Source organism: Protopterus annectens, chromosome 9.part0, assembly GCF_019279795.1.
Source record: "Protopterus annectens isolate FY-2018-M chromosome 9.part0, PAN1.0, whole genome shotgun sequence".
Taxonomy (NCBI): Eukaryota; Metazoa; Chordata; order Ceratodontiformes; family Protopteridae; genus Protopterus; species Protopterus annectens.
This window is the reverse complement of record NC_056743.1, coordinates 751,313,409-751,385,497: the sequence shown is the minus strand read 5'-3', so window position 1 is coordinate 751,385,497 and position 72,089 is coordinate 751,313,409.

Sequence of the window (72,089 nt, the reverse complement as noted above, 5' to 3'; positions counted from 1 at the left end):
AAACTCTTTCCAATGGTAGCATTCTAGACTGGATTTTAGTCTCTCACCCTCATTATTTCTCTGATAGTGGTATACTTCCAGAATCCCTTAGTGATCACCTACCCACCTTCTCATATCACCCCCATTATTTCTCTGATAGTGGTACACTTCCAGACTCCCTTAGTGATCACCTACCCATCTTCACATACCGACTCCCTGTACCTTTACAGAGAACACATAATTATATTACTACCCGCAACCAAAAAAACTTTAACCCAATAGCTTTCTCTGACTCTCTAAAGTAGTTGACTGGAACATTCTAAAAACTTTACCTCTAGATAATGCTGTGGCCCACTTCAACACAACCTTCTTAAACCTCCTAGACTACCATGCTCCTTTAAGGACTAAAAGAATAAAACTAAAAACCACCCCCTGGCTAACCAAAAACACACTTACAGCCATGCGACATAGAGATAAAGTCTGGGCACTTTACCAGAAAAATAAATCTCCACTCGTCCATAATGAATTCAAAACACTTAGAAACAAAGTAAAAAGGCTTGTTATCACCGATCGATAAAACTACTTTTCCATACTCCAAAATACTAATAAAATAAATCCTCAAAAATTCTGGAAAGGAATCTCTACCCTTATCAACCCTGGCAAAACAGTCAACCCCAGTCCAGATCCCAATGCTACTGACATGGACTTGGCTACCCAATTCAACTCCTTTTTCATTAACTCTATTTTCAAACTAACCTCCTCATTCTCCAACACCAACACATCCTCGACCTCACCCCCCAACCTCCTCTACCAATATCCTTCCCTCCACTCCCATCACCACTCTCACTTCCTCTCCAATACCACCATCCTCTAATACCCTACCTCCCCTTCCTCCACCTTTTTCACTAAAACCTATTCCCACATCTACCATAAAAAAACTCCTCCAGAAACTAAAGCCATGCTCTAATGCCCCAGACAATATTCCTTCATACTTCCTTAGCATAGCTGCAGAAGCCATTGCCTACCCTATTAGTATTCTAATCAACCGCTCTGTCCAAGAAAGCACAGTACCCCAAATTTGGAAAAAAGCCTTTATCATACCTTTGCATAAAGGTGGCAATAATAACAATATGACAAACTTCCGTCCCATAGCTATCCTGTCTCCCATCTCTAAACTCCTAGAAAAGTGTATCCATCTGCAGCTCCTACCTTACCTCTTAGACAATCACCTGCTGACTCCAACTCAGCATGGTTTTAGACCCAGCCACAGCACTATGACAACCCTCCTCTCCTTCTTAGAAACTATAAATAAAGCCCGGGACTCCGGTCACATTGTTTCTACCCTGCTACTGGACCTCTCAAAGGCCTTTGACACTATCTCTCACAAACTACTTTTAACTAAACTCTCCCAGCTTAACCTATCTCCCTCCTCATTGAACTGGTTCTCTAGTTACTTATCTAATAGATTTCAAGCAGTCAAATGGAAAAAAGCCACCTCCTCATTCCTTAACACCCCAACTGGGGTCCCCCAAGGTTCCATATTGGGTCCTCTTCTATTTAACATATTCATAAATGACTTCCACAATTCTATCCCATTCTCTAATATCATCCAGTATGCAGATGATTCAACTATTATTTGCTCTGCCACATCCATCCCAGTTCTCCAAAAGCTTACACAAGACGCATTCTTAATCACTGAACAATGGATGAAAGAAAACCACCTAGCACTCAATGCCTCTAAAACCAAATTAATGGTATTTACTCCCTCTAAACTCATCTCTATCAACACAAACTTTTTTTCTGTCACTAGCAACAACAACATATCCTTGGAATTGGTGGCAGAGGCTAAGTTACTTGGGGTTCAAATTGATAGTCAGCTTAAATTCAACTCCCACATACACCTAAATATCAAAAAAACTCATCAAAAACTAGGCATGCTCTACCGACAAAATCGCTTCCTTACACCCTCTACAAAAACCACTCTCTCTTCCACATTTCTTATCCCCTCTCTTCTATATGGAGCCCCACTCCTGACTAACCTACAATCTTCCCTCAAAACACAGCTTTCCTCATGCTACAACAAAATAGCCAAATTTGCTACCCACCACTGTTCTTCTCTCCACAAACTAAGATGGCTAGAACTACCCAACCAACTCATCTGTTCTCAACTTACTCTTGCTCATAAGCTCATCTTTAAACCCTTCCTTTGTCCATCCCTTTCCTCTGCCTTTAAAATGCAACTCCCCAACAGAGTACTTAGATCTAATAACCAAAACCTAATTGAATTATATAAACCAACTTGACCCCCAGGAAAAAATCTCCTATCCTATGGTCTAGCACATCTCTGGAACTCCCTACCTCCAGCCATTCGTACCACTTTCAACCTCTTTATATTAAAAAAATCTCTTCACTCTCATCTACTGTCCCAGTGGGAATGCTCTTGCACCCATCCATCATAATTCTACACTGCCTTACCTCCTTCCTCCTCCTTTCCATGAACTTCCTAGCTTCTGCCTCTCCTAACTTTTGTTTCCTTAGCTAGCTACCTAAGACACAATGGCTTCTCAGTATCCCTATTGAAATGTTCATTTTCTAGTCTGTTTCATCTGTAATGTCACCTGAATGTTATACTCTAACTGTATAAATTTGTAAATATATTAATATGGATCTCCCTTTTTCTAGTTTGTATCATCTGTAATGTTCATCACCAGTATGATGCTCTAACAATATAATTTTGTAAATATTGTAATACATATCTAAAAAATATGTAACCCTGTTTCTGGAGCTTTTCTCCCCAGGGCTCCATTGAAAATGGATTCATCTTGGCCCAATGGACTATCCTGGTAAACCAACTGCAAATAAATAAATAAATAAATAAATAAATAAATAAATAAAATATGCATGTACATGTGTGCATGTGTGCATGTGCATATGTGCATGTGCATGTGTTCATGTGCGCATGTGCATGCGTGTGTGCATGTGTACATGTGCATGTGTGCATGTGGTCTGACATCATGTTCAGGTCTTACAGTGTGTTTCCTGTTTTCCTCTCACAGGTGCTGAGGAGGGGCTGGTTCAGTACAGCAGGGAACCTGATGTCACTGAGACAGACAGGGATCATGAGGATAGGTGTGTTGAGGCACAGGCAGGTTTGTCAGGGTCTGTTGTTGGGCCACCAATTGACAGTACACAAGTCTCCACCCAATCCATGCACACAGTCATACTGCCTGTACATCCATCATCACCATTGCCCTTAGCTGAGGGACAGTGTATGGTTGGCACTGGCCAGGACAGTGTGGTATCTATGGCACATGTATCAGGACACAGCAGCCATAGCCAGATGTCTGGAATGGTACCACATAGGCAGATGCCCAGGGGTTCTCGTCAGAGCACTACTGGCCATCATGCTCCTGGCAGACGTGCCACAACTCTTTCAACCACACTCATGTTCCAGGCTGTCATGGAGGTACAGGCATGAATGGAGCGGTACACCAGACAGGGGCTAAGGCCACAGAGGGCTCATAATACCTCTGTAAATGACAGCATCCGTGACCTAGCAGGTGCCATATGTAATTACACTGAGGTCATTGATAGATGTTGGGGTGAGACATTGGATGTCCTACACAATGTCATGTTCATGTGTCAGGACAGTGCGGGATGGTTGAGACATCGATGTAGAAGTATACCAGCAACATCAGCAGCTGGAGGTTGCCGTGGACATCCAGCAAGTCACAGCCGCTCCCGTAGTGCCAGTACCAGCCCCAGCAACGTTGGGGGGGGCTGTCCATAGACCGTCCTAGAAAACCACATGTACATGGCTCTGGCCAGTCCCAGCAGGGACCTGGATCCAGTGGACATATGTCAACCTCTGAGGATAGTACCCAGTCTGGATTAGTACCTGATACTGTCTGTAGCACCCTTGCCAGGCAGAAGTTCCGTATCCATGGACAGAGACGGTGATCTGTAAAGCCTGCCAAGTACAGTCTGCAGCTGTCCCACAAATCCCCGTATATGGCAGCCACATGGTGGAACTGTGTGCATGCAGACACACACACATAAACCAGAAACCTAGGGCAAACACATACCCGTACACATTACATCAACATTGGCCCATAACAGTACTCATGGCCCTCACACACACACTCACTCACACATGTCGATTGCATGGCTCAGTGTAGGCCTCTGGCAAACCAACAACACACCCTGTGCATATGATGAAACCTGTGCCACCTCCTGTCATCTGTAACACTGATGCAGGAACAGGCTAACATGGTGCTGATGCACAGGGCGACTTTGATAAAGTATAGCAATGGTTGAATGTGTAGCATGTTGTCAGCAGTAAAGTGTAATGATATCCTTGAAGGTGTAGCTGAGCAGGCATGATGCATTAAAACTGTAATTATCAATGCTGTATTGTTTCCACCAGTGTTTATTCCAATTGTATTTTGTTTGCCCATATGCCACTTGGCTGATGTGTGTAGTTGTGTAAGCATGTGTTATACAGTGGACAGTAAGTGTGGGGTGTGTGCAGCACAGGCTTGCAGGTGTACATGTGTGAACATGGTGGAGGTGCACTGTCTGCATGTACATGCATATTGGACACATGGGCAGGGTGACATGCCTTGTATTGGCCAGTGTTAACACTCCATAGTTTCTATTGGTGGTCATTATGCATTGTACTACACACGTTTTGGAACTTGAGTACACATGTGTGTGTATGACATGGACTGACACTGTACTGTGGGTGATGCTGTTGTTCCTATCTGTCATTGGTTTGCATTACTAAGGTTAACAGTGTCCCAACTGCATAATCCTGCATTAATGCACACTGTTCACCTACAGGGTTGCATGGACTGTGCTATCACAAACACAAGAAATTCTCACTTATACAGTAAAAGTGCATTAGTCTCATGGACCCCTGCCATAAACTAAATATATAATAGAAGGTGTGATGTTATACCAAAAAAAGAGTTACATACCAAGAAGGGATAACCTCTCAGGTCACTATCATTTGGAAAATGCAATCCCTCAATAAACATACAAGGCAAGTTTCAAAATACAAAATGGCAATGATTCCAAAGACAACACTAAAGTTGTCTTTACTGTTGTTCATAATCTACAGGGGAAATCTCAGATTGGGTCACAATTAATGTAAATGGTCACAAAGTACATTTATCTGACTGACATTGCCAATTCCTTGTCAGACAGTTTGAATGCGGATTTCACCACCCTGTCATTATACAAGGGCCACATTTCCAGACCTGCAGAACGTAATACCTGATGATTCACAGACATTCTAGTTAAAACATCTCTTTAACAAGGTCCACACCACAGTGGCAATGGTACTGGACAGTGTCCCTGGCTGTGTCATACACAAGCTGACATATGAAGTCACCACTCACCTAAATGCTCTGTCCAGATGGAGCCTCTGTACAGGTTACATACATGTGGAATGACGTACGGTAATGGTGTTCACAGTCCACAAGGGTTGAGCTACAACGTCTTCTTCTCCTTTTGGTTGCTCCCATTAGGGGTCGCCACAGTACATCATCTGTTTCCATGTCTTCCTGCCCTCTGCATCTTGCTCTGTCACACCATCCACCTGCATGTCCTCTCTCACCACAGCCATAAACCTCATCTTAGGCATTCCTCTTTTCCTGTTACCTGGTGGCTTCATCCTTAGCATCTATTTCACAATATACTCTGCATCCCTCCTCAGCACATGTACAAACCAACTTAATCCTGACTATCTGGCATGGTCTACTAACCTTCAAACCTGGCCTGACCCTCTAATATACTTATTCTTAAACCTGTCCACCCTTGTCACACCCAGTGCAAATGTTAACATAAATTGATTAAGGGTAGAACTACAACAGGTCCTGGAAACTCTTACCCTATGAGCCAGACCAATGTTATCTGGAAGGCTATGGAGCACAGCATTATTGAACTCATTAACAGAGACATTATGAACCTGCAAACACTGCACCATACCCACTTAGGTTCTCTAAAGGCCAGATCATGGCTCCTACACCTAGTAGACTTCAAGCCAGTCAACAAGGCTATAGGTGAGGGAGGGGAGGTCAAGCTATAGCTCACTAGCAAATCATACCCATCCCACATACTGGTATTAGACATAACCTCAACAGACTGACCATAAACGATTGTTAGATGATGGCTTGACAACTGACGCACAGATGTAGGACACACAGTAACATTTGCAGCCTCCATGTACTATTCTATGCCAATAATAAGTGGTATTCACCTGCACTCAGTCCTGGGACCACTTCTGTATGGCATATAGCTTTCTTAGGTACAAGCAAATACAGTAGGGATATATCTGCCCATGTCTGATGAAAATGCATACTGTGGGCTATACTTTATTCTCCAGATGACACACACATCCTCCAAAAGGGTATCATACAGATAGATACCTGGTGTCAAACTCATGCTGTAAAGCTATAAGCCTAAGAAAGCATAGTTATCCACTTTTAGAAAACAAAGTATACCAGGAGTACCACATAGGTAGTAGCCCACAAAATGTGCAACAGGTACTAATGTATACATAGAGCCATGTGTTAAGTCATCTCTCCTTTGATAATCACATTACCAAAGGGTTTTGGAAATCCCTCTGTGGAGCACATAAGCAATAAAGGGTTTGCATGGAGATCCACAGAGGTTGTAGCACATCTATAATGATTAGTCATCTTTGCCAGACTTTGCTTGCTTTGGAACAGGTTTCAAATATACCTCAAGCATAAACCCTCACTCACACTCTTCAATAGAAACCGTGATGAGTGGATGTGAAATGGAAGCCATAGGCAGTGGCTAAACTTGTCACCAGCATACAGAAGTGACCTAAGGTCTGGAAAGTGCCAGCACGCTCTAGCAAAGATAACACATGCATTCATGCAGAAAGCAGAGTACCCATCCTATGAAATACTTGAGGTCACATGTATGTATATGGATTTGCCCCACTGCTACCTTACATGTGTAATGTTATAATATGTCATACACTATAAAAATCAAAATCCACTCCACATTGGCCAACAGTGTCACACACCTGGAGCACAGACACACACAGTCAGCAAGTGCAAAATTCAAACTCTTTCTTAACTACATCACAATACTACAGCAGTATGCATTTACACGACATGCCATACACATTACTGGGATTGCATCTTTCCACTGCTATATTTGTAGGATGGTAACATCATCGGACTTGACAAAGATGAGTATACCACTTTTAAGGTGTTTGTGTAGTCTCCAAAAAGGTTGCTTTTCCCCAGAGAGACACACATATGGCAAGTGCAGGATTCAAACCACTACCTAATTACATCTTGATACCACAGCAGTACACATTTACACGACGTGCTATACACATTACTGGGATTTCACTTTTCCACAGGTATATTTGTAGGATGGTGACATCATCAGACTTGACAAAGATGAGTATACCACTTTTAAGGTGTTTGAGTAGTCTCCAAAAAGTTTGCTTCTTCCCAGGGAGACACACATATACAGTTGGCAAGTGTAGGATTCAAACCCCTACCTAACTACATTATGACACTATAGCAGTACACATTTACATGATGCGCTATATACATTACTAGGATTTCACCTTTCCACGGGTATATTTGTAGGATGGTGACATCATCGGACTTGACAAAGATGAGTTTGCCACTTTTAAGATGCTTGAGTAGTCTCCAGAGAGGTTGCTCTTCCCCAGGGAGTCACACATACACACACAGCTGGTAAGTGCAGGATTCAAACCCCTACCTAACCACATTATGATACTACAGCAGTACACATTTATACAATGTGCTATACACATTACTGGGATTTCATTTTTCCACAGGTATATTTGTAGGATGGTGACATCATCGGACTTGACAAAGATGAGTTTACCACTTTTAAGGTGTTTGAGTAGTCTCCAAAAAGGTTGCTTCTCCCCAGGGAGACACACACAGTTGGCAAGTGTGGTGTTCTTAATCCAAACTAAGTACACATTTACACTTCAGCAAGCAATATGGAGTTACAGGGTGCAATACAGACATTACTTGCTGACAGTTTTTACAAAGGTTTTTTTCACTTTGCTAACCTCAGCAGGCTTATCCTACTAGGTGTATTGTGAGTGTATTGTATGCATAGGCTATGACCATATCATATATAGGTTGATGCACCACATGCTGGCACACACAGGGTCAAACCTTGAGTAGCATCTTACCTTCACCTACATGATACTGCAATATAACAGAAAGATGATAAACTTCAACAATTGGCTGAGCTTCTGGTGTCATTCAAAGGGGATCCAGTCTCTGTCTGCCTTGTTGCTTCACTACAGATGGTTTGCACCTGTCACCTCTATGCTTCTGAATACTGGCCAAGGCTCGTGCTGTCCCCATATTACCTTTTTTAGGCAAGGCTCAAAGGTTCATAGTTTCATAGGTAGGTACTAGTCTATCGGCCCTGGGGTTTATACAAGGCCAGCCAAAAAGGTACCCTGGCTTTTGCCACCCAAGAAATTTATTTTCCTGTGCCACTGTCATGCAGAGACACAGAAGTGATCCCCAGGGTGAATTTCCTATTTCCCATCCAATAATCAATATTTTCCTTGAAGAGTGCTAATGAGGAGCTTTGTTTGATATAGATAGGTAGTTTATTCTGGAGTATGTGAAGTCTGTGGGACAGGAATTTTTCCCTCCAGCATGTTCTGTTTATTGTGGTGACAAGGTTCAGGTCCCTAGAGTGTGTAGGTTCATAGGTAGGTACTAGGCTATCTGCCCAAGGGCATTTATAAGCCTAGCCAGAATGTGTTGGCTTTCGCCTCCCTTTTAAATTAGTTTTCTAGGCCTCTGTCTAGCAGGGCCACTGAAGTGATCCCAGGGGTAATTTTACAATTTCCCATCCACTCATCAAGATTCCTCTTGAAGACAGTCTGCAAGGGGCTCTGCCTAACATCAACTGGGATTCTATTCCAGAATGAGGGAAGTCTCTGGGACAGGAATCTATCCCTCCAGCACGTCCTGTCTATTGCTTTGCTGAGGTTTAATTCACTGGAGCATGTGGCTCTAAGAGATTTGTTTTTCTTGAGATGGAGCATGTCCATTAATTCCGGGTTGGACATGGCCTTATATGTCAGGCATAGATCACATCTGAGCAAGCAGTAAGCAACCGAGTAGAGCTGGAGTTTCTTTAGTCGAGCTGCATAGGGCATCTCTTTGAGGCCCATGATCCTCTTAGTGAAGTACTTCTGTGGTCTTACCAGCTGTTGCATGTGCCAATTAAGGTACATACCAAATGGGGCATTGTACTCTATTATGGGACTAATGAGTGATGAGTAGAGGGGCACAATGACCTCTCTTGATCTAGAGGTGAACCCTTTCGTGATTAGGTGGGCTAAATAGAAGGAATAACTAACCACTTTACCAATGTGATTATCAAAGGAGAGATTACTATCTACCTGAGTCCGCAGGTCCCTAATTATATTTTCCGTACCTAGTGGATTACGACCTATGTGGTAATTTGTGGGCACTTTGTTTTTTCCAAAGGGGATGACTATGCATTTTTTGCCATTCAGCTTGAGGCCATGGTTTTGACACCAGGTATCTGACTCTGTAAGACTTTTCTGGAGGATGCCTGTGTCAGCCAGAGAGTCGATTATGGCCCCCAGTTTACAGTCATCTGGGAACTTGGTCAGCCATAGTCCTCCCGTGCTTGCCTGTACCTCAGAGATGTATATACTGAACAGGAGGGGTCCCAGGACCTAGACCTGTGGGATGCCATTTGTGACTGGTTTAGAGTCGGACATGGCACCTGCAACTCTGACCATGTGTGTTCTATCCGTGAGCCAGTTGGCCACCCATCTCGTGACATAGGGGTTAATGTTCAAGCTGGTAAGCTTGTCTATGATGTCAGAGTGGGGAATGGTGTCAAAGGCCTTAGTGAGGTCCAGGTAGGCTGTGTGGACTACCTTCCCTTTATCTATGCCCTTGGTAACTGTTTCAAAGAAGTCAACTAGGTTTAGGAGGCAGGATGTGCCTTTAACAAAGCCAAATTGGGTAGGGTCCAATATCTGGAGGTTCCCAATGTCTCTGTTTATGAGTTCCATGATAATTCGCTCCATAGCTTTGCAGACCAGGCTGGTCAGGCTTATAGGGCGATAGTTCCCAGGTTCTCTTGTGGCACCACCTTTGTGGAGTGGGATGACTGTTGATGTACACCATTCTTTGGGTACATAGCCTGTGGTAAGGTTGAGTCAGAACAGTGAATGTAGGTGAGGGCTTAGTTCCTTTTGGAACTCATGTAAGACACAGCCTGGGACACCATCCAGTCCCATTGATGCTGTGTTCTTAGCTTTCGAGAGGGCTGTTTTTGCCTGCATGTCCATGAAGTCTGGGGCTCTGCATTCTTCTGGGATGGACACTGGCCCTTTTGGGGGTGAGGGGAGGTGAAGTTTGCACTGAACTTGTCCACCAGGATGTTGGCAATGTCAGTTGGTTCAGTGTATTTTTTGCCATTTTGCAGTAGCTGAAAGCATATCTGAGAGATGCCACCTAAATGTTTGATATAGCTAAAGAAGGCTTTGTGGTTATCTTTAGATTCCTTGGCAATTTTTCTTTAGAAAATGGACTTGGATTATTTTATGAGCGATCATAGTTTCTTGCTAATAATGATCAGTGATGCATTTCCTTTTTGGAATTTTGCTCTATCATGTGTTAGTTTCCTCCTTCTATTGTATAGCTTATTTATGGGCAAGGACCACCAGATTGGTTTCTTCTTTTTGGAGGATTGAGTCTTGGTTTTAATTGGGATGGCTCGATCCATGCATCCCTGTAGATGCTCATAGAATGCACTTGTAAAGGATTCTGCAGATTGGATAGCATTATCCTGCAGCAAGGGGGCTTTGAAACTTTCCACTTCGGTCTTGAAAAGTGTGAAATTTGCTTTTGAAAAGTTTTTCACAGTGGTTTTGTTGACTGGGGGTGGGGGTGGGGTCGGGATGTGGATGTCCAGTGTGATTACTTCATGATCTGATATTACCAGCGAGGGGTTTACCTCTGGTGTGGAACACTGATCCCCCATGTTGGTGATGATCAGGTCCAGTATGTTGTCACCTCTAGTGGGCATGGTGACCAGCTGTTCCAGGCCGTTTGAGTTTACAAACTCTAGGAAGCATTGGGCAAAGGACTTTGTACTTGAGTAATTCTCCCAGTCAATGTTTGTGTAGTTGAAATCTTGAAAAGACAACAAGTGGCACAGTGCTAGCAAAACTGAAACTCTGGACCACAATTTCTGCACCAGCAACAAACAAAGTTTCAACGATTTTATTTGAAAATGGCTTTGGTGAGAGCAATCTCCCCACCTTCATCAGATGAAGGTGGGAGATTGCTCTCACCAAGCCATTTTCAAATAAAATCGTTGAAACTTTGTTTGTTGCTGGTGCAGAAATTGTGGTCCAGAGTTTCAGTTTTGCTAGCACTGTGCCACTTGTTGTCTTTTCAGTAGTTGAAATCTTGTCATATCATGGTGTTTGGTAGGACCTTTATATTTCCCAGTGTTCTAAGGAATACTGAGTGAGGGTCCTGAGACAAGGTATGTGATCTATAGCAGGCTACGATCTGATAAGCAGCTTTGCCCAATGTTAGTTGCACTTGCATGGTCTCCAAGGCCTCGTGCTGTGCCACTAACCTGGAGGTATGGGTATCCTTTATGAAAATGGATACACCCCCTCCTTTAGTATTTCAGTCTAGATTTTGGAGCCGACGCTCAGAGGGATTGGGATTTCTTTAAGTGGAGCATGTCCAACAGCTCTGTGTTTGACATAGCTTTGTATGTTAGGCAGAGATCACCTCTGAGTAGGCGATATGCGACAGAGTAAAGCTGTAGTGTTTTGAGATGGTCTGTGTATGGCATGTATTTGAGGCCGCTAGTCCTCTTTGTGAGATATTTCTGCAGGCTTTCCAGTTGTTGTAGATGTCTTGTGAGGTACATAGCAAAAGGGGCATTGTACTCTATAATGGATCTAATGAGTGATGAGTAGAGGGGAACAATGACCTCTTTTATTTTGCATGAGACACCTTTTGTGATGAGGTGTGCCATGTAGAAGGATTTCCTGACTACTGTGGCAATGTGATTATCAAATGAGAGTCTACTGTCCACCTGTGCCCCAAGGTATCTTATCACACTTTCGGTGTTAAGTATACTACCACCTATGTTGTAGTTCATGGGTACAGTGTTTTTACCAAAGGGGATGACAATGCACTTTTTGGCATTGAGCTTGAGGCCATGGCTTTGACACCATGCATCTGCCTCAGTGAGGCCCTTTTGTAAGATGTCCACAGCATTAGTAGTCTTGATTATGGCTCCTAGTTTGCAGTCATCTGGGAACTTCATTAGCCAGAGACCTTTCATATTAACCTGTACTTCAGGGAAGTAGATACCAAACAGGACAGGACCCAGGACTGAACCCTGTGGTACTCCACTTGTCACTGGTCCAAAGTCAGACTTGGAGTCTGCTACTTTCACAGTGTGGGTTGTGTCAGTCAGTCAGCTGGCAACCCATCTTGTAACATAGGGATTTATACCTAGTTTAGTGGGTTTATCCATAATTCCAGAGTGGGGGATGGTGTTGAAAGCCGTGGCAAGATCTAGAGAGGCTGTGTGAACCACCTTACCCTTGTCTACGGCTTTGGTGACTGCTTCAAAGAAGTCTATCAGGTTTAGGAGACATGATCTGCCTTTTACAAACCCAAAATGGTTGTGGTCCAGAGTTTGGAGATTACCAATGTCTTTGTTTATAAGTTCCATGATGATACGTTCCATGGCCTTGCAGACCAGGCTCATCAGGCTAATGGGGTGCTAGTTCCCGGGGTCCGTGGTGGCTCCCCCCTTGTGTAGTGGGATAACCATCACTGTGCGCCATTCAGCAGGCACAAAGCCTGAGGTGAGGCTATTATTGAACATGGTATGTAGGTGTGGTGCCAGTTCGTTCTGTAGTTCATGTAGAACACAGCCTGGGATGTAATCTGGTCCCATGGATGCTGTGTTCCTGGCTTTGGAGAGTGGTTTTTACCTGTGCAGCCATGATGACAGCAACTTTGCATTCTTTCGGTATAGAGATGTGCTCTTTCATGGGTGAGAGGGGGGTAAAGTTAGCACTGATCCTATCTGCCAGGCTGTTAGCAATATCAGTTGGGTCTGTATATTTAGCGCCATTGTGCTGTAACTCAGAGCAGATCTGAGTGTTGCCATTGAGATTCTTGACATAGCTATAGAATGCTTTGTGGTTGTCTTTAGAATCAGTGTCGACTTTGTTTTCGTAACTAGCTTTGGAGGATTTTATCAGGGATCGCAGCTTCTTCCTGAGGCTGACCAGGGAGCTCCTCCACTCATGGGATTTTACCCTCTTTTGCAACAGTTTCTTCCTTCTGTTGTGCAGTTTGTTTATGGCAGGGGACCACCAGATTGGCTTCCTTTTCTTGGAGGATAGCGTCTTGGTTCTGTTTGGGATAGCACGATGCATACACTCATGTAAGTGCTTATAAAGTGCAGTTGTGAAGGATTCGGTAGTCTTAACAGTATTGTCCATCTGCATGGGTGTCCTGAAGTTCATCACTTCTGTTTTAAGAAGCATGAAGTTGGCTTTGGAGACATTTTTTAACATGGTTTCCTTAATGGGGGTGGGTCCAGAATGTGGATATGTAGGGTAATTAGCTTATGGTCAGATGGGACCAATGAGCTGTTGACTTCAGGTGTGGAACACCGGTCACTCAGGACAAACCAAACCCCATAACCAATACAAATAACCACAAAATTAGCTAAATGCTACTCATTGCCAGAAGTCTCAGCCTCCAGATGCACACACTTGAGGCACATCTCAGTATGGAGAATATTGATATCTGTGCAGTAACAGAAACCAAGTTCAAGGCTCCAGAGAGCACACCAGCACTACCAGGATACTACTCATTCCATACCTTCCAGCATCAGGACCTGGATCATAGCACATAGGGTGGGGATGTATTCATATTCATCAAGGATACCTACACCTCTCTCTACATGCTCTGTACAGGATATGTACCCATAGAATGTTGCACAGCAACATTCTTCATACTCCACAGGGGTAGGGCCACAAAAACCCCTTGTAATTCATGCTCTATGAGCCTGATGAGTCTGTTCTTTAAGGCAATGGAGCCAATCATAATGGAAGTCAACAATAAAGAGATTGTGAACCTTCACACAGTTGAGCACACCCAGTTTGGCTTCATCATATGCAGATCACACCTCCTGAACTGGGTGGATTTCTTTGAGACCATTACCCAGGCTACAGATGATTGAAATGAGCTCAACACAGCCTGCCTATACCTCATTACAGCCTTTGACACCATTCCCCAGTCAGGTATCATAGATGAACTCACCAACCTAGGCATGAACCCATACATCACAAGATGGATTGCAAATTGGCTCACAGATAGATTCCACAAACTAAGAGTTGCTGGCTACATGTCCGACTCTACACCAGTATCAACTGGTACCCCCAGGATTCAGTCCTGGAGTCCCTCCTGTTTGGTATAGACATCTCAAATGTACATGCGAACACAGGAGGGTTGTGGTTGACTAAGATTGCTGGGAACTGTATAGTGCTTGTCATAATAGATTCCCCGGATGACACAAATATTTTCCAGAAGGGACTCTTTGAGACAGATGTGTGGTGTCAGAATCATGGCCTCAAGCTCAGTGTGGAGGAATGCATAGTGATCCCCTTTGGTGAAAACAAAGTACACACAAACTACCACATAGGTGTTACCCCCTTAAAACTGGCAAGGTAATAAGGGATCTGGGGACACAAGCAGTCATCTTTCCTTTGACAGTCATGTTGCCAAAGTGATTGGGAAATCCTATGTGGCCCACCTAATCAACAAAGGGTTTGCATCAGGATCTGAAGAGGTAGTGGGTGGCCCTCTACTCTTAAGTCATCAGACCCATCACTGAGTACAATGCACCATTTTGGATGCACTCGACTACGCATATCCAGCAGCTGTAGAGACCAGAGAGGTACCTCACCAAGAGGATTACTGGCCCCAAACAGTTGTGTTATGCAACACAACTGGTAAAACTAAATCAGTTCTTCGTTGCGTACCGCCTACTCAGAGGCACACTCTGACTAACATACAGAGCCATGTCCAACACATAACCGCTGAGCATGCTCCATCTACAGATAACAAAATTGAGTCGCCATACACACTCCAGGGATATGAAGCTCATCACAACAATGAATACAACATGCTGGTGGGATAGAGTACCATCCCAGACACTTGCCTTACTGTGGAACAGAGTCCCAATGTACATCAGACAGAGCCCCTCACTGACACTCTTCAATAGGAACATTGATGAGTGGATGGGAAACAGACAATTCACACCAGGCGTCACATCAGCAGCCCCACTAGAAAGGGTCTTATGGCACTAACTATTAGAACGAGGGCTTGGGAGACTACCCAATGGGGTGGTGAAAGCTGCACAACTTGCTTAGGCTAACATATGCCTTATTGAAGATAGGTACATAGGTATGTAGTAGACTATGTGACAGGTACATGTCTGCAGATAGTAGATATGTACTTCATTGTACCGTCATGTTGCACAGCAGGCACATGGACCACATACACTGTAATGCTTACAGATACTGGTGGCTGTTATGTTCACTGGGTGAGATGTGCACCTCATGTCTTTTGTGCCATTGGGACGTGTGCTGGGTGGGACAGTCCTGGATGGCTCCCTGACATGATCACCCTCTTACACACATCTCTGCCTATCCATCTTTGGCTTATTATAATGTGTTCCCCTACATATATATATAGGTACTTAGGTAGGTAATAGGCTATCTGCCTGAAGGCATATATTAGCATGGCCAGAGTGTGCAGCTATCACCATCCATGGAGTTAGTTCCCTAGGCCTCTGTGTAGTAGAGCTGATGAAGTGATCCATGGTGTGACAGTTCAGTTTCACATACACTCATCAAGGCTCCACTGGAAGAGTGTCAGTGAGGGACTCAGCTTAATGTAGGTTGGGAGGGAGCCTGTTCCAAAGAAAAGGAAGTCTGTGAGTTATTAATACATCCCTCCAACATGTTCTATTTATTGTTGGAATGATGATATCCCTAGAGCATGTAGTACAGTGAGCTTGGGGTTACTTCAGATAGCACATGTACATCCGTTCTGCATTGGACATGGACCTGTCTGTTGGGCAGAGATCACCTGAGTAGACAGAATGAACAGAGTACAGATTGAGTTAAATTCAGTCTTGTTGCATGGAGCAACTGTTTGAGGCCAGTATTTCTCTTGTTGAGGTACGTCAGTGGTCTTTCCAGCTGCTGAAGGTGCCTAGTCAGATTCATTGCAAGTGTGTTGTGGTACTCTATGATGGGTCTGATGACTGAAGAGTAGAGAGAACCTCCTTTGACCTACATGCAAAGACCTTGGCAGTTAGTGGGAACATATAGCATAATTTTCTAACCACCTTGTGAATGTGTTTCTGGAAGTAGTGATGACTATCCACATTTATCCATAGATCCCTTATTATTACCGCCATATTTAGAGTGTTGGCACCTATGTGGTATTTGTATGACTGTAGATGGAGCCCATAAGTTTGACACCACATCTGTCTGACTGAGACCCTTTTAAGGATGTCTCTGTTGTCCCAAACATCGATTATGGCAACTTTTTTGCAGTCATCCACAAACCTTGCTAAACATAGCCCTCATGTTTCACTGTATTTCTGAAAAGTATACACCAGACAGGAGGGGTCCCAGGACTCAGCCATGGGGGACAGCAGTTGTTACCAGCTTGAACAGGAGAACACAATTCTTACCTTGTGGGATCTATCTGTGCCCCAGTTGGCAATCCATCAGATGACATATGTGTTTATGCACAGGTTGTTGATTTTGTGGATACAACATGTGTGTGGGATGTTAGGAAATGGCTTTTCAAGGTCTATGTAGGCCGTGTGTAGCTCATTTCATTGATGCATGTCCTGGGTGACTGCCTTGAAAACTGTCTAGCAGGTTTAGGAACTATGATCTAACCCTGACCAAACCAAAGTGGGTAGAGTTGGGTGTTTGTAGGCTTTCAATAGCTCTGTTTATGAGTTCCATAATGATGGACTCCATGGCCTTGCACATCAGGCTTATTAGGCTTATAAGACAATAGTACCCATGGTCTGTTGTGCACCAACACTCGTGGAGTGTGCCGAACGTTACTGTAACCCATTCAACAGTTTCATATCCTGTACAGACAGCGAGTCTCAACAGACTGTTCAGGTGCAGGATCTGTTTGTTTTGGAGTTCACATATGACACAGCCAGGGAAACCAAGTTATCCCATACACACCGTGTTTTTAGGTTTGGAAAGAGCTGTTTAACCATTGTATATGTGATTTCTGGGTTTTCACAATCTCCAGGTATGATAATGGGCCCTTTTGTCAGTGAAAAGGGGGTAAATATGTATGAACCTGTCTGACAAGATGTTGGCAATGTTAGTCATGTCCATGTATTCATTTACAGTTTGCACTTACTCAGAACATATATGAGTTTACATTGATATTTATGACATAGCAAAAGACAGCTTTATGGTTCTCTATGGACTCTTTGACTATGGCTTGGATAATGTTAGGAATGCTCATTGTTTCTTGATGATACTGATCAGAGTATTATTGATCTTCTTTGTTTTTTCACTTTCTTTAAACAACTTAAGTACTTGGAGTACATAGTTTGATTATGACAGGTGTCCAATATATTATATGGGTCTGTTTTCATATCAGTGTGTGCACAAGGCAGGACTGGTGAATAGTGACAAGTGTCTGGAGTAAGACCTGCAACTGCCAGATATGTGTGGCCCGCTGCTGTACTCAGACATGGCCTAAGTGTGTGGGTATGCCCAGTATGACCTTTCAGTATGTTGCTGACTGAAATTTGCTAAATTAGTTTGTGTGTGAGCATGCCCAGTATGAGCATATATACTATATGTGTGTAAAAATAAAGTTGTTTTTTACTTCAGGGCTCACCTTTGTGTTGCACATCGACAGGAAGCACAGTGTGCCTGCAGGGCTTCCATGAGTCATTCTACATACAGTGGGGACAACTATTACTTGTAGATTTCTACCTGGGGGGGGCACACCTGATTGTTACTGTGGGTGTACATAGGATGAAGGGTTCACCTGACACTTATACACATTTGCTAGGCCTGCACTGCTATGTCAGGTATTCCATTTCAGTCTGTACTGTTGCCTATCATACTGGCTTGAGGCATACTACTGCACTACAGACCTTAGCTTCCAATTACACCCATATTAGTTTGTGACTTCATAGCCTACCCAGCCCACATCACACTGCCTGGCCTGCTGTTATCTGTCTGCATAGGCCTTGGGGGAGGCTACTCGTATGCCTCTCCAAAGGGCATGATACAGTATTTGTTTGTGTTTGCGTTTGTCTACATTTGTCCTGCTGGCTGTCACTGTTAGGTATGTGACCCTCCCAACTGGTATGTGTGAGTGAGTTAAGTTGTGTCTGTGCCAGTGAAATGCTGTCATGGCTTAGTGGTTCAGTACTGTGACTATAGTGCACAGTATCCTGAGTTCAAGCCCTGTCACTGCTTTTTATTTTCCTGCTGGGCAGACCAGACTGCTTAAGGAACAGTAAAGTAGGTGTGAACGTGTTTACCTGACTTTGCTCAACTTTGCCCGACCTTGCCCGACTTTGCTCGACTTTGCCCAAGACTGCTCAATGTTGCCCAACGTTGCGCTGGTTAGCGCGGTGAGCAGCTACACACAATTGTATTTAAATATGCTCAATACTGGTAAAATGTGCATAGCAGTGCTATATATTGCTTAAAATAGGACACTCATGTCTCAGGTGGTGCTGCAGGGCTGCCTATGTCAGATGCAAATAGTACACTCCTTATACATGTTTGAAAACAGGTAGTGTCAAGTTAGGCATCCCTTTTACTGTATGTGCGAGTCAGAGAGAGGTGTCATTTCCAGGGTTCGTACTGAGTCAGTGTATGTGCTATGCGTTGCCTCTTTGCCAAGGCCAGGGCATACTGGGCACACCTCCTTCTGCCTACTGGGGCAGGCTCAGGTTGTTCCTCCTCCAAGTCACGCTGTGCCTGTGCAGGCCTTGGCAATGGTGGAGAGCTGTTTGGCCCTGCCCCATGCTGTTCCTGCTGCAGCTGTTTTCGCAGGATCAGATTGTGTAGCATGGCACATACCATGACAATTTGGGTACATGTAGTTGGTGAGTACTGCAAGGCTCCACCAGATGTGTCCAGGCACCAGAACAGTGACTTGAGCATCCCAAACACACGCTCAATAATGTTTCTTGTTTGTGCGTGTGCTTCATTATGGAGTTCTTGTTTGGGTGTGTGCATTTCTGATGGGTGTCATCAGCCATGGCTCCAGTGCGTATCCAGCATCCCCCACTAGGTGACCATCAGGGATGTCCCCACTGGCAAATCTCTGGTACAGCTGCGTCAGATGCCAGATGTGGGAATCGTGATAGCTTCCAGGGCAGCCAGCACACACATTCATTATTATGCCCTGGGCATCGCACATGACCTGGCAGTTGATGGAGGAGAAGCCCTTGTGGTTGATATAGACCCTACCCCGCTCACTGGGTGGTGCTTTGATGTGTATGTGGATGAAGTCTATTGCACCCACTACTTCAGGGTATTCTGCTAGTTTGTGGAAAAGATGCATATTGTTGGCCAATGCACACTGAAATTGGGGAAATATACATGCTCACCGACATGTGCTGACATGGCATCCAGGAACTGGTGCAGTACCTTAGATGCTGATGCCTGTGAAATCCCCATCATATCACCAGTTGGTCTCTGGAAGGTACCTGTAGCTAGTATTCTTAGGCCAACAAATACCTTGGTATCCACTGGGATGGGTTCCCCTCTGTTGGTTCTGTGTGTGAGGTGTGGTCGGCACAGCTCAACAATTTGCTGCAAGAGGTCTCTGTCCACCCTATAGTGCTCCACTATCTCCAGCTCATGAAGCCCCTGGTAGGTTACCCTGGGTTTATACAGTCTTCTCCGCAGCTCACTGTGGGTTGCTCAGCAGCATTCACAACATCACCACCCTCAGCACCTTGCACATGTTGGTTTATGATAGCAAGAGCAGCCCCTAACATTTTGTCTGACTTTAAAGTTTTTAAGCTTTCCCTCTTTGTATACTGCAGTGTTGCAGAGTTCTTGGGAAAAAACAGGGAAGAATGCTGTTTGCAGAGTTTAAAGTGCTGGGCTGGGCTGGGCTAGTTTCCTTTCTGTGTAATTTGAGTTCCCCTGAGGAACACTGATTAGTAGTAATCCTGTTTTTGTAAGAACTTTTCTGACTGTTGTAGCAATGCAGGAAAATACCGGAAGGGAGCAGCCCTTCCCACAAAGGCATTGTAAAATAATTTTGTTATTAGTAAGTGTAAGTGTTGTTTTTCTGTTTTGGCCATTCTTTCTAAACAAAACTAGCCAAGCAAGGAGAGATAAAAATACAGCCTGGCATCCACCTTTTAATACGTACCAGGCTATTAAATATGCATATGCTTTGCCTTTTAATGTTTCAAATTGTTGGATATGCACAGCTATCCCCACTGCACATGGTGGTTTGAGGTTAAGTACAGTACCTTTGGGGGCAAATGATACCTGGACTAATTTACTGTTTGAAACCTCGAACGTAGCCTTGGAGGGCAAAATTGCATTACCCCTCATGGGTCGCCAGAATGGAACTGTATGCTTTCAAAGGTCTGGCAAAATTAAAGTTGGGTGGAGTCAGTGTGAAACCATAACTCATAACTGTACAATAGATGGACACTGTACAACGAGTTTCAAGCCTATACTAGCATTTGTTAACAGTACAGGGTTCATTAATGTCACAAGCTTTGTTGAAAAAATGTTATCTGTGTATAATTTCTTGTTTAAAGGGATACAAGACAAAGGAAAACAGTTTATTCCAGTTAATGCCACCCTCAAAGTGAATGAGTGTTATTTTATCTGTGGTAGAAAAGCATACAAATGGTTACCAAGAAATTGGTCAGGCAGTTGTTTCTTGGGTTATTTGGCACCAGCCATAAGACATACATTTTCTCTTCCCCGAGGTAAAATTTGAAATGTACGTGCTGTTAATAAACCTGTTAATCCCGTAGGTAACGTTGATGCATCCTGGATTTATCATCACGATTTGGTCCACAGTAGCAGCAAGGGACTATCACACATGGACTTGGGCGATGATATTATTTCCTGGGCTGGTATCCTTCCAGCGTATGGGACAGTAAAATCTATTTGGGAACTCAGAAAACTGTCAAAACTGTTAGAAACTCTGAGCAATGCAACTTTTTCTGCGCTAGAATTGGTGACGGATGAGTTAACTGCAATGAGGACTGTGGTGTTGCAGAATCGTATGGCGCTCGATTTCACCCTAGCGGTGAAAGGAGGTACTTGCGCTCTTATCCAGGAGGAGTGTTGTTCGTATATCCCTGATAATGAGCATGACATAGAGAGCCATCTGGAGATCCTACAACAGGTTTCTGAACTTACAAAACCAGGACAAAATCCATTGACTGACTTTTTCCAAAATTGGTTTGGGAATTGGGGAACAGTACTTATGAATGTCTTAATTGCTGTATGTGTTGGTGCCATTATATTCCTGCTGATGGGTTGTTGTTGCATTCCTTGCATCCGAATGATAATATCAAGTGTATTGTCTGCCAATGCAACCAAAGCTTATTATTCTAACCATACCGGACATGAATCATGTGAAAAGTTGTATGCATAAAATATATTACTGGTGATACAAAGTGTTGTTAGGGGGGGAAATGTAGTAAGAATCTTTGTGTTCAACATCTTTGTATCTTGTATAAAAAGGGTTAAAATGTGAAACTGTATTGCGTGTAAAGAAATATAAGCTAAAATGAGTTGTTTTTCTTGAAAAGAGTTTGCTGACCAAAAAGGAATGCACAGATGCTGCCTTGATCCAGGCACAAGCCAATCTTGTGACTGACCTCTGACCAAGGAGGAATGTATAGATGTTACCTTGGGGTAGGCACCAGCTTATCTTGTGCCTGATTTGTGATCATCTAAGACTCCAGTGAGCAAATTTATAGCCTTGACTTAAATTCCTTATCTAGTAATCAGCTGCTGTGTACGTGCAAAGGATACTATATAAACCCATGTAAAATGTACAGAATTCAGACTGCTGACATATCAAGTTTTGTAGCAGGTCTCCATGCATGTAAAATAAACCTTTTTTGGCTTACATTTTATCTGCGTGATTCTTCCAGTATATGTTAAGAGTATTAAAAATCTTTTGACATTTCTGGCACCCAAGAACGTGGGGCCACCTCTTCACGGCACGAATCACATAAGAGGGACTGAAAAACCTGTACAGGAAAGGGAGAACGAATCTCGGACTCCCTTGAATGGAAAGACCTCCGACAAAGAAGTCGTAAGTAAAGGCCAGTCACTCTTAGATTCAATCCGTGGGACGGTGATGAACGAGGGCGGAAGATCCGCAGTAAGGTAAGATTTTTTTTATTAAAAGGGACTAGTCATAAAGGAACTTTCTTTTGTTTAAAAATTTTTACAAAAGACCGGTAGAGATCTCAGGAAAAGGAAACAGTTTTTCTTTTAAATAAGAAAAATGGGAATAGGAAGCAGTTGTTGTATTAGTAAGGGCTGCTTAACTAAAAGGACTGAAGATGAGGAATATATGTTTAAATTACATCCAAAAAATCTAAAATATATAAAAAAATGGAAAAAAGATTATGGGTTTAGTGGTACCTTAAATAGAGCAGACTGTCAAAAGCTAGTGAGAGACCTGCGCAGGGACACAGGAGGTAAGGTTAAGAAACAAAAAAAGATGGGATTTCCTCAAGCTCAGAAATGGTTGGAAGAAGCTAATAAAAGTCTGCAAAGAGGATGACGAGACATCTGTTGTTTGTCGTAAACCGACAGCCCCGCCCCTGTATCGCGAGGACCCTAAAGACGTGGCTAGTCCACCCCAGTATCAGGTAGATGATACAGAGAATCAGGATAGGATTGTACCCCCCGTAGTAATTACAAAACAAATAGATGGGCCCATAGCACTTCAGAAACGTACTGTAGACAAATGGAAGCTTAAGGAAGCCGAATCACAAGAGGGTGACTTAAATACGGTATCCATGGACTCATATCCCCTTATAGAAGTAGTAAACCCCCAGGCAGGAACACCCGGTCAGGGTCCTACTATTTTTGTTTACCGACCTTGGACACAGGAAGACATTCGAAAAGCTGTGGAGGGCATACCACACCCAAAATTAGATATGACTAAATTTAGCGAAGACATTACAGGTATGATGGAAAGTTACAAATTAAATTCCGTCGAATTAGAACAGGTAATACACCAAATCCTAGGACCAGACTGGCACTTAATTTGTGGAGAGTGGAATCCCCTAACTAGGGCAGATGGTAAAGCACGTGCTTTTGGTTCTGAAACATTTAAGATACAATCACAAGCCTTGTTAAAGCGTATTACAGATCACTGGAAACCTAGGGCAGATTGGACTTGCATTAATCAGTGTGTACAGGCTGAAGATGAAAAGGTAGATCATTACTTACAGAGACTTAACCAATGTTTTGATAACCATAGTGGAATGAAAAGACCAAATGATCAAAAAGATGACTCAACTTATGAACAGCAACTAAAAAATGCCTTTTTAAAAGGGTGCAGAACTGCAGTTAGTAACTTCATTCAAAAACATATGATAGATCACAGGACGGCACGTCTGCAACCCTTACTGGAGTATGCAAGACATGCAGAGAAGTATCTAGAAGAAAGAAAAAGGAAACAGGCTCAAACCTTTGCAGTAGGTGCGGATGGGACACTTATGTTAGTGCATAACTCAGCCAACAGAGGTAGAGGAAGGGGACGAGGTAGAGGTAGAGGAAGAGGGGATGTAGGACATTCCAAAGATTATGAAGGTAGACAAAAGAGGGGGGAATGCTTTAAATGTGGAAAGAAAGGACATTTCGCAAGGGATTGCCGGAGTCCTGGGAAGCCTGCTGCTGCTCCAGAGCATAGTTCAGCATGACTATATGATGGCAGCACGGATAAACCGGACCCAGGCACTGAAATTGGCTGGCAAGAGCCAGTAATGCAAAGTGAGGATGATTTTGAGGATGTAAATGAAGAAGGTGAAGGAGAATGTGCAGAATGGGAACATGAGATAACTGATTTTTCAGAAAAGAGTGGCTGTCAGTTTGTAAACCTGACAGCTCTAGCTATGACTATGCAGTTAGATGTGCAACCGGTAATCATATTACGGGTTGAAGGGAAGGACATAGAGTTTTTATGTGACTCAGGGGCTTCTAGAACCTTATTGAAGCACACTGTAGTACCGTCCAATGTGATTACTAATGACTATGTACTAGTCAAAGCGGCTGATGGCCTCATTTATAAGGAACCTTTGTCTAAACCTTTATGGTTTACGGACCCTGAAACTAATCAAACCATTAGATTTCGGGTGATTATCTCCCAGATTTGCCCTGTTAATTTACTAGGAAGAGACCTGATGCATGTTTTTGGAATAGCAGCGGTACCAACTGCATCAGGAATCTTGGCTAAGCGTATGGGAATCCAGGATGAGATGTTGCAGGTAGGACAAGGGGATCTACATTACTGGTATAGTAATGATCTTATTGAAACAGGACCGCAAAGCGTGGTCAATGAGTTAACTAATGTAGCTTTGAGCAAATACGGTACGACCATTCAATTACCAGAGGCTGCCAAACAACTGCACTGTACAATGTATTACAGGAAAAATGTGGGACCCGATCCCAAGTATGAGGAACAATTGTTTAAACACAAAGTAACCAGAATCCTATTACATAATCTTTATTGGGACAGAGCCAGGAACTCTGCAGTTACTTGTAGTCTCACAAGAGACATGCAACGGCTCTTTCTAAATGCTTCCACCCCACATGTATCTGTAACTAGGGAAGAACAGGTGGCATGGTATATAGTTGGGAAAAAAGTTACCGAGTGGTCAAAGATGACACCGGAACAACTGGCAGGTAAGGGAGTTCAGGTACAGAAGTTAAATTGGGTGACCCAAGCCAGACCAACAGTACATCTTCGAGAAGATCAGTTAGTACCAACAGGAGACATGCCACCCTGACTATTCTTTCTGACCCCACAGGAAGAATTGAAACTACAGTCAGTACCAGAGTCCTTATGGTCCCTAGGACAGCATGACATTGGACTAATGAGAACAGCAGGGCAGGTTAAAATAACTCCAAAATCCGATTTTAGACATCATAAGTGTCAGTATCCATTAAGTAAAAAGGCAGAAGAAGGCATCTTACCAGTAATCACAGCTCTACTAATAGTTGGGGTTTTAATTCCATGCACAGATTCACCGTGTAATACACCCTTGTTCCCAGTAAGGAAACCGGACGGGACATGGAGACTGGTACAGGATCTGCAGGCTGTAAATGCTGCCGTAGTGCCAAGGGCTCCTGTGGTCCCCGATCCATCTATGCTGTTAAACGATATCCTTCCCACAGATAAGTATTTTTCTGTCATTGATATCAGTAACGCATTTTTCTCTATCCCTCTACAGGAAGATAGTAGATTTTGGTTTGCCTTTACGTTCATGAGCAAGCGGTATACATACACACGACTGCCGCAGGGATACTGTGAAAGTCCTACAATCTTTTTGCAAGAAATGTCGACAAACCTGGCACAGTTTCAACCAGAGAATGGCTGTCATCTACTGTTATACGTGGACGACATCTTACTGGCCGCACCCACGGAGGCTGTCTGTGAGTCCGAAACTATTCGGTTGTTGCATTTTTTGGTGAAAGAAGGACATAAGGTAAACAAATCTAAATTATAATTTTGTAGAACTGAAGTACGGTATCTAGGCTATACCATTTCAATTGCTGGCAGACAACTAGATAACTGTAGAAAAGAAGCTATTTTACAAGCACCAATGCCCAGCACGAAAAAGGAAATGATGTCATTTTTAGGAATAACTAATTTTTGTCATAGTTGGATTCCCAACTATGCAGAGGAGGTGAGCCCACTTTCAGAACTTATTTTTGCACTTCCCATGGCAGCACATGACGCGCTGCAGTGGACGGATAAGGCAATACAGGCATTTACTAGGGTAAAACAATTGATAGCAGGATCTGCAACACTTAGCTTCCCTGACTATACGAAACCTTTTGTTCAGACAGTAGATTGTAAGCAGGGCTTTATGACATCAGTTCTGTTGCAAACCTATGGGGATAAGTTGAGACCTTTAGCTTTTTATTCCAGAAAGTTAGACACAGTGGCATGATCTCTGCCACATTGTGTACAGGCTGTAGTTGCAACCGCACAGGCTGTACAAGCGTCTGCAACCCTAGTTTTATTCCATGACCTCACCTTACGAGTACCACACTCCGTGGCGGTAATACTACTGCAGGATAAAGTTACCTTTCTCTCTCCTAGCAGACACTTATCTTGTATGACAACATTACTATCACAACCACACGTGACTATTGAGCGATGCACTACTCTAAATCCAGCCACGCTGTTGCCCACAGCTGATGACGGTGCCCCTCATGTGTGTTTAGATTTGATACACTCCAATGTCTTACCAAGACCAGATCTTAAGGACCAACCTTTGGCAGATTCAGATTGGACCCTGTTTGTAGATGGGTCAGCACGTAAAAATGAGGCAGGTATCACGCAAGTGGGTTATGCAGTCACAACTGCGACTGAGGTGTTAGAGGCAAAACCCCTCCCCAGAAACCTGTCTGCACAGGCGGCTGAACTGATTGCTTTAAGCAGAGCATGCACCATCTCCAAGAATAAGGCAGTTACTATCTACACAGATAGTCAGTATGCTTTTTCCACAGTCCATGTCTTTGCACAGCAATGGAAAAATAGGGGAATGGTTACGGCCTCGGGAAAGGAAATAACCCACAAGGATTTAATCCTTAGCCTCCTATAAGCTGTCCAGCTGCCACAGGGACTGGCCATCTGTAAATGCGTAGCACACACAAATGCCAAAGATCCAGTATCACTTGGAAATGCACTAGCTGACAAAACCGCAAAAAGTGTAGCCTTAACCTCTACTTTTGCACTCGAGACCACACAAAAGGAACTGCACCCTACAGATAAATTTGATTTACAAACTTTACAGGTGATGCAGGAACTTAGTACAGTTCAGGAAAAACAGCGATGGGTTAAATATGGGGCTATTCAAAAACAGGGAATTTTTGTAGGTCCAAATGACAAGTATGTTTTACCAACGAACCTTTTTAGGTATGCTTCATTAGTGACGCATGGCCCATCTCATCTGGGCCCTGCTGCTATGGTTCAGATGATCCAGCAAATTTTCTGGACTAAGGGCTTTATAGCATATGCCAAACGATTCTGTTTATCGTGCCTGCTTTGTGCACGATATCATGGAGGAGGGGTAAGGGTCACCCCAGCAGCTTTTCCACTGCCTCCGTACCCATTTCATACAATTTGTATGGATTTCATTGAACTAACTCCCATCCAACAAAAGCGATTTGTGCTGGTCATTATTGATGCTTTTACAAAATGGGTTGAAGCTTTTCCAGTAACACATCCAGATGCCCTGTCAGTAGCCAAGGCCCTTACGAATAATATTATCCCTCATTTTGGGCTACCCACACGCATCTATTCTGATAATGGCACACATTTTGTAAACCAAGTTATTCAAAAGCTGGCTGCCATTTTTCAGATTGAACTAAAACACCACTGTGCCTACCACCCACAGTCAGCAAGGTTGGTTGAACACCATAATGGTATTCTCAAAGGCAAGTTACGTAAACTCATGGCCGAGACACATCAGTCTTGGATAAACTGCTTACCTCTAGCACTTCTGTCCATGCGTACCACTCCCACCTCAAAAGGGGTCACACCATTTGAACTATTATACGGGAGACCTTACTACGTCCCGCAGTGGCAAGGTCTGTTGCCTGCAGAACGTGAGGGGGGTGAAGAGATAGCAGATTACATGAGGAAATTGCTGACCAGAACTAACACCTCTCTAACGAATGATTGTTTTTCAGATCAGAAGAACAACAGGATCCTGGAAGTAAAGCCTGGCGATTGGGTCTAGATCAAAATCATCAAAAGAAAGACCTGGAACTCACCCAAGTGGGAAGGACCATACCAGGTTTTGATTTCTACTCCCACAGCAGTTCGAATAAAGGAGCGAACATCTTGGATTCACCTGACACATTGCAAGATTGTCAGGAAATTTGAGTTAGAAAAGAATTTGAGTTCCCCTGAGGAACACTGATTAGTAGTAATCCTGTTTTTGTAAGAACTTTTCTGACTGTTGTAGCAATGCAGGAAAATACCGGAAGGGAGCAGCCCTTCCCACAAAGGCATTGTAAAATAATTTTGTTATTAGTAAGTGTAAGTGTTGTTTTTCTGTTTTGGCCATTCTTTCTAAACAAAACTAGCCAAGCAAGGAGAGATAAAAATGCAGCCTGGCATCCACCTTTTAATACGTACCAGGCTATTAAATATGCATATGCTTTGTCTTTTAATGTTTCAAATTGTTGGATATGCACAGCTATCCCCACTGCACATGGTGGTTTGATGTTAAGTACAGTACCTTTGGGGGCAAATGATACCTGGACTAATTTACTGTTTGAAACCTCGAACGTAGCCTTGGAGGGCAAAATTGCATTACCCCTCATGGGTCGCCAGAATGGAACTGTATGCTTTCAAAGGTCTGGCAAAATTAAAGTTGGGTGGAGTCAGTGTAACGAAACCATAACTCATAACTGTACAATAGATGGACACTGTACAACGAGTTTCAAGCCTATACTAGCATTTGTTAACAGTACAGGGTTCATTAATGTCACAAGCTTTGTTGAAAAAATGTTATCTGTGTATAATTTCTTGTTTAAAGGGATACAAGACAAAGGAAAACAGTTTATTCCAGTTAATGCCACCCTCAAAGTGAATGAGTGTTATTTTATCTGTGGTAGAAAAGCATACAAATGGTTACCAAGAAATTGGTCAGGCAGTTGTTTCTTGGCACATTTTCTCTTCCCCGAGGTAAAATTCAAAATGTATGTGCTGTTAATAAACCTGTTAATCCCGTAGGTAACGTTGATGCATCCTGGATTTATCATCACGATTTGGTCCACAGTAGCAAAAAGGGACTATCACACATGGACTTGGGCGATGATATTATTTCCTGGGCTGGTATCCTTCCAGCGTATGGGACAGTAAAATCAATTTGGGAACTCAGAAAACTGTCAAAACTGTTAGAAACTCTGAGCAATGCAACTTTTTCTGCGCTAGAATTGGTGATGGATGAGTTAACTGCAATGAGGACTGTGGTGTTGCAGAACCGTATGGCGCTTGATTTCACCCTAGCGGCAAAAGGAGGAACTTGCGCTCTTATCCAGGAGGAGTGTTGTTCGTATATCCCTGATAATGAGCATGACATAGAGAGCCATCTGGAGATCCTACAACAGGTTTCTGAACTTACAAAACCAGGACAAAATCCATTGACTGACTTTTTCCAAAATTGGTTTGGGAATTGGGGAACAGTACTTATGAATGTCTTAATTGCTGTATGTGTTGGTGCCATTATATTCCTGCTGATGGGTTGTTGTTGCATTCCTTGCATCCGAATGATAATATCAAGTGTATTGTCTGCCAATGCAACCAAAGCTTATTATTCTAACCATACCAGACATGAATCATGTGAAAAGTTGTATGCATAAAATATATTACTGGTGATACAAAGTGTTGTTAGGGGGGAAATGTAGTAAGAATCTTTGTGTTCAACATCTTTGTATCTTGTATAAAAAGTGTTAAAATGTGAAACTGTATTGAGTGTAAAGAAATATAAGCTAAAATGAGTTGTTTTTCTTGAAAAGAGTTTGCTGACCAAAAAGGAATGCACAGATGCTGCCTTGATCCAGGCACAAGCCAATCTTGTGACTGACCTCTGACCAAGGAGGAATGTATAGATGTTACCTTGGGGTAGGCACCAGCTTATCTTGTGCCTGATTTGTGATCATCTAAGACTCCAGTGAGCAAATTTATAGCCTTGACTTAAATTCCTTATCTAGTAATCAGCTGCTGTGTACGTGCAAAGGATACTATATAAACCCATGTAAAATGTACAGAATTCAGACTGCTGACATATCAAGTTTTGTAGCAGGTCTCCATGCATGTAAAATAAACCTTTTTTGGCTTACATTTTATCTGCATGATTCTTCCAGTATATGTTAAGAGTATTAAAAATCTTTTGACACTCCTCTGGAAGAGTGTCAGTGAGGGACTCAGCTTAATGTAGGTTGGGAGGGAGCCTGTTCCAAAGAAAGGGAAGTATGTGAGTTATTAATACATCCCTCCAACATGTTCTATTTATTGTTGGAATGATGATATCCCTAGAGCATGTAGTACAGTGAGCTTGGGGTTACTTCATATAGCACATGTACATCCGTTCTGCATTGGACATGGACCTGTCTGTTGGGCAGAGATCACCTGAGTAGACAGAATGAACAGAGTACAGATTGAGTTAAATTCAGTCTTGTTGCATGGAGCAACTGTTTGAGGCCAGTATTTCTCTTGTTGAGGTACGTCAGTGGTCTTTCCAGCTGCTGAAGGTGCCTAGTCAGATTCATTGCAAGTGTGTTGTGGTACTCTATGATGGGTCTGATGACTGAAGAGTAGAGGGAACCTCCTTTGACCTACATGCAAAGACCTTGGCAGTTAGTGGGAACATATAGCATAATTTTCTAACCACCTTGTGAATGTGTTTCTGGAAGTAGTGATGACTATCCACATTTATCCATAGATCCCTTATTATTACCTCCATATTTAGAGTGTTGGCACCTATGTGGTATTTGTATGACTGTAGATGGAGCCCATAAGTTTGACACCACATCTGTCTGACTGAGACCCTTTTTAAGGATGTCTCTGTTGTCCCAAACATCGATTATGGCAACTTTTTTGCAGTCATCCACAAACCTTGCTAAACATAGCCCTCATGTTTCACTGTATTTCTGAAAAGTATACACCAGACAGGAGGGGTCCCAGGACTCAGCCATGGGGGACAGCAGTTGTTACCAGCTTGAAAAGGAGAACACAATTCTTACCTTGTGGGATCTATCTGTGCCCCAGTTGGCAATCCATCAGATGACATATGTGTTTATGCACAGGTTGTTGATTTTGTGGATACAACATGTGTGTGGGATGTTAGGAAAGGGCTTTTCAAGGTCTATGTAGGCCGTGTGTAGCTCATTTCATTGATGCATGTCCTGGGTGACTGCCTTGAAAACTGTCTAGCAGGTTTAGGAACCATGATCTAGCCCTGACCAAACCAAAGTGGGTAGAGTTGGGTGTTTGTAGGCTTTCAATAGCTCTGTTTATGAGTTCCATAATGATGGACTCCATGGCCTTGCACATCAGGCTTATTAGGCTTATAAGACAATAGTACCCATGGTCTGTTGTGCACCAACACTCGTGGAGTGTGCCGAACGTTACTGTAACCCATTCAACAGTTTCATATCCTGTACAGACAGTGAGTCTCAACAGACTGTTCAGGTGCAGGGTCTGTTTGTTTTGGAGTTCACATATGACACAGCCAGGGAAACCAAGTTATCCCATACACACCATGTTTTTAGGTTTGGAAAGAGCTGTTTAACCATTGTATATGTGATTTCTGGGTTGTCACAATCTCCAGGTATGATAATGGGCCCTTTTGTCAGTGAAAAGGGGGTAAATATGTATGAACCTGTCTGACAAGATGTTGGCAATGTCAGTCATGTCCATGTATTCATTTACAGTTTGCACTTACTTAGAACATATATGAGTTTACATTGATATTTATGACATAGCGAAAGACAGCTTTATGGTTCTCTATGGACTCTTTGACTATGGCTTGGATAATGTTAGGAGTGCTCATTGTTTCTTGATGATACTAATCAGAGTATTATTGATCTTCTTTGGTTTTTCACTTTCTTTAAACAACTTAAGTACTTGGAGTACATAGTTTGATTATGACAGGTGTCCAATATATTATATGGGTCTGTTTTCATATCAGTGTGTGCACAAGGCAGGATTGGTGAATAGTGACAAGTGTCTGGAGCAAGACCTGCAACTGCCAGATATGTGTGGCCCGCTGCTGTACTCAGACATGGCCTAAGTGTGTGGGTATGCCCAGTATGACCTTTCAGTATGTTGCTGACTGAAATTTTCTAAATTAGTTTGTGTGTGAGCATGCCCAGTATGAGCATATATACTATATGTGTGTAAAAATCAAGTTGGTTTTTACTTCAGGGCTCACCTTTGTGTTGCACATCGACAGGAAGCATAGTGTGCCTGCAGGGCTTCCATGAGTTATTCTACATACAGTGGGGACAGCTATTACTTGTAGATGTCTACCTGGGGGGGCACACCTGATTGTTACTGTGGGTGTACATAGGATGAAGGGTTCACCTGACACTTATACACATTTGCTAGGCCTGCACTGCTATGTCAGGTACTCCATTTCAATCTGTACTGTTGCCTATCATACTGGCTTGAGGCATACTACTGCACTACAGACCTTAGCTTCCAATTACACCCATATTAGTTTGTGACTTCATAGCCTACCCAGCCCACATCACACTGCCTGGCCTGCTGTTATCTGTCTGCATAGGCCTTGGGGGAGGCTACTCGTATGCCTCTCCAAAGGGCATGATACAGTATTTGTTTGTGTTTGCGTATGTCTACATTTGTCCTGCTGGCTGTCACTGTTAGGTATGTGACCCTCCCAACTGGTATGTGTGAGTGAGTTAAGTTGTGTCTGTGCCAGTGAAATGCTGTCATGGCTTAGTGGTTCAGTACTGTGACTATAGTGCACAGTATCCTGAGTTCGAGCCCTGTCACTGCTTTTTATTTTCCTGCTGGGCAGACCAGACTGCTTAAGGAACAGTAAAGTAGGTGTGAACGTGTTTACCTGACTTTGATCAACTTTGCCCGACCTTGCCCGACTTTGCTCAACTTTGCCCAAGATTGCTCAATGTTGCCCAACGTTGCGCTGGTTAGCGCGGTGAGCAGCTACACACAATTGTATTTAAATATGCTCAATACTGGTAAAATGTGCATAGCAGTGCTTTATATTGCTTAAAATAGGACACTCATGCCTCAGGTGGTGCTGCAGGGCTGCCTATGTCAGATGCACATAGTACACTCCTTATACATGTTTGAAAACAGGTAGTGTCAAGTTAGGCATCCCTTTTACTGTATGTGTGAGTCAGAGAGAGGTGTCATTTCCAGGGTTCGTACTGAGTCAGTGTATGTGCTATGCATTGCCTCTTTGCCAAGGCCAGGGCATACTGGGCACTCCTCCTTCTGCCTACTGGGGCAGGCTCAGATTGTTCCTCCTCCAAGTCACGCTGTGCCTGTGCAGGCCTTGGCAATGGTGGATAGCTGTTTGGCCCTGCCCCATGCTGTTCCTGCTGCAGCTGTTTTTGCAGGATCAGATTGTGTAGCATGGCACATACCATGACAATTTGGGTACATGTAGTTGGTGAGTACTGCAAGGCTCCACCAGATGTGTCCAGGCACCAGAACAGTGACTTGAGCATCCCAAACACACGCTCAATAATGTTTCTTGTTTGTGCGTGTGCCTCATTATGGAGTTCTTGTTCGGGTGTGTGTGCATTTCTGATGGGTGTCATCAGCCACGGCTCCAGTGCATTTCCAGCATCCCCCACTAGATGACCGTCAGGGATGTCCCCACTGGCAAATCTCTGATACAGCTGCGTCAGATGCCAGATGTGGGAATCGTGATAGCTTCCAGGGCAGCCAGCACACACATTCATTATTATGCCCTGGGCATCGCACATGACCTGGCAGTTGATGGAGGGGAAGCCCTTGTGGTTGATATAGACCCTACCCCACTCACTGGGTGGTGCTTTGATGTGTATGTGGGTGAAGTCTTTTGCACCCACTACCTCAGGGTATTCTGCTATTTTGTGGAAAAGACGCATATTGTTGGCCAATGCACACTGAAATTGGGGAAATATACATGCTCACCGACATGTGCTGACATGGCATCCAGGAACTGGTGCAGTACCTTAGATGCTGATGCCTGTGAAATCCCCATCATATCACCAGTTGGTCTCTGGAAGGTACCTGTAGCTAGTATTCTTAGGCCAACACATACCTTGGTATCCACTGGGATGGGTTCCCCTCTGTTGGTTCTGTGTGTGAGGCGTGGTCGGCACAGCTCAACAATTTGCTGCAAGAGGTCTCTGTCCACCCTATAGTGCTCCACTATCTCCAGCTCATGAAGCCCCTGGTAGGTTACCCTGGGTTTATACAATCTTCTCCGCAGCTCACTGTAGGTTGCTCAGCAGCATTCACAACATCACCACCCTCAGCACCTTGCACATGTTGGTTTATGATAGCAAGAGTAGCCCCTAACATTTTGTCTGACTTTAAAGTTTTTAAGCTTTCCCTCTTTGTATACTGCAGTGTTGCAGAGTTCTTGGGAAAAAACAGGGAAGAATGCTGTTTGCAGAGTTTAAAGTGCTGGGATGGGCTGGGCTAGTTTCCTTTCTGTGTAATTGGCTGATTCTGATATATTTCACCTGGCAGCTCTGCTAGTTCTCCTTGGTTAACTTCCTACTACTTCTTTTCCTTCCTTTTCCCTTTCTGTTTCCTCCCGGGGCAGTGCCGCGCAAACAAGCACAAACATGCACACATGCGCGCACACGGGTGCACACACGCACACATGCTGTGTGCCCATTTGCAAGAAATTTCAGATATTTTCACGGCGTACACCTTTGGTTTCTAGTTTTCAAAAAGGACGACTGTAGACACGCCTCTTGCAATCCTGAGTAACTCAGGGCAAACACAGGACACTGTGCTCCAATAAGCATACAGCCTTTCTGACATACCCCCTCATGATGTCATCTATCTTCTACTCTACTACTCACCTACTCCTACACTTACACTCTTGGGACATGGCTCACATGCTGGGGAAAATTGGGATTCACTATCCTTATCCTCATTTGCATAGGATTGCCTACTAATGCTTGGTTACATCTCTCAGACTGAGCTTCCCCCCCTTAGCAACCACTACTCAGTGGCCATGTTGTCTTCAGCCTTCCATTCACCTGCATGGCAGGATAAGCTTTTTAGTGAAAATGCCTATTTCTGGCTATTTTTTAATTATTTTCTTGTTTTTTTAAGCGCCGCACGTTTGCACGGCATTGCGCTATGCTGAAACATTGGAGATCGGGGAAAAAATTAGATTTTAATAATTTTAAACATTTAAAAATGCCAATGGCCTTATATTTCGCCATTGGCATGCTTCCTCAATTGGATGCATCCTTTATTTGGAGCTGTCATAGCACCGTTTAGCAATTTGCAGAACGGTACTCCGTTACCAATGGAGTACATTTCTGCAAATAACACTACTCTTCCACGGACAGGTTCGTGTTTCCTGGATTGCAAATTTACCTCGTTTGCATAGCTTTCAGCAGCAAATGAGGTAATTTGCATACCATGATGCTGTCTGCACAAGAGTAGCTTTAGAAGCTCTCATGCACGCCCCTGCCGGCTGTTGCTGGATCGCTCGGCAGACATATTGCCTGTCTGACGTCTTACTCTACTCTACAAGTCCGTGCAAGCTTTCATAAATCCAGCCCTATGTGGTTGTAATTATTTTATTTTTTTGCAAAGACTTTTCATTAATGGTGTAACATATACATAAAAAACAACTAAATAAGAATCACTGCAAAAAGTTGCCAGCATTTTTACTGAGGATTCTCAAACTTGACAGTATTTCATCAGCAAAATATATAGTTATAAGGCGGTTGTATTGTAAATTGCTAGTCTGTCCATCTGTTAGGTTTTGCTTTAAGCTTAGTGAGTTGTTTTGGAATCTGGCATTTTTTTACTATTTCACTGGGTGGCATTGTGTGTAGGATGCATAAAAGATAGATGTATGACGTGAAGCGAGCACAGCTGAGAAATTTGCAGTTAACAATGATCATGGAAGCAATGATAGACATAGGAGGCTTTGAGATGGGATACAAACTTAGTTCTGAAGTAAGTGCAGTTTTTTATTTTATTTATTTATTTTACATTTGTTGACAGGGCTAGTCTAACTAGATATATGTCCATTTTAGTAGAGGCCCGGGGAGAAAAGCTCCAATAGTAACACAAAGCAGTAATAAAAAAAAGCAGTCTTAACAATAAGCAAAATAATAAAGGATTACAAAAAACAGCAAAGCAGTAGTAACAGGAAGAAAATATTACAATAATATTGGTATACAGGATAAAACAATACATTTAAGAATACGATACAAGAGATAATCTGCAGTTGGTTTCATTTCACATGCCTACTAACAAGTGATTCCAGTTGGCTGGGAATAGCTTTCTTAAAATCTATTCCTCAGAAAGATGAACTGGAGAGATTCAAGAGTGACAGTTTTTTTTATGTTTGACCTGAGACTGCAAGACATAAACTTAATGGTTAGCTTGTGAAATAAAGGTAAGCAATAATTACTGTAAAGAACATTAAAATAAAGAGAAGAAAGAAAAAGTGAAGTATGTACAGGAACAAGCAGAAATGTGGCCTCGTGGCATTATTCAATGATGCTCAGTCTATATGGAAACAAGAAGTAAGCTGTGAAGAAGGGGAGGGGGTTGGGTGCATGGGCCTTTGCGCATCCAAATCATGAGGGTTTGAATATGGGATGAGTTCAGGCAATGGGGCTTGCAGACATACCTGCTGAAGGTCTATGGGAACAGCAGAAGCCTGTACAGGACCTGGAGTTGGCATCAATCCATGCTCTGCAAAGAGTTGCTCTCACATCTGCAAAAACAAGTCCCAACAAATGTCACACAAGTGCCTGATATTGAGGACCTGACTTGTAAGCCCCAAGGTGGGATACCCTTGTGGATTGTCCTTATTTAGGGCCATAAGGCATTGCTGGACCCAGATGAATGCTTAGGGATAATAGTCTCCTGTTGAGTGTGCTCACCAAGCACCTATCAGGAGACTTAAGGAATCTACCTCAGTGAACACCATTCATGAGTAAACTCCAGCCAATAAACTGGGCAGTGGCAGTGTTTACATCATGGTGCACAACCCTTGGGTAGTTGTTAGCGTACATATCTTATAGGCTCCTCACTACCTATTGAGGTGGAGAATAAATACAAACATTTCCCCATCACTAGGCAAAGGAGATGTTTCAACATATGAGACCTATGAGGTTATCTCAAGGATGAATTTACTTTCAGCAGGGTAAGGCCAATCTTGACCCAACATTTATTTTGCCTTCTGACAGTGATGCTTCCTAGGATCGTGTGAGGGACTACCCTGCTAATCCTTGCACTGGGCACTCTCAACTGCTGTTGTCTTGCAAGAGGTGAGGTAGGACAAAAGTTTCTTTCCTGCATCTTTCAAGACCTGGCTAAAATTTTGGGCTTGGGACAGTGCTTCACACTGCCCTCTTCCTCCAAACAGAAGAAGCAATAGCAGTGGGGGTTCTGGCTAGTGATTGGGCTAACACAAGGTTTGATAGTTTGTGGTTTTCTAATTAATGAATGTGGGAACATTGGCATAATTAGAGTCAGGACTGAGATCCAAGCTGTGTAACTGGCAGATATTAACTGCTAGGCACACAAGCTAGTAGCCAATATAAAGATATCAGGACCAGATATAGCAATCCTACATTGACTGAACATGATTGATTTCATACTAAAGAAATCTTATCAGATATGCACTGCAGATGGAGAGATGTAGTGTACAAATCAAACAAATTTGTCAAAACTTACAATCATCCTATGAAAGACTCCAGATTTGCTACCAGAAAATTAGAATGATAATTTTCTAAAAGTTTTGAGATTACATTTCTAAAGATCCAGGAAGTTCCAAAATTATTACTGAAGATTTACCAAAGATCTAGACAGACTCTTGAAGACTTCTTGGATATGGCCATCTAGGAAAAATTAAATACATACTAAATCTGTGATTTGTTTAACAATGTAAAGTGTGCATATGAGTCTATAGTTCTAATAAACATGCAGCCAAATAAGCAAATATGTAGAAAAGGCACATATGATTGTTTTGAAAAAGGGAAGTTATTATCATATGATTAGCAGACAGATCATACGGCCAAGGTTGTGGATTGCAGAGTAGGTGCATAATGGAATCAGCGTGTTCACAATGGCTGCAGCTCTAATATTTGTTAATGTTTGAGGAAGTACAAGATGTACCCTTAAGTAAATTTACTCAGCTTTACCAAATGTGTGCCAGAGTCATCAGGAGTCAAAGTATTTGTGAAAATCTGTGATATCTGTTTAAAATAAATGTCCTGATAGCACCCAAACAAAGCAAAAATTGGGGAGCATTTATTGTTCTCATGTTATATGTATGTGTATAAATGCAAGCATGTAAATATTTATCAAGTAAGCTGATTACTGAGAAGACACTCTGCAATGGGCAGCAGCTGGATTCTCCTTTTCTGGGAACCCTTTCATGGGAATTTTTCTCAGACCTCTAGTTTCCTCACATGGAAGTGCATGTGCCTCCTAGTGACACATACTTCATACACCCCTCCCCTGGACTAGCTGGTCATGCGTGGCCCCATGCTTCCCACTTCAGAACTCCACTGAACATGGATAAGCTGTACTTGCAATAAAAAACAGAAATGATTAAAAGGTACATTTTAAACTTGAAGTGCTTACATGAGACACACCCTGAATGTGAATGGGGTTTATACTTGTCACAAGAGAAACAGTAGAAGGGTAAATAAGTGCACAGTGTAGAGGAACTTCTCAAAGGTCAAGTAATATATTAATATGCTGAGTAATCTCATTTGTGATATGTTTTATTTTGACAGCCTCAAAAGAGGGTAACAGCTAGGATAAATCGTGAACAGTAGCCTCAAAAAACATAAGAGAAAAACAACAACCAGAGAGACCACTTGAGGTTCAGAAAGCCCAAACTTAAAATACTAAAATGCCAAAGGAGGCCTGATGTCTGTAATGGACAACCAAGCACACATTCAGAAAAAGTATGAGGCACACACTGGGGACCAGGTGACTATGGTGCAGAGGTCAGTAAACATTTTGCAGCAGACACTGGATGAAGTTGTACCCCTTACTAGAATGACTATTGGCTGTGCAGACCAAAAGCAGGATGGCTGCAGGGTAACAAACATGATAACATAGGCAATTCATTTAGAAGAGCTGTGCCTGGCAACTGACAATCCTACATTACCCAGAGCAAAGAAGATAAGACGGTGCACCTTCCTGACATCATGGGCTTGCTTGAAATAAAATCTCAGATGTTTGGTTGCACACATCAAAAATATTCAGGGACTGGAAGTCATCACTTCTGCCTAAACACAGGTGTTTGAAATTCAACAAATCAGAATACCACGGGTATTCGAAATTCAACAAATCAGGATACCATGTTTTGAAAATGACTTTTTGCTAAATTTATCAAAAAACGTAAGAAGGAAAATGCTTAATTTTTGTGCAAAAAGAACTATTTTTCTCCAAGTAATTATAACTTTGAAGGTGATTACACTGAGAAGTGTGGGCACAAAGGGTTGAGGGATGGTATAATGGTTAAGATGTTTACCTCATAAACACAAAGTATAGAGAAATAAGCTAGTTTAAAATAGCCCACAGAGTCAGTCTAACAATTAATCATGAGCAACATACAAGAAATTCCTCAAGGTGGTATGAATTGCCTACTCCACAGTCTTGGATGTGTTAAGTTTAAAGAGATCACAATTCACCCAACTTTAGGGGTGGGTTTGGCACAATGGTTAAGGTATTCACCTTATAAACAAAAGGTACAAGGTTTGATTCTGACCTTGGAATATTAGCTAGTCTTATAAATGGCCCTTCAGGGCAGTTAGCCTAGTATTCACCTGAACCTATGAACTTTCCCAAATGAGATTGTATAAGACCCTAAATTTTGCAAATGTCAGTCTTAAATCTTCTTAATACAGTTATGTGCATTCATGGTAGAATGTTCACTACTTCTTGCGAGGGTCTTCTCCCCCTTTGGATTCCACCCCAGAAAGAAAACCATGAAACACACATACTGTTTAATGTACAGTACCAAAGCCAACTTTGTTAAGAAGGGAGGATTTGCCTAAGGAAGACCAAGACCTGGCAGAAAACCAAATACAGCTTCTTTCAGCTGATGGCCTACAGCTCTGACATGTGCTGCTGGATGCAATGGCAATCCAGAACTGGGTTCTTCAACAGACAAGTTTCAGTGTTCTGACCCAGGCAGCTCTTAAGGAAGAAGAAAGCATATTAACCATGGACTTGTGAAGAGCTGAATAGTTTTTCATCAGCAGGTGAAGAAGGAATATCCTCTTCATGTACGCTGTACGAAGGGATATTACTCATTCCAGACACAGAACAGATTCCATTTTGCAGTATATGCACAGAAAGTGAATGACTTCCTGGCTTCTTCCAGTACCACAGAAATATCAAACAAATAACCTGCTATGGTAAGGGGAGATACTGGGGGAGTCAACACCTGACAAGTCAATGGTTGTCCAACCTGGAGCAGAACTGTTTCTGATATAGCCAGACGATCAAGTGCATGAAAGCATACTCTCTTGGAAAAAAATAATCCCTGTAATTCCCAACTCCTGGAAGATTTTCACAGGCTAACTTTTCCATGGTTTGCCTCCAAAAAAAAGGACTTGCATAAAAATTTGTAAGTCTATGATTTTGTTAGATTCCTATATATTATTCAGATAAGAACTGCTGGTGATGGGCCCAATGACAGACTCACATGGTTTCAACGTAGAAGTAGGACCATATATATCCCTTTTTCAGACACTAAACTACCACTTGACTATCCGACCTTACTAAAAGAAGTTTTGGTCTCACAAAGTCCACTAAGGCATGCAAGGCCAGGATGCCAGTCCTCAACTCCAGTAAGTTGATGTAAAGCAGCTTGTTTTTTTACTCTACCTGCAAAGGATCAGAGATGACCTGAGAAAGGCCTCTTAACCTACAAAACAGGCATCCATCATAAGACTCTATGCCAGTTCCATGTGGGGAAAAGAAACCCATTCCCAAGCAGATGAAAAGTACAGTTTTGTACCTACCATAAATGTAGATGTTCGAAGATCCACATTGCTGCAGTCCTAACACTTGGGTAGTCCGCTGTCCCAGTCGGCCCGAATACCAAAGTATAAGGCTGACGTCGGTCAAGGCGCATCTGTCTGACATCAGGACGTCAGGGTACAAATGCGCATGACCGACGTCATATCCTCAGTCTTTTCTTGCCCCAGATGTCAGAAGACCCTAAAAAGATAAGGCCAAAACCAAAAACACCAAACACTCCTGTACCTAATATATGTACAATATATACAAATTTACAAAAATAGAACCCCACCCACACAACCACCCCTAAACACAGAGGGAAGGAGGGAGGGTAAATTGGACTGCAGCAATGTGGATCTTCGAACATCTACATTTATGGTAGGTACAAAACTGTACTATGTTCTTCATCTCACATTGCTGCAGTCCTAACACTTGGGTAGAATCCCAAAGCAGAGGTAAGGGAGGATGGCTAAACTATAATGAAGCAGGAGCTGCCAAAATGCCCTGCAACACAGCAGTGGCAAAACCAGCCCTGGATTTAGAATAGAGAGGAAGGTGGTAATGCTTGAAGAAAGTATGCACTGAACTCCAAGTAGCTGCCTCCAAAATATCCTTAGTTGCCACCCCCCTTAGAAATGCTGTTGAAGTGGCAGTAGCCCTCGTGGAATGAGGCCTAATCCCAGCTGGAATCTCCTTGCCATGATGGGAATAACAGAATGCAATGCAAAACCCAATCCACTTAGATATAGTTTGTTTTGACACAGGCTTGCCCTGGGAACTCAAAGCAAAAGAAACAAACAACTGCTGAGACTGCCTAAAATCCCTAGTCCTGCTTAAATAATAACGCAACTGCCTGTGTACATCTAAAGTGTGCAAAATCTTTTCCCCCTTATTTTGTGGATTTGCATAAAAAGTAGGCAAATGAATAGTTTGGTTTAAAGCCACACTAGAAACCACCTTAGGCATAAATGAAGGATTAGTGCGTAATGATACCCTATCCTTAGGAAAAATCAAAAAAGGCTCAACCGCCATAAGGGCCTGCAATTCAGAAACCCTTCTTGCAGAAGTAATGGCCAACAAAAAAGCAGTCTTCCATGACAAGTATTTCAATTCAGCAGTAGCCGCAGGCTCAAAAGGTTGTAGAGTAAGTTTCTCCAACACAAAATTGAGGTCCCAAGCAGGAGTAGGAGCTCTCGTGGGGTCTTATATTCTTTGCCCCTCTAAGAAATTGCTTGAACAAAGGATGAGAAAACAATGGTGGGTCACAATCATAGTGAGCTGAAATTGCTGCAGCATGAATCTTAATGGAAGAGAAAGACAAACCTTTGTCCAATAACTCAGTAAGATATTGAAGAGCCACACTCAAATTAGGCTCAGAAACATCCAAATCCTTTGCTGCACTCCAAAATAAAAATCTCTTCCATTTTTCTGCATACACTTTATGTGTACTAGGCCTTCTGGCTTCCATAATCACATTCAAAACTTGTTGAGGAAGTTGAGACCTGCTGTGGTTCAAAACAGAATATGCCAGGCTGTTAGATGAAGAGAGTGAAGCTTGACATTGAGGAGATGACCGTCCCTCTGAGACAAAGGTGTGGAATTAAAGGTAAAGGCCATGGAGGCTTCCTTACCAGATTCCTCAGTAATGGGTACCAGTGTTGCCGAGGCCAATCTGGAGCTATCAAAATCATCCTTGGCTTGTCTTGTCTGACCTTTAGGAGTACCTTTGGGAGGAGAGGCAGAGGTGGAAAGGCATACACATGAAGATTTTCCCAACTGAAGAAAGAGCATCCACTTTCCAAGCTGTGTGATGAAACCTTTTCGTGCAAAACTTTGGCAGCTGGTGGTTTAGTGGAGAAGCGAACAGATCTATGTCTGGAGTTCCCAGGACACTGTCAATTGTCGAAATACATGAAGATCCAGTTTCCACTCGTGGGGATCCATGATTTGCCTGCTTAACACATCTGCTAAGGAGTTCTGTGCTCCTGGCAGAAACCTTGCCTGTAGATTTAGCTGCAAGCTGAGCGCAGTCTCCCACAAAATCATTGCTTGCCTGCATAGAGGATAAGAATGTGTTCCCCCTTGCTTGTTGATGTACCACATGACAGTAGTGTTGTCTGTTAGAATCAACACCTGCCCTGGAAGAAGTAACTCCTTGAAAGCCATTAATGCAAACTGGACTGCTAACATCTCCTTCATGTTGATATGTAGATGCTGTAGTCTGGCAGGCCACTTGTCTTGTATCCACTTTCCATTCAGATGAGCTCCCCAAGCTATGTCTGAGGCATCTGTCGTTAGAATCTGACTCGCCTCTGGCCGGGTCACAGAGAGTCCCTTGTTTAGGTGACATTCCTGAGCCCACCACAAAAATTCCTTTTGAATGCAAGGTATTATTGGAATGACAGTGTCCAAATCCTGGCAGTGCTGTGTCCATACATTTTTTAGATACCATTGCAGCTTCCTCATATGCAGTTTGGCATTGGGAAGCACCAGAATACAAGATGCCATGAACCCTAATGCTTGAAGGACTGTCCTTGCAGTCAGCACAGACTGATGAGATAGTTGATGGAAGTAAAGGGATAGACTCTGTTGTTTGTCCGGGGTTAAAAAGGCCATCTGGGCTGCTGTATTCAGTCTCACACCCAGAAAGCACATGTCTTGAGAGGGTACTAGACTGGACTTTATTTCGTTCACAGAATACCCCAGGCATCTTAGCACTGCTATCACATATTCCAGATGCTGAAGAAGCTCGTCCTTTTCTTGAGCCAGAATCAGACAGTCGTCCAAGTAAGGATAGATTTGTATTCCTTTTAGCCTGAAAAAGCTACAACTGGAGCCAGAACTTTTGTGAATACTCTGGGCGCAGTAGATAAGCCAAAGGGCAATGCAGAGAACTGATAATGTGAATTTCCAGCTCGAAACACAGATACTTCCTGCAACTGAGTCTGATAGGCACATGAAGGTAAGCCTCCTTGAGATCTAAAGTTACCATCCAGTGATCTTTGCCCAGCAGAGGTAAAAGCTGTTGTAACGTCAACATTTTGAACTTGGGAATGTCCAAATAAGTGTTGAGGATAGACAAATCCAAAATTGGTCTCCACGTGTTCCCCTTTTTGGTACTAGGAACAGGCGAGAATAAAATCCTAGGCCCCTTTCTGGCACAGGAACCGGCTGAATGGCCCCTATCTGGAGCAACAGAGAAATTTGCTTGTGAGCCTCTTTTCTTTGTATAGGAGGAATGTCTGGCATGCCTTTGAATGGAGGCAAGGTATGGAAATAAAACCTGTAACCGTGGTGAACGATATCCAATACCCATCTGTCTTGGGTAAGAACACTCCAATTTTCTTTGAAAAGTGCCAGCCTTCCTCCCAAAGGTGCTGCCAGACGAGAAGGCTCTGGCAGTTGAAAAGGCAAGTCATTGGGTCTGCTTACGAAAGGACTGACCCCTGCCCTCACCAGAAGACTGGGCAGGTGAACTGCCTGTTCTAGGCCTAAAAGAACCTTGAGCTCTGCCCCTACCACGTCTAGATCTACCCCTAGACTGAGAATCATAAGAAGGATAAGTCCACCCCTTAGTAGGCCAATTTCTACTAAACTTTGGAGGCTGAACCTGCAAAAAATCTTTAACAGTCTGCATAGACTTAGCCTTGTCCTCCATTTTCTTTAAAACTGTTTCCACAGGCGCACCAAACAACACATCAGATTGTAAAGGAGCATCTAAAATCCTTGTCTTTACATGTTCAGCTAAATTCTGATCCCTCAGCCAGGTGTGCCTGCGAAGAACAGAACCAGTGGCTGCCACCCTCGAAGAGGCCTGTACAGCATCAAAACCACATTGCAAGGAATGCTTACCCACCTGTTCAGAAACATGAACCAAATCCTGCAACTCTTTACACTCAATACCTTCCGCCAGAGCATCTACCTTAGACTTCAATTGTGAAAGGAGATAATTTTGGTATTTCAACATGTGAAACTGGCAATTCAAAGCCCTCATGGCTAAAGTGGAAGAAGTATACACCTTTTTCCCCCATCTATCCAAAGCCCTTGCCTCTTTATCAGAAGGAACAGGATTTTTAACAACAGAAGCCTTAACCCCTTTAGGGCCCTGAGAAACAGTTTCTGGGTCTGCCCTAGGTACTTATGAGCTTCAGGCACTCTATAATACCTGTCCGGTTTAACTGGGGCAGGAGGCAAAGAATCAGGGTTCAGGAAGCCTCTGCAAAACATCCTCTACCACATCCAGAACAGGAGGTATAGCTAAAGGCCTATGCTGGGGTAGAAACAAAAATTCCTAAGCCTTTTCCTAGAATCAGAGAAATCTTGACCTTCCCATTTAAAATGCTCCCTCATGGAATGAAGAGTCTCTGAAAAAGAAAAATCCTCAGGAGGAGAAGCCGAAGGTGTAGAGTCATCTACATCAGAATCAGAATAAGGAGGATACTCCGCAAGTCTTCAGCCGAAGACTCAGAAGCCTCGAACACTGCTCAAAACTCTCAAGCTCAGGTTCCACCCTAGGCCTCTTATCAGGGGTAAAGAACCTCTAATCATAGTAATCAAATCTTCTGCCATTTTAAGCATATGTTTCTTAGGCAGAGACCCTGAAGAACTAGGGAGACCCCACTGAAGTTAACCCTGGCCGGCCTCTAGAAGGAGCCTTGGAAACAGAAGGGAGGGCCTAACCACCTTAGGAAGGGAGGGAGAACAGCTACCTGAGAAGCCCCTTCAGCCTGGCCTACCTCCTGAGAGGACACATCTTGTAACAGTAAAGTCTCTCCCTGAGAATCCAAAGGAACTTCTGGTAGAACCACCGGCTCCACCGAGCCCTCTAAAGAACCGGCGTCCGGGACAGGCGGTTCTTCTACCCTAGGCTTGCTGCTTTGTCTTTGCGCTTTTAGGCGAAGCGGCGCCGGAGCATCCGGCGGCATGTTGTAATTACAACGCTTCCCAAAACTAACCTGGCACAATCTAATCTTCTCTTAATAGTGCGTTTGTTAAATCTAGCACAAGAGCGACAGCCAACAACGTCGTGCTCAGGCCCTAAGCAAGGTATACACAATGTATGGTAATCTCTATGAGGTATCTGTTTCCCACAAGAAATACAGTTATTCACTTTTCTGACATCCGGTTAAATACTGAGGCAAGAAAAACCAAAATATTCCCCAACGGGGTACTTAGCCAACTTTGATTCGGTCTGAAACTCCGACTTCAGAAAATTTCAGAACGCCAACCTGCACTCGCAATACTGCTTCTGCATCGGACCATGCGGCAAAAAAGACTGAGGATATGACGTCGGTCATGCGCATTTGTACCCTGACGTCCTGATGTCAGACAGATGCGCCTTGACTGACGTCAGCCTTATACTTTGGTATTCGGGCCGACTGGGACAGCGGACTACCCAAGTGTTAGGACTGCAGCAATGTGAGATGAAGAACATCATATCCACTATTGCAAAGAGTGGTGCCACTGATCTGGGAGAAGAAGCAGGCCCAAAACAGAATGATGCTTTCTTGAGATGTTTTTAGTCTGCCTCCGCTGTCTCTCCTTGTACAGTGGTTCTCTTGAGCCTGGCTTCCTCCCCTGGACTATGTGTAAACATGTTTGGCACCAGTGAGAAGATGGAATCCTGTAGCAGAATTATACTGCTAATGAGATAGTCTTTTTCCTTAAGGCCTAAACCCTCTCCCATTGTATATATGCATGCCCAAAAGGGGTTAGAGTGCAATAGGCATTCAGGCATATCATCCATATCTCTGTATGCAATGAAGCTATGCCCATGCCCACTCCCATGCAGACAACACACTTAGCTGTTCCCAGTTTCCACCAGGGATCAACAGTAGAGGTATGCCAGATCATATTCCCCTCCCCTGTCCTTCCCCCAGGATGGGTGAGCTGGCATAAGCCTACTAGAGTACCGCTCCTTGCCAAGTTCCTCCAGTACCTTAGCCGTTATTTGAACTTGGGTCATGGTGAAAGAATCATCCCTTTTTGCCATGGGTGTAGGCATAAAACAGAATGATGACCTGTAGCCACTGATTCTGCACCATCTACTACAGCACTTTGACATGTAAATGCACCATGTGGTCTACTTGAAGTGGTCACATTCCAGCTGCTCATATACCGACTTCTCTCAGGTGAATGTTCATTTGTGCATTTAAGCATGAGCACACGTGAATACACCTTGCCATGTCTGTATATACCTGCTCCAAGTTGACATGACTTCTGAGTTAGTACATGGAAAAATCAGGGGTGTGGAGCAGAAACCCCCACATGGGGATGTAAAGGTAAATTGTTTTCAGGCAAACACAGTTTACTTGTGTTTTATTGCAATCTGCTCAGTTTTTAACTTGGATATACATCAGGCAGGCAGCAGTGAGTACATAAGAGGCAAGCAAATGGTGCTCAAGCTCATATGCCAACTCCCCAGGCTAGTGAAACTGGATAAGGTACACATACCAAACCTGGAATACTTGATAATAGTTTTCACTCTTATGCACAAGCACTGGCTAATGTACAATGTATGTACTGTACCTGTGTACTATGTATGTATTCTACCTATGTTCCTAATTTCAGCTGTACACCACAAATCTATTAATTACCATTATTTTTAAATTAATATTTTCTTGTTTGTTCTCTCCACTGTAACTGTTGATGTGCTGCATACCACTGTAAAAACATGTCTATTATAATTTGTATGTATACTGATCATGTCTAAATATCTAAATGTAACTGTAATTTTTCTATGCGGAGCTTTTCTCCCCAGGCCTCTGCTGAAAAAGGGCCTTTTCAGCTCAGTCAGACACCCCCAGTTAACAAATGTAAAATAAAAATAAATATAGATGGTGCACCTTAATCATTGTGAAAACCATGGTCACCATCAGCCCCACTATAATCAGTAAGGTGAGAGCAACATGTTTCTGCTGTTCTATACAGGAAGCTATGGAGACAACCTCCTGTCTTTTCTCAGCATGGAGAAAACAGGCTCACTTTCCCCAGAAGATGTTATTACCTCCAACTACTATAAACATAGCAGAAGCTAAATTAGGTACTTCAACAGACAGGTATTCAAATGGTCACCCACAAATAGTCAATGAAGTATGAGAAGATCAATAGATGTCTGTCCCACAGACAATCACCACTGTCACCAACATTTCTGTAGAGGTTCTGGGATCAAAGGATTGGCCAAAAGGCAGCTGTCTGTACTGCAAGCATCACAGACCAGAGCAAAGCGCATGAACCTCCTGTTAGACCCCCAGCATTAATGTGTCATTGAGTATCTGTTGCATCTCTTGACATAGCTTCTGTCCAAAAAGGGCATCAGGGAAAAGTACTGCTGTCTATAACTTCATGTAACGGACGTTTGATTGAACTGCTGAGGTGCAAGATGGAACGGTTATTTTTTAGAACAAGAAAGAGGCACGAGAAAAACACACTTCCTTATTTTGAGCCTCAGGCCAGCACTACAGCACCCCTGAAAGTGAGACACAAGCTTTGTGTCATGAGACTAAAAGACTGCAATGCTCATCCCTCATCACAAGGGCAGACCAACAACAGATCCTGGAAACTACAGACCCATTATTCTGACTACTCTTATTTTCAAACTATAAAAAGGATTTTCATGGAAATGATCAACAAAGAGATTAGAGACCTCCAGACACTGGATCCATCCCAGTCTGTCATTGTCAAAGGAAGGTCATACCTACTGACCCTGCTGAACTTCTTTGAAAAAGTTACCAAGGCAATGGATGATGGTAAAATAATGAATGATGCCTACCAGTGATCTGGCTAAGGCACTTGATACAATACCCCACTTGGGCATTGCTAACAAATTCATGGAATTAGAAACAGACTATTATGTAAAGTGCTGGAGAGGCCATTCACCAGTGGGGCTCCTCAGGACTCCATGCTGGGCCCACTCCTCTTTGGGATCTACTTCTCAGAAGTATAAGCCAATGTCAAAGGTATATGGATAACCAAGTTCGTACAGGACTGCAAACTGGAAGCAGTCAATGATTCCCCCAAGATGCAGACACCCTACAGGAAGGTCTAACACAGATGAATGACTGGTGCTAAAGCCACTACTTAAAACTCATTTTGGGAAGTTGGCCGCACCAGGAAACTGCTTAACTGATAATACACCTCTAAGAAAGTACAGTTGTGTACACTTACCATAAATGTAGATGTTCGAGTGTATTCACTGTTGCAGTCATTACATTTGGGTAATCTTCTGGCAGGTTGCCCTCAGTCGGCCTGATTAACAAAGTATTGGGTCCTGCGTCGGATGCTGTCTCTTCTTCCGTGATGTCAGGTCATCAGGGGTATAAAACATGCAGCCGACATCATTACCTCAGTTTTTCTTGCCCCAGATGTCAGGTGCCCCCAGAATAGGGAGCAAAATATAATGTTAAATTACAGCAATATACCTCCAATCAAAAGCAAATACACCAAAAAGGCTTTTAAGCATAGGAACAGAAAATAGAGGTATAGTCAGAAAAAAAACGGGGCTGGAGGGAGGGTAACCAAGACTGCAACAGTGAATACACTTGAACATCTACATTTATGGTAAGTATAACAACTGTACTATGTTCTTCGTGTTTCACTGCTGCAGTCATTACATTTGGGTAGATTCCCATGGTTGGAAGGAAGGATTTATACAGCATTAGGACCACCAATAAGGCCCTGCAAAATAGCATTGGCAAAGCCAGCTCTGGATTTAGAGAAAATTGGTAAATGGTAATGCTTGGTGAAATGAACTCCAGGTAGCAGCTTCTAGAGTATCCCTGGAAGGAACACCTCTGAGAAAGGCTGTAGATGTAGATGCAGCTCTGGTGGAATGAGATCTGATCCCCTGGGGGAATAGGCTTTATGTGATACTTGTAGCAGAAATGAATGCAATGGCTTATCCATTTAGAAATGGTTTGTTTTGAAATAGCTTTTCCCTCTGCCCCTGCAGCAAATGCCACTAGCAGTTGTTCAGATTTTCTTCGAGTTTTAGTTCTGTCCAAGTAAAATCTCAGTTGTCTGTGCACATCCAATGAATGCAGAATCTGTTCCCCTTTGTTCTGTGGATTGGGAAAGAAAGTTGGCAAATGAATGGACTGATTAAGAGCCACACTGGTACCACCTTGGGCATGAAGGATGGATTGGTTCTGAGTGACACCGGCCGCATGAAAAATGATGAAAGGCTCCACTGCCATAAGGGCCTGTGATATCCTTATAGCTGAAGTAATTGCCAGAAGGAAGGCTGTTTTCCAAGAAAGAAATTTTGTCTGCAGTAGCAGCTGGCTCGAAAGGAGGCAGAGTGAGTTTTTCCAATGCAAAGTTAAGGCCCCAGGCAAGGGTTGGACCTCTCCTGGGTGGTCTCAAGTTCTTGGTCCCTATGAGGTACTGCTTGAGCAGAGGATGAGAGAAGAGGGGAGGTTCTGTGTTATAATGAGCTGAAATGGCTGAGGCATGGATTTTAATGGAGGAAATGACAGGCCCTTGTGAAGCATCTCAGTTAAGTATTGTAAAATCTGAGGTAAATTGGGCGCTGCTGTGCTCATTCCTTGAGATAGATTCCAAGCACAGAATTGTTTCCATTTGTCAGCATAAGATTTTCTAGTACTATGTCTTCTTGCCTCCAGTATGACATCCATCACAGGTTTGCTGAGGGATGTTAAGGGTGAATTTAAGTGATTAGCCAAGCTGCAAGATTCAATGTAGGGAGCTGAGGGTGCAGAATCTGGTTCTCCTGCTGAGACAGTAAGGAAGGTGTCTAAGGCAGGTGTCATGGGGATATTAGAGACACACTGCGCAGGAGTGGGTACCAGTGTTGGCGTGGCCAGTCTGGAGCAATCAAAATCATTTTTGGTCTGTCCTGTTTGACTTTTAGCAGAACTTTGGAGAGCAGAGGCAGAGGGGGAAAGGCATAGACTGATAGGTTTTTCCAGCTGAAGTACAGAACATCCACTTTCCAAGCTTTTTTGTGCGGAGTTCTTGTGCAAAACATGTCCAACTGGTAGTTCTGGAGGGAGGCAAACAGATCTATGTCTGGGCTCCCCCATTTGCTTACCAACATGTTGAAAATCCATGGTTCCAGTTTCCATTCGTGTGGGTCCATGAGATTTCTGCTTAGATTGTCAGCCAGAATATTCAGCTTGCCTGGCAGGAATTGAACTTGTAGTTGTACTTGGTAGCTCAAGGCTGTGTTCCACAATGCCATGGCTAGTCTGCAGAGGGGTAGGAATGTGTACCCCTGCTTGTTTATGTACCACATAACCATGGTGTTGTCCGTCTTTACCATTAGTTGTCCTGGATGAAGGTAATCCTTGAAGGCTGTCAGAGCATTCTGTACAGCTAGCATTTCATTTTGATTGACATGTAGGTACATTTGATTTGGGCTCCATTTGCCCTGAATGCACTTCCCTGCCAGATGAGCCCCCCATGCATAGTCTGATGCATCTGTAGTCAGAGTTTGGGCAGCAGGGGGTGGTGTGAATGGCAATCTCTTGTTTTGGTGGCAGGCCTCTGCCCACCATAGGAACTCTAGGCATAGACAAGGTATGATAGGAATCATTGTTTCCAGGCTGTGACAATGTTAACTCCATAAACTTTTTAAGTACCACTGAAGTTTCCTCATATGCAGTCTTGCATATGGAATTAGAAGAATGCAGGAGGCCATGATCCCCAAGGCTTGCAGTATTTGTCTTGCAGATAGCAGGGTTTTTGTGGCCACCTGTTTGAAATAAGTCACCAAATTAATTTGCTTTTCTGGCGTGAGGAAAGCCATCTAGGCAGTTGTATTCAAGCTTGCACCCAGGAATGTAATTTTTTGAGAGCGTACTAGTTGTGATTTATTTTCGTTTATGGTGTACCCTAGACAAGTTAGAACCCTTTTCACAAACACCAGATGTTGTATAAGTATGGCCTGGTTTTCTGCCTGAATTAGACAATCGCCCAGGTATGGATATATTTGAATATTTATTTGCCTGCAAAATGCAATTACTGGAGCCAGGCACTTTGTGAATACCCTGGGCACAGTAGACAAGCCAAAGGGCAGTGCAGAGAACAGATAATGCAAGTAGCCTGCTTTGAAGTGTATGTATCTTCTGCAAGACTCCCTGATTGGGATATGCAGGTAAGCTTCTTTTAAATCTAGAGTTGCCAACCAGGCATCCTTGCCTAGCATAGGAAGCAACTGGTGAAAAGTCAGCATCTTGAATTTTGGAATGTCCAGAAAGGTGTTTAGAGTAGACAGGTCCAGTATTGAACACCATGATTTGTCTTTTCTGGGTACCAGGAAAAGTCTGGAATAGAAACTTTGTCCCTTTTCCTCTTCTGGTACTGATTGAATAGCCCCCATGTTTAAGAGGGAAAGTACTTGTTTCTGAGCCTTTGTCCACTGATTTGGGGGCAGGTCTGGCCAGCCGTTTGGTGTTGGCAGTGTGTGGAAATGAAATCTGTATCCCTGGGACACTATATTTAAAACCCATTTGTCCTGGGTTATGAGTTGCCAGTTTTTTGCATGAAGAGCAATTTTTCCCCTCAAAGGGGCGGCTGAGAGGTAAGTGCTTGGTAATTTTAAAGGAAAGTCATTGAGACTGTTTACCATAGGGTGGTGTCTTGTTATTTCCAGACTTGGAAGTAGAAGTACCCCATTGCTTAGTTCTGAGAGTCCCTTGGGACTGAAACCTGGTGCTTTTGGTGTGCCTGGATTTGGCTTGAGTGGATCTGGAAGGAGCTGGAAAGGACCAGTTCTTAGTAGGCCAGTGCCTACTAAATCTTGGAGGTTGCACTTGTAAGAAATCTTTCATAGTTTGCACAGATTTAACTTTAACTTCCATCTTTTGTAGAACTTCTTCAGCCTTATTGCCAAACAGATGGTCCTGATGCAAAGGAGCATCCAACAATTTTGCTTTAACATGATCAGGCAGAGATTGCTCCTTAAGCCAAGCATGTTTTCTAAGCACAGACCCAGTAACAGCAGCCCTGCAAGATGCCTCTAAAGAATCAAAACCACATTGCAAAGTATGTTTTCCAACTTGTTCAGCTGAATGCAATAAATCCTGTAAATCTTTATTTTCCACACAGTCAGAAATCAACATCATTTTCTGTTTAAGCAGTCCCATGATATGTTGTTATTTTAGCATATGAAATTGACAATTTAAAGCCCTGATTGCCAGGGTTGCAGAAGTATAAACCTTTTTACCCCATCTGTCCAGCACCCTGGAGTCTCTATCAGAAGGGGTAGGATTTTTAGCAGTAGAAGCCTTAATGCCCTTGGGCCCCTGAGAAATGGTTTCTGGGTCCGCAAAAGGATTTTTGAAAAGGAACTTGTGGGACTCAGGAACTCTGTAGTATCTGTCAGGTTTACTAGGAGCCGGAGGCAGGGAATCAGGGGCCATACTGGATTCCGAAAACACATCTACAATGTCTAGTACAGGAGGTATAGCCAAAGGCCTATGCTGAGGTAGAAGAAGGAAATCCCTAAGCCTCTTTTTGGATTTAGAAAATTCCTGACTTTCCCAGTGGAAATGCTCCTTTAAAGTATGTAAAGTTTCCCCAAAAGAAAAATCATCGGGGGGGGGGGAGCAGAGGGGATGGAATCCTCTGCATCAGAATCCTCATAAGTAGGAATGGACAAATCCCGGTCATTAGAAGAGTCAGAAGAAACAGAGTCCTGTTCAGAAGATTCATAGTCGAGCTCAGGCCTAGGCCTCTTAGAAGGGGGGGGGGGGGTTGACTACCCCTGATTAGAGTAATTAAATCTTCAGCCATTTTGATAATTTGTTTTTTAGGCATAGGGGCCTGAAAATGTGGCCTGGGCATCAGTTTTTTAGACATAGATCGAGATTTAAGCCTTAGTACAGAAGGTGGAATCGGTTTAATATGGAAGTCTGTAGGCCTGAATACACCCTCAGAAGCCGGTGCCTGCACAGCGGTTCCAGACCCATCCAAGGTAGAGACATTCAAGGGTTCCATAGGTGAAGCATCTCGCTGCATACTGGACTCTGAATGGGTCTCAGTAGAGGCCTGCGAATCAGATGTAGTGGGTATCAGGGACTGCAAAAGCACCTCACTGAGTACCGGCAAACTGGCGACTGGCTTAGGAGAAGCGTCGGCAGTTTTGGACCTCAATGGCCTGTCTCTGTCTTTTGCTTTGCATTTTTTCAGTATTCAAGTAGTTGGATGGCTAACCAATGTCATTTCAGGATAATTAAACTGAGAACCGAAATATTTAGAGGCAAAAATGTACCGACGATGGATAGTGCGCTGATTAAATACAGCACAAAACTGACAGCAAGGTACGTCGTGGTCAGAGCCTAGGCAAGGAATACAGTACAAATGAAAATCTTTATGAGGTCTTTGCTTCCCACAAGTAATGCAAGTATTAACTTTTACTGACATTGCTAAGGAGCAAGAAAAAGTTCCAATGGGGTACTTAGCTTTAAGTTGAAGACTTCAGTTCTGAAACTCGAAAACAGAAATTTCAGGAGTTGGCCGACCGGCACTTGCGAACTGCTTGTGCTTCGGGCACCGCATGGCAGGAAAGACTGAGGTAATGATGGCTGCATGTTTTATACCCCTGATGACCTGATGTCATGGAAGAAGAGACAGCATCCAACGCAGGTCCCAAGACTTTGTTAATCAGGCCGACTGAGGGCAACCTGTCAGCAGATTACCCAAATGTAATGACTGCAACAGTGAGACACGAAGAACATTTAACTCCCTAGTCAGAGTTCTGGAAACTCATGTAGATAGTAACCTAGCCTTTGACCAACATGTGCTAAGTTAGTAAGAAAATGATTCTATGTTGCGCAACATATAAGTAAGAGCATGGTATCTAGGTTCAGGGAAGTCATCATACCACTGTACTCAGTCCTCATCAAATCCATCATGGAGTATAATGCTCACTTCAGTATGTACCTAGCCAGATGCCTGCAACAACTGGAATGCCCACAAAGGTTTCTGACAAAAAAAGACTGAGAGGTGATCTATACCTGGGTTATAAGGCATCCTTTCACTCTGGTCTGGTGAAACTTTTCCACATCTGCAAAACAAACAGTATTAGAACTATTTTATTTAACATTTGTTTACCAGGAAAGTCTGACTTAGAACAAAGCCAATTTTCAGCAGAGGCCCAGGGAGAAATGCTCCAGACGCATGTCTTTGAAACACGGGAGGAAACCACACCACCCAGAGGAAACCCACACAAACACAGGGATGGCATACAGACTCTGCACAGAAGGCACCCCAGCAGAGAATCAAAACGGAGAACCTCTTGCTGTAAGGTGACAATGCTACTACTGCTGCACCACTGCGCCATCTTACTAGATACAAAGACATAAATTTTGCTTCTGACATAAATAGGACATGGTGAGACAGATATATATCTCAGAGAATTCCCATTTCTCTCCATCCATGAGAAAAAAAGTCCCTTCCTAACCCTATTTAGGTGACTTGGACTGTTGGATGAGAAATCAGAAACTCACCCTGGTCTAGTACCTAAGTCTGTGATGGACAGAGGCAGCCAGTAAATAATGTCATAACTAAAAATCACCCTCTATATAATTGTCTAAAACATAAAACATATGGGTCACATTTGAGTTGTACGGCTAGGTTTATAAAGGCCCTAGTGAACATTAGCCTAGTATACACCTATGAACCTATGAATTGGGACTGAGCGAACAAGTTTAATGATACCAAGCTGTCCTTCAGGCAATCACACTATGGAAGAAGCCCAAGTAGTTTGTGTCTGCTTGACCTCACTGAACTCCAACTCTCTGAAGTTCACTTCATTGGCCATCATTCACTGAAGTCACACTTCACTAACATGACACTTCACTGAAGTTCCTAGTTATCAAACTAATGTTTACAACAACATTGTGTAAATTATCCGACTGCAGGCACTTAAAAAATATGTCAATTAAAAAAACTTTTTTACATAATGGCAATCTTATGTGGGGGGCCTCTCTCCCCTCCACTTTCATATAACAAGACTGACATTGCAAAACATTTCTTTTCTCAAGTTGTTTGATCTCAAAGTCATTACATAAAGTTAGAGGGTGTTGGAGAAAGCTCCCAAACACAATTAGGGAGTGTTGGAAGACTTGTCCTCATGCAAAACTGTATCCTAAATGCTAAGGCTATATATACACTATTGCTATTCTACCAAAGACCAGGTAGGTCAATAGAGACTGCAGTTACTGCTGCTTGAAGAAGTGAGCTTCAGCAAGTTCAAAAAGACCCAGTAATTCTATGATGGCCTTTCCTAGCCATGTCCACTACCTACTTGTCCTACACAATGGCTCTTTCAGGCAAAAGTAAACCCAGAAAACCAGCCTTCCATGCATAATTCTTACTGGTAGTTAGGATTGTTGTGGCACCCCTGTGCAGTAATGCCTGTTTGCACACACATTAGTCAGCAAAGAAGGCTAATATACATTCAAGAAAATGCAATATTTCTGTGATATGCCTTTTCTTACCAATGTCCATGATCCATTTGATACAATGGATGGCTCTTCAAGAAGGAGCAAACAGAAAACCAGATGTCCATGCATAACTTTGGTAATCATAAGTTCTGTTGCATCACCTGTGTAGTATGCCTTATGGCAGACACAACAGGTGTAGCCACAGAATGCCAGAGTGCCATCTTAGATGGTATCCTCTGTTTATGAGAAAGTCTCCTCCCCCTAGATGAAAGGGATGTTTTATTGGTTGAAAGTTCTTTCTTATTTTGAAACAATTCTGCAATCTCTAGAGAGGTCTTAGCAAATGGTATGGCACATATAGTCTCCTGAGAGGAGGACAGGTATAAATGAGTGTGACACCTGTGCCCCACACACACACACACACACACTTTGAGAAGAGTTTATACAACCACACAGACACTCCTGGGGAAGGTTGGCACAGGTTCTCCAGCTGTCCCCCTTTTTCCCAGACTATATGATAGTAATCACTGCCACCACACAGCTAATAATTATTAGCTACACAAAGGCCCTTAAAAGGGTGTCCAATTACTATGGTGCAATATTATTATCCAACTGGTAAGTGTGACTAAACAGTCAAAGTTTATTAGAGTGACCTGGTACAGGATCACTAAATACATGCAATGTACTCTAGAGCTTAAATTATCTCTACAAAAAACAACCACAGTTAAAAGGGTTTACAAATATTTAATAATAAATAATTAAAAACACAAGATAATACATTTTACTACACAGTGCTAGTCGAGAGTTCAGAGATCATAGAGAAATACTTAAAATAATTCAGTAGTACAGTTCTGACATCACAGAAAAACACTTAGTCTAATCTTTCTAGTTTCTACCTATTTCTAAGAGAAAACACAAGTCTAAGATAAACTTACATATAGAGCAAGACAGTGCTGAGTTGGATGGTCAAGACAAAAATGCTTAATGCTCTCTGATTCTCTCTGTTTTTAAAATCACATTCCTGGTTCACATTACATCATTCCTCACACTTCTCTGGGTTCCCAGGCAAACAGCAACTACATTTACATTCTTCCCCTCTGGGCAGAAACCAGAGCAATAAAAGGCATTTCTGCATGCAAATTCTGGTCATTAACTCTGGCCTTAAAACAATAGCAAGAATTCCTTCACCTAGACTGGCTGGAGCCGACTTTAAAGATTAAAGACAGTCATAAAATGCTTGACTTGGCTTCCTTAAAGCAGAGTGCGCTGTTGTTAAATTTTTTTCAGTTCCACATGTATCACAATTTTTTTCCATTTAAGACAACAAGCCTGTGGCTTACATTAATATTTACAAATGACAGAATTATCTATCAAATTCTATCTGGCTAGGCTGGCAGCCTTCACAATGAGCATCATGTATAAAGACTAATGTCTTCTCTTCAGATAACCTATGTGCACAGAAAAAAATGTGGCCCCATTATGAGAAACTTGTGTAATACCAGAAACCAGAGGAAAGGTCGAAGATGAAGTAATACTGAACGCACCTCCCTACACATTTGCAATAAAAGGTAGGAGGTGAACCAATCAAGGACAGTACTAGAAATTTCACAGCACGTCTAAAGTCTGAAATGATATCATGGTAAGCCATGCTGCTGAAGAAAGATCAGAGAAAAAAACTGATGAGTAATGCTGATCTGTTGCCTAGAGATGACTAACTAACCTGGGGCGAGGTAGTCCAAGTACTATGCCTACTTGGAAAACCAAATTGAAATGGACTATGAATTCCATAGTCTGTCATAAAGATATCAGGCTGTACAACAAGCAGGTTTTCATAGGTTCATACTAGGCTATCTGCCCTGGGGCAATTATAAGCCTAACCCGATTCTGTATGGCTTACGCCACCCCTTGATTTGAGTATACTGTGCCCTTTTTAAGGTTTAGTTTACTGTGCCTCTGTCTAATAGTGACACGGGAGTAATCCCTGGGACAAACCTGTGATCCCCCATCCACCTACCGAGATTCTTCTTGAAGAGATTCAGTGAGGTGCTCTACCTCACATGAACTGGAATTCTATTCCAGAGCGAAGGGAGCCTCTGGGTTATGAACCTGTCCCTCCAGCAAGTTCTATTTATTTCTGTGCTGAGGTTCAAGTCCCTTGAGCATGTGGCTCTAAGGGATTTAGATTTACTGAGGTGGAGCATGTCCATTAATTCTGGATTTTACATAGCTTTGTATGTCAGGCATAGATCGCATCGAAGTAGGCGGTATGCAACTGAGTAGAACTGGAGTTTTTTTAACCGAGCAGCATATGGCATCTGTTTGAGACCCTTGATCCTCTTGGTGAGATACTTTTGGGGTCTTTCTAATTGCTGCAGGTGTCGGGTAAGGTACATCCCAAAAGGGGCATTGTATTCTATGATGGGCCTGATGAGGGATGAATAAAGGGGCATGATTACCTCTCTTGATCTAGATGTGAAACCCTTTGTGATGAGGTGGGCTATGTAGAAGGTCTTTCTAACCACTTTGGCAATGTGGTTTTCAAAGGAGAGATTGCTATCATCTTGGGTCCCCAGGTCCTTAATAACTTTCTCTGTACTTAATGGGTTTCTGCCTATGTGGTAATTTGTGGGCACATTGTTTTTGCCAAAGGGTATGAATATACATTTTTTGGCATTTAGCTTTAAACCATGGCGCTGGCACCAGTCATCTGTCTCTGTGAGACCTTTTTGAAGGATGTTTGTGTCAGCTGGGGAGTTGATTATGGCGCCCAGTTTGCAGTCGTCTGCGAACTTGGTGAGCCATAGTCCTCCCACGTTTACCTGTACCTCGGAAAAGTATATACCGAACAAGAGTGGTCCCAGGACAGAACCCTGTGGGACGTCACTTGTGACCGGTTTTGAGTTGGACATAGCTCCAGCAACTCTCACTCTGTGGGTTCTGTCTTTGAGCCAGTTTGCGACCCATCTTGTGACATAGGGGTTTATATTTAAGCTGTCTAGCTTATCTATGATGCCCGAGTGGGGTATTGTGTCAAATGCCTTTGCAAGGTCCAGATAGGCTGTGTGGACTACCTTCCCTTCATCTATGGCTTTGGTGACTATTTCAAAGAAGTCAACCAGGTTCAAAAGGCAGGATCTGCCCTTGACAAAGCCAAACTGGGTAGGATCTAGTGTCTGTAGGTCCCCAGTGTCTTTGTTTATGAGCTCCATGATGATCCTCTCCATAGCCTTGCAGACTAAGCTAGTCAGGCTTATGGGGCAATAGTTTCCAGGGTCTGTAGAGGCTCCACCGTTGTGGAGTGGGACCACTGTTGCTGTACACCATTCTGTGAGCACATATCCTGTAGTGAGGCTGAGATTGTATAGCTGTTTTATTTGAGGGATTAGTTCCTCTTGGAGTTCATATAGGACGCAACCTGGGATGCCATCTGGTCCCATGGAAGCAGTGTTTTTTGCTTTGGAGAGGGCAGCCTTCACCTCAGCATCAGAGATGTTTGGGAGGCAGCCCTCTGCCGGGATAGATACTTGCTCTTTTGGGGGGGAGGGGGTGGAGAAGTTTGCACTGAACCTGTCTGCTAGGATATTGGCAATGTCTGTGGGTTCAGTGTATTTTCTGTCATTTAGAATCAACTCAGAACAAGTCTGGGAGTTGCATCCCAGGTTTCTAACATAACTGAAAAAAGCCTTATTATTGTCTTTGGTGTCCTGTGCAATTTTTCTCTCGAAGCTGGCCTTGGAGGATTTTATGAGGGATCATAATTTTTTGCTAGTACTGATCAGAGATGCCTTCCCTATTAGGGATTTTGCTCTATCATGTAGTAGCTTCCTCCTTCTGTTGTACAGTTTATTTATGGCAGGGGTCCACCAGACTGGACGCCTTCCTTTGGATGATTGGGTCTTGGTTTTGTTTGGGATAGCATGATCCATGCATTCCTGGAGATGTCCGTAGAATGCATTTATATAGGATTCTGCAGTTTGGGCTGTAGTTTCCACTGGCCATGGGGCCTTAAAGGATTCCACTTCGGTTTTGAGAAGTGAGAAGTTCGCTTTTGAGAAGTTTTTCACTGTGGTTTTCTGGGCTGGGGGTGGGGTCGGGATGTGGACATCCAGTGAAATTAATTTATGGTCTGATCTTACCAATGAGGGATATACTTCTGGTGTGGAGCATAGAATCCCCATGTTGGTAATGATCAGGTCTAGTATGTTGTCCCCTCTTGTGGGAGTGGTGACAAGTTGTTCCATAGCATTTGAGTTTATAATTTCCAGGAACCTTTGGGCTAAGTTGCTGGGGCTTGAGTAGTGCTCCCAGTCAATGTTTGGGTAGTTGAAGTCACCCAATATAATGGTGTTCGGAGAGATCTTCATGTTCTCCAATGTTTTCAGGAAAGCCGAGTGTGATTCCTGACTTTGAGAGGGTGGTCTGTAGGATGCTATAAACTGAAAAGCTGTCTTGCCCACTGTTAGTTGCACATGCATGGTCTCTGATACTTCGTGCAATGCCACTAACCTGGAGGTGTGGATAGCCTTGATAAATATGGAAACTCCCCCTCCTTTTGTGGTTCGGTCCTGGTTTTGGGGCCAAAAAGCATGATATGAGGTATAGCCTGGTAGTGCTGGGGTGCTCTCTGGAGCCTTGAACCAGGTTTCTGTCACTGCACAGATATCGATGTTCTCCATACTGAAGAGAGCTTTGAGTGCGTGCATCTTGAGGTTAAGACTTCTGGCGTTTAGCAGCATTACCCTTAGTTTCTTGTTCCTTGTGCTGTCTATGGGGGTGGGTTTGACTTTTGAGCCTTGCCTAAAAAAGGCACTATGGGGTGGCAAGAGCCTTTGCCAATATCCGAAAGCCCAGTGGTGACAGGCGCAAGCTGTCCCTAGTGAAGCAACATGGCTTGTCGAGCATGTCATCCCAGGCTGACAGACACTGGATCCCCTTTGAATGACACCAAAATGTTAGCCAATTGTTAAAATTGATCATTTTGTCTTTGTACTGTGGCATTATTCTAGGTGAGGGTAAGATGCTGCTCAAGGTCAGGGTCATACCAGCCTGGGCTACATGATCAGAGAGCTCCTCTATATCTCTTTTCATGTAGTCCAGGGAGGTACGTCTCAGGTCATTCACACCAGCATGTACAATGACTGAGTCATACTTGTATTTGCTTTGGAGTGATCTGAGTGCTTGCGTTATGTGGCGGATCCTAGCACCCGACAGGCAGCTCACCATGACCTTCTCTTTATTCAGCCTGGTGAGCAGGATGTCAGTGTGTCTGACAATACAGTCACCTATTACAAGAGTATCAGGTGTGTTATTCAGCCTTAAGGGCTGTGGCTGCTTGGCACACTGACTTTGTGGGTTATGCGTTGTGCGTGTTTTGTTTTGAGGTAGCGTTTGCTTGGATGTCTGCTTTGGAGGTCTCTGTTGCTTAGGTAGATTCTTATTTAGAGCCTCCGAGTATGTTTTTGTGTATTTATGTGTTTGGTTCGCTGATGTGGTGGGACTATGTGATACTGGAATTGTGTTGTGTGAGGTTACCTTCTCCTCCTGACTGGTTACACCAGTTTTGAGATGAGAGAGCTCAGCCTCCAGTTTGGCTAAATAGTTGCATCTCTCACATATTTTTGAACCTTTTTGGAGGAGGAAAGGGTTGTCCGTGTACATGAGACAGTTGTAACATCGCCTCAAAATTCCCAGATTCACCAGCTGGACTGGAGAGGAAACCATTGACTGACCTTTGGACATGCTAGAGTAATATAGGGAAACTGAATTTAAGACGGACCAATAGAGGACAGGGTAATCATAGAGAGTATAAGAGTAAGTAGTGCTTATGGTTTAATAGTGCTTACTTGTAGGATTACTTAATTGGACCAGTGAAGGGCCTTAGAATGATAATATGGTGTTTAAATTGAGAGACAGAGCAGTTCTAAGGGAAAAAGTCGCTATTTCAAAAGCCTTAAGAATAACTGGAGGGTTTCAAATGAAGTGGTAATTGACTCAGCCATCAAAATCAAGATGCAGTGCAGACATGCAACAGTAGATGCTTATCAATGAGAAAGTAATCATGTCTCTCCTGGTCCACTGCCCATTGGTTACAGAAACTGCAGTTGGGGCTACAAACTCTTTGCCAATGGAGCTGGTGCGTACACTTCAGTTTTGTGCAAAGGTCAGGCAGGTCTTGCTTTGGGTTTTGCATTCTTTAGAAATTTATAGCAATCTAGAGATTCATTGTCAATATAATTTAATACATACTGAAAATGAAATAAGTTAATTTAATTTTAGATCATGAAAAATTGGCGTCAATGAGAAAATTCCATGAAAATGACTTACTCGATAGTTCATACTCTACATAATAAAGTATTTTATAAAGTTTATCCTTGACTGACGATAGACATACAAATTGTAAAAACAACAGAAAAGTGGTGTCAGCTGGTAGCACAGTCCACATAAAAATATACTCTGTCTCCAACCAAATATGTAGAAATGTGTTTAATAAAAACAAACGCAATGGACACTCGGTAAGCGCTTTCACCAACACAATATTGGCTTCATCAGACCATTAATACATGACATAAAATATACCCTCCCCTTAAATACTACATCAATCCATCAAGTACATTTTAAATAAACCAATCAAATATCCCTCAAGCAATACATTATACCCCATCATTAACTCACAACAGGTGTCTATTAAATTGTTTGTAAGCTGTAAAAAACAAGCTACCTCAAAGGTGTGTATAACTTAAAGGGGAACTTATAAACTGTTAGTTATACAGGATACTGTTATAAGACGTAAACCAAGTAGTGACATGCCTCATTTCCTTACACCTCTCCTATCAAGGACTGTTTTAATCTAAACCATAGTATTAAGACCATAACCCTTGTCTGCTTTTAATCTTAAAATCCACCTCATTTCTGCCTCTGAGGTCTTATTCTCAATATTACCCATTCTAATACCCTCCCTTAATACCTCCAGGACTCTGTATTTAAAACTATGTAGCCGCTCACTATTCGCAACATACTTTGCTAAAGCATTCGTCATGTTCCCTATCCTCATGTTATATGTATGTTCCCTTATTCATTCTGTCAGAGTTTGATCAGTTTTTCCAATATAGAATCTCATACAGCACCCACATTTAGCCATATATACTATATCCCTGGTCCCACAATCCACCGTTGCTCTGATCTTAAACAGTCGACCTGCCTCTGGATGTACAAAATCCACTTCCTCATCAACCATCACACAAAAGTTACACGAACCACAAGGATGGGTTCCATATACAGCCTCATGCCCCTTCACCATCCTGTCAGGATAGCACAACATATTTTTCAGTCTTACAGTTTTTAAAAGTAAACCTAGGCAGCCCCCCCACTACATGACCTATCTTCTCATCTGTCATCTCATCCGGCATGAGGGTGTCCCATCTGCATAATATGGATGATCGGTATACAGTAGGTATGAGTGGTTTTAGATCTTCCTTGTAACAGAGAGGTTATAAGATCAATGAGGTTGATCCAATTTTGACAGATGTTGATTTTATGAGGTGAGGGAGGGCTAAACCCTATTATTTGCTGCATGGTCATAATCAGGTTAGGACTTTGAATGGAGGAGGAAGTGGGGGTAATGTTGACAATGTGGTCAGGATGCCCATCCCTTATACCAATGATACCCATGTAGTTCAGGGAGTCTTTTGGAAGAACTGGTCAGTATTTATGATGGATGAGAAGATAGGTTGTGTAGTGGGGGGGGGGCGCTGCCTAGGTTTATTTTTAGAAACTGTAAGACACTGAAGAATATGTTGTGCTATCCTGATAGGATGGTGAAGGGGCATGAGGCTGTATATGGAACCCATCCTTGTGGTTCGTGTAACTTTTGTGTGATGGTTGATGAGGAGGTGGATTTTGTACATCCAGAGGCAGGTCGACTGTTTAAGATCAGAGCAAAGGCAGATTGTGGGACCAGGCATATAGTATATATGGCTAAATGTGGGTGCTGTATGAGATTCTATATTGGAAAAACTGATCGGACTCTGAGAGAATGAATAAGGGAACATACATATAACATGAGGGTAGGAAACGTGATGAATGTATGTTGCGAATAGTGAGCGGGTGCATCATTTTTAATACAGAGTCCTGGAGGTATTAAGGGAGGGTATTAGAATGGGCAATATTGAGAATAAGACCTCAGAGGCAGAATTGAGCTGGATTTTAAGATTAAAAGCAGACAAGGGTTATGGCCTTAATACTATGGTTTTGATTAAACCAGTCCTTGATAGGAGAGGTGTAAGGAAATGAGGCATGTGACCACTTGGTTTACATCTTATAACAGTATCCTGTATACCTATCAGTTTATAAGTTCCCCTTTAAGTTATACACACCTTTGAGCTAGCTTGTTTTTTACAGCTTACAAGCAATTTAATAGATACCTGTTGTGAGTTAATGATGGGGTATAATGTATTGCTTGAGGGATATTTGACTGGTTTATTTAAAATGTACTTGATGGATTGATGTAGTATTTAAGGGGAGGGTATGTTTTATATCATGTATTAACGGTCTGATGAAGCCAATATTGTGTTGGTGAAAGCGCTTACCAAGTGTCCATTGTATTTGTTTTTATTAAACACATTTCTACATATTTGGTTGGAGTCGGAGTATATTTTTATGTGGACTGTGCTACCAACTGACACCACTTTTCTGTTGTTTTTACTTGCTTTTTTGTGGATTTACAGCTGGTTTGTCCGTTGGATGCTTCTTTTTGTTTAGATATATAAATTGTGTTTGATTTCCTTGACTGATGGTAGATATATAAATTGTGTTTGATTTGTAACTATTCCCCCTGACTGTGAGAGCAGAAGTTTGAGACATTTTATTTTAAATAGTATGGTATCATCAGTAACAATATTTATTAATTATTCACTTGACTTACCATGGTACCTTACTCAAGTGTTCATCTGATTAATGATGACTACAAAAAAAAAAAATTACCACATTTTAAAAAAATAAAGGGTGAACCGTGTTCAGTATAAACATTGCAACACAAAACTGAAAAAAACTGACACTTCTTTAAACAATAGCCAAGATAGCAAACACACTGAAAAACAACACTGTCTTCTTATGGAGTTTGTTTTTAAGAAAACTTTACTTCTGTAATGCAGACTACAGTGGCCAGTATGCAATAAAATTTAAAAAAATTACAATAGAGTTTCAGTTTCTTCTTTCCCCAAAATACACTTCTATATACATTTAATGAACACATTTTTGTTAAACATATGTACAACATGTCAGAAAAAGGCATTTAGTAAATGCAGTTACAGTTCTTTGTTTACCCAGAAGTAGGACTACTATACATTTCACATGTGGAACACAGTCTTGGCTATTTCTCCTGGCTAACATGATAATAAGAAAAACAGCCTTCCCATCTTCCCATTCCACTTTTACAATAATACAAAAATACATGCAAATTTTAAAACAGTGTCTTGGTCAACAGAGTTAATTCACAATTCTTGACGCTATTACTACTGATTTGAAATATGGATTATGCAGTGTGTTTCTTACAATATACTGCTTTGACTGTTTTGGTTTTTATTTTTTACATCAAACAAGGAAACAATTCAGGAGCAGTAGGCCTCTGTAGTATGCAGCGGGTCAGGTCTTCTCCCACGCCTTTATCCTGTTTTATGTACCTCATCCTGTCTGCTCACCTCTGTATCAATACCCATATTACTGCTGTCCTACTCTTGGGGTACAGGGGGTGTGATATTAACAGACAGAACAAGCTCCACAACCGTCCACCTCTGTATCAGTACCAACATTACTGCTGCCGTACTCCTGGGGTACAGGGGGTGCAACATCAACAGACAGAACAAGATCCACAACTCCTCACCTTTGTATCAGTACCCATCCATATTACTGACATGCTGCTCCTGGGGTACAGGGGGTGTAACATTAACAGACAGAAAAAGATCCACAACTCCTCACATTTGTATCAGTACCCATCCATATTACTGCCATGCTGCTCCTGGGGTACAGGGGGTGTGACATTAACAGAAAGAGCAAGCTGCATAACTAGTTTCAAGGTTAGTTTAAAACACCTAGAACCCTTATTAACAAGGAAGCAAACATTTGATTTTTCTGTTAAATGTCTTTGGTCCTTCCAGTATAACATCTCATTGATAGTTCATACTCTATAAAGTATTTTGTAAAGTTCATGCATGACCGATTGTAGATACATAAATTGTGTTTGATTCCTAACTATTACCCCTGACTGTGAGAGCAGAACTTTGAAACATTTTATTTTAAATAGTATGGTACTTTCAGTAAAAATCCATAATACACCCTCTTGCCTCTTGGGTACTGATACAAATGTGAGGAGTTGAGGATCTTGTTCTGTTTGTTAATGTTACACCCCCTGTACCCCAGGAGCAGCATGTCAGTAATATGGATGGGTACTGATACAAGAGGCAATCTTGCCTCCCAGTTTGATGGCTTTAAACAAAACATTGGTAATGTGATTAAAAAAAAACATTTCACCAGAGCAGTTGTTACTAGATTTGCTTCCTTTGTGAACATTTCAGCACTAAGAAGCAAAAACTCTGACCACTGTTCACACTCTCTCAAGGTACAGGTCTCAAGAATAGCCAAGAGCAAGGCAGCCAGGACATGGTACAGTGCATTCCAACATGTTTCTGTACAAAAGTCACACTTAAAACATAAGGCACCAAGTTTTAGGCATTTTCTGCCAACAGATCATGGTCTGATTGTCATTACGGATCTGTGAATATTTAAACAATTAATTTGGATAGCACCTTCTATAAAAGTGCTGCATTATTTAAAAAATAATAAGTTGCGTTAAATAACTGCATATTGTAACATTTACCCACACAAATACAAAATAAGTAAACAGTGTGTAAAGGAATGAAAAGTAACAACTTGTGTGTCCAGAAGACACTGGTAAAAAAAAAAAATATATAGCAACAAGGCACTCCCAAGAGTGTGCTGGTGAGAATGAGTGTTAGTCCTGACATGGAAGCAAAATGTGAACACTAACATACAATAACACACACCTTGTCATGCCTTACTGCTTAAATGAATGAATGACAGAAACACATTTATAAAGATCAGTATATTACTCTGCTATACTTAAACATGTATTACACGCCACTATTCATTAGCAATATGTTTAGTGTTTTCTTTAGTGTTTAATTTATTTTATTGCTTTTCTTCCCATACTAATATTATAAATCCACCAGACTGTAAGGCCACTACTTTCATAATACACTTCCAGATTTTAAGTGCAGACTAAATGTTACAATTGGAATTAACAGCTTATCTTGAAAAAGCATCTTCCTAAGGAAAAGCATTTCCTGACCTAGTTTGCTCGTTTGTTTGCTAGTAGTGTACTAAATACATGGGCATTTCATGAAACCTCTAACTTAGAGCTTACTTAGTTTTGACTACAATTAATAATATTAGACAGCAATGAGAAATGGTGTGATTTACTGTCCTGACATCACATCCTGGTGCACACAGGAAATAACAGGAAACATATCCTTTTCCAAAGAAAATTCTTGTAACAAAGCTTAGAAAAGCATATGCACATTCACTTTCTATTTCAGCTCTGCATCAGTTCTTTACTTCCATCACAGTCAAAAGCACAGTGTTAGAAAAAGCATATCAAAAACAGGGATCCTTTGTTTATCTGGCACTATGTCACACCAAATGGCTCCCTCCTGAAAATGTGAGACCCGTAAATACAAGTCTTTGAACTATGAAAAGTAAAGTGCAAACAGTATGGAATTACAGAGAATTTCACAGCTCACAGTAATCCCATTAAAGCATTTTTGTATGGGGGTCCACCCCTGATGTAACACCCCCCCCCGATGCACCCCACCCATGCTGCTTACACATACAAACCCTAGGAGTAAAGGGGAATACCCAGAGTTACCATAACCATATACTCAGGGTAAATGCCTGCCTCTTTTGCACTTCAGGACTGCAATTTCAGTCACTGCAATTTTGAAAAGAATCACACTAAAAGTATTAAAAATGTGAACCAAATATTGCTGGGTAACAGAATTATTTGGAAACTATGTCTTAGTTACCACACTCTGGTAATCAGTTGTTTAAATTAGCCAGTACTAATCAGCTGTAAAACCTGCATGCTGGTGTAGCAGATCAGTTTCTGCAATATTTTATGTGCCTGATTCTCTCTGTCTTTATAGTCCAACAGAAATCCTGTTCTGAGAGTCAGAATCCTGTGTGTTTCATGTTATATCCACAGTGCTTGACTGCACCATGAAGCTCAGCATAAATAACTAAAAAAAAATTAAAAACCTATAGGAAGCAGTTTCAGGTGTGGAACACCTGTTCTGCCATATTAGCTCCCATAAATCTTAGAAGCAATTCACTGACATACCTCTGTGTTACCAGCTGTATAGTATTTTGCAAAATCAGTATACCTATCCAATGTAAGGTACAGTAATACTCGTGTCCTGGATCCCCTTCCCTCTCCAGCTCCCAATGTTCAAGTTGCACCTTTCCACCTTAATAAACATATCAGCTCTCAGTGTCTATGATTCCACCAGACAGCAGATGTACAGTAATGCTTGCTGTCCTGGTTCAGCCCTCCATTACAATAAACCATAGTAATCCTCATTATCTAGCCTCTCCTCATTTAACACATGCATAAGAAAAATGGTACGGATCAAGCTTACAAATTCACTTAAAATTTGTTGTTGGCAGACTTTTGCTTAAAATGAATACTGCTTTAGTGGCCAGTATACAGGTATCAATCTCCTGTCACACTGCATAAAAGTTCTGGAGAGGGTGACTGATAAATGCATATGCAGAGTGATAGATAGTAATGTGGGAGATGAGTAGCTTAGATTCAGATTAGCAAGCAACATAACTGACCCAATGTTTGCATGAGACAGACAATTAGGATGAAGCTAGAGATGAGAAAAAAAACAACCTGGGACCTTCCTAGCCTTGGAGACAACATATGGCAAGGTCCTAAGAAAGCTGATTTGGGCAGTCCTGTGATGGTACAAAGTCTCAAAAATGTTGGTAGAATTAGTGTAAGCTATGTACATGGACCCAATGACATAGGTACAAACAGTGTTCAGACTCACAGATGGGTTCCTAGTGGGAGTGGGTATGCATCAGGGTTCACCTCGGAGTCCACTGCTGTTCATACTGGTGATGGACTATATTAACAGACAGGTCACAGGGGGACAGATCAACAAAGTTGCTGTATGCAGAATATGTGGCATTACGGGCAGACTCTGAGCAAAAACTTCTGAAAGAACAGGGGAATAGAATGTAAAACTGAAGGTACATGGGATAAAACTGAGTACAGATAAGACAGCTAAAATGTCAGCAAATGAGGAAATCATAAGAAAGTGAGAACTGAAACAGATGAGAAGATAATAGAACAGGTTAACAGCTTCAAGCCCCTTTGAGGAGTGGTTGAAGAAAAGGGAAGTTTGAATGATTAATTCAAAGCTAGAATCAGAGGGGCTGCAGCCAGCTGGCAGAGTGTGTCACAGTAGTGTGTTACAAGAATGCCAAAGAAGCTGAAAGGTAAATGTACAATATAGTGGTGTGACCAGTACTACTTTATTGTACAGAAAACTGAGGAATAAACACAGAGCAGTTGTGGTAGCTAGATATGATATAGATAAAGTGAGATGGGTGACGGGATGCACATTGTGGAACAGAAGAAGAAAAGAGGATATCACAGCAGTAGCCCAAGTAGCTCTAGTTGCAGAGGAGGTCAAAGATAACAGATTACTGTGGATCAGGCAAATGTGCAGGGAAATCAGAAGACAATCTGGTGAAGATGATTTGGGACAGACAGGAAGAAGGCAAGAGGAAATGAGGACATCCAGAAAAAAGATAGATGGACTGTGTGAAAGAAGACCTGTGACAGACATGATAGTCAAAGATGGTAGGAAAGTGGTACTAAATTGAGAGAGAGATGGTGACAGTTAACATGACATCCAACCCCCAAGTAGAAAATGGGAAAAAGGGGGAGGTTGATAATGACAATGATGATTAGGCTACCATGGTCTGAAGAAGCCTGTTTTAGACAAAAGTTTGGCAACAAAAAACGTTAAGTGAATTCTTTACTTTTTTTTTTGCTTTTGTCAGCCACTGATTGTTTACTGTGGTACTGCTCCACAGGGTGTTATTTATTGTGTTTAAAATAAACATAACTGATCACTGTCTAGGGCCTCCTTTGCTCCCCCCATGTGGTATATGTCAGTGCTGATCATTCTGGCTCCTCACCTTCCCATTAATACATACAAAGATGCTCCCTTTCAAGTAGTACCGTTTTCCACTCTCATCTCACCATGTACAGACATCAATCCCACACAGATTCACTCTACTACACCTCACACCTTAACACAGGGGAGCTCTGAAATTCATGGAATCACTCTTCATACAACTTGTTTACATAAAATAAAAATGCTGGAAGTGCGGGAAGGAGGGTCAGATGATGTAACACCCCCCAATCACTGCAGTAATGCAAAAAATCAAAGTAAACACTGTACTCTGTTAAGAAGAGGACCTAGGATTCAGACAGGACATACCATTGGCCCAAAGATTATATTCTATAGTATACAGCCAAGCCTAGGACCACCTACCCTCAATATCTGTGAAACGGGAATAGCGGGTGTGTACAATGACAGAATACCCATTTGTATTGTTCTGTGCTAATGTCCACAACAACTGTGCATTTTAAGCCTAAGGCTACCTTGCCAGTTTGTGCAGCCCCTTGAAGGTTTAGGAATCACATTTTCTGGTCCTGCCTCTAACCTATGGTATTTTTTATTGCATTGACTAAGTATGTTTCTAATTCAACATTTAGAGGCTGAAGAATTTAATATCATTGGCTTATAAAAGTGAGAAAGAAAATGTAAATTTGCAGCAGCCATAACATAATCCTGATGATAATGAAGAAGTCATGTGAATATGGCTCAAGAATGTGAAAAAAGTCAGACTCTTTTTATGTCGAAAATTTCTAATTATACAAAACATCTACAACAGTTATTTAGCTTATTTGTATTCAACCTCCTATAGCATAAATAAACTATTTTTGGTGGATTTTTATCACATATCTGACAAGTCAACAACTAAGATCAGCTTGCTATGTTAGGTTTAGTCACTTTAAACTTCTACTGACAGAAACATATACCAATGTCTTCACTAACTTTGCAGGTAACAAATAGGTTTTGCTATATTTCCTATAGCAATACATTGATAAAAGGGAGCTTATACAACAAAAACTATATTGTTCTGCAGTAATATGTGCATGCACGCACACAGACACAGACACATAGACACACACACACACACACACACACACACACACACACACACACACACACACACACACACACACACACACTCACACGAAAATAAACACACACGTATAAACTTCACTTTTCAACTAAGCTAAAATATGTTTTTGTTTTTCTTTTTATGATCCTTCAAGATACTAAATGAGGTGGGGTTCAAAACTCAACTCTTCACTCAGCTAGTA